We start from the raw sequence: 59,619 nt of genomic DNA, 5'->3' as shown, positions 1-59,619 counted from the left end.
AATTCGTTATGATAACCGGCTGCCCTGTTAAGGAATACGAATAGCTATTATTTCAGTGAATAAAGATCGGTATTGCGCAAGATTCGAGTTTAGAGTGAGGTTTATGAAAGAGACCGACTGGCTTCAAAGGATTGGGGATAGATAAGGAAGAGAAAAAGGTTACGACAGTATCGACTACCGGTAACCATTTCTCGATGTTGAAAATGGGAATTGGGATATTATTTGTTGATAAATATCGACTGCAAAAGTTGGATTAACAAAATTAAGTGTTTTAAATTTGGATCGATTTAAGATGAAAGGAAATTGGAATTGAATTCTTTACTGATCTGATTTTTGAATTTTAATTCGATAAAGAAATATTGTATGCGTACGATAAAATTTAAATTACTGAATTCTAACTTTAATTTAAAAGAATTATTAAATATAAATTATGTATAGATTGAATCATTTAATGTGATTATTTTTGTTATTAGTTATAGCAATGCAAAGTTTTCTCACTGATCTTTAATTTTTCGTAACTTCGAATTCCACGGATTTAAGATTAAGTTAATAATTCTCTTTGTGCGACGATAATAATGATTACAATACAAAAAATCGATTCAAGAAGTGAGAAAATTAATCGCTGTCACGTTAGATGATACACTTTGTGTAATATTCGTTGTGACAAGAATAATAAAGAAACGGAGCACCATCGATGATATCTCGAAGAATAAAATAATTAGACGAATTATCATACAGATTTATTTGCTCATATAATCATAAGTATATAATTGTAACCTAAAACTCTGCGTATAAATATTATCGGGCCAGGTAATCGGCTGTTTAGGCTGGTTAGAATCAGCGTCGTTACACGGTGCCAGTTTTGTGAATTGATTGGAGAACAGACGTTTACCGAGAAATTGTTGTTATTATGGACAGAGTAGCAATTGGTACAGCGACATTCACGAACGACGCACATTCGTTGGAATGGTTCTTTTTATTATTTAAATATCTACACAGTGCTTCCAAGACCGTATTCCCTGATCGCGTTCTGAATATGCAGATCCAACGGTAGAGTCACATCCACGTCTTTGTGCTTGTAATCGTTCAGGAAATAAGACGTTCCTTCTATGTTAGCTGGAAATTCCTTGGGCAGGAATTCTTTCTGTCGTGGTTCCAGATCGAATCCTGATATAGGATATTTCAATAAGCTGTCATAAACAGACGACAATGTCAGTTATTTATGAAATTTACTTTATGATAATATAATAAATAACAGAACGTGTCGATATTTCGCGGTTTTTTCGCTACATATAGTTTTATATTTATTGGCGCGATAAACGAGTCGAAGAAATAAATTTTTGGATTACTGTAATAAAAATTGAAATGAAGATTACTTACATATATGTCGTTGGACTAACGTGTATACGAAGTGGTTCGCTCAGGGATTCGAATTTATTAGCTAAGGTGACATTGTGCCCGAAAAGGCAATACCTTGGCATTTTTTTCCCAACAACACCCGCTAATACCATCCCAGTGTGAATTCCAATACGCATCTAAAAAGATAGAGATACAGTTTAATACATTAATTTTCAGTTTTATATTTATTATATTATCTAAAAGTGATAATATTTTTTTTTCCAAGGCATTGTATCGTCATTGTATATACAACAAGAAAATTTAAAAACTTTAACAACTCGATATTCAATTATACAAAAAGTAAATTGGTACAAAGTAATAAATTATTGACTTAAATTATTGAATTACTATATTCGGCATAATCTTTGAAAGTTAATGCAACTGGACTTACTTATCTCTCTGTTATCGCGATCAAGGAATAATTTAAATAGGAAAAGTTTTAATAATTTTAGAAAGTAATCTAATTTAAATGTCATAGAATTGTAAAATATGAATTTCAATATTAAATTTTACATTAAAATTAAATTAAATTTTAATTGTATGCATCTTAATATATATTATTTGTTTGAAGGGGAAAGAATAAATTTTTATTGATTATAAATCTTACCCTAATTGGTTTACCCTTGTGGGTTAGGTGATGAGAACATGCTTGTATCATTTTTAAGGCCATCCAAGCTATTTGTTGTGCATGAATATAAGTGTCACGATGGAGGCCACATGCCACGCAATAAGCGTCTCCGATTGTTTCCACCTAAAATTTTGATTTTAATTGATAAACTTAACGATACGTTACAATATATCGAATAGAAATTATTATAATTTAATAGAAGATAAAATTCGCACCTTATAAACATCCAACTGACCGCAAAACGAGTCGAATTGTTCATAAAGATTTTGAAGCATGTTAATGACCATCATCGGTGTCGCAGTGGAACAAATTTCCGTGAAACCAACGATATCGCTAAAAAGCATCGTTACCTCGGGATAAGTTTTTGCCTCGATTGTTTCTCCTGAAAATAAATATTGCATTTCAATTGGAACAAAATTATAACTCCTAATAGATAATTTTAAGAAAGGAAAATTATTTGAATGCAAATAACTTTTCTCAGTTTCAAATTGAAATATTTACCCAGCCATAAACGCTTCGCTATATCTGGAGGGAATATAAGATGAAGCAAGCTGACGTTCTTTTCTCTTTCTGCAGACACAGCAAGATTTGCCTCTTCTATGGAACTTTTCAATTTATCCATTCGTCTTCTCAAACCATCCTGCGGGAGAAACTTTTACTTTATTTCATTTATTTACTACATTTATGCATGATTAATTAAACAATTTGTAAATGAGAAAAAGAAGAAAAAATATTTCAACAAGTTATTATATACAATCAATGAATACGAAGGAAAATTGTGATAAAATTAAAGTTTAATAGAAAAATCTTTGTGCTTTCAAAAACTAATAATTAATTGTATATTCATGCAAGTTTGAAAATTCGTTTAAAAATTTTCTGCAAAAAAAAGGATATAATATCATTTTCCTATTGAATTGATAAGTTTGTTTTTTTATAATTATCAAAGATAAACGAACGATTTTATCAACGTATGCTTAATTCAACCCATTGAGCAGTAGCGCCATCTGAAACGCTCACTCTGCACGCTAACGCCCTCTAACTCGAGGAATCGAAATCCTTTCAAACAGACGCGTGTTTTAAAATGCACGATATTAAATCTACTCGAGTCAATTGAAAATCTCAATGAATATTTTACGAGATCTATCCACAAATAAAATTTTCATCGAGATATGAAATTGCATGCTGGAAATCTCTGTTTGGAGTCCCGCTCCAAACATAATGCATCATTTAATGCGGAACGGATAATATTACTCCTTGTATGAATTCTATAAATATAAATGCGACGATATCAGAAAAAAATGATACGTGAATTTTTATTATACCTGTGCCCTAGCCTGTTCCCCCACCAAGATAACGTCTCTCGTAGCGTCGTGTAATGGAATATCGGATATAAAAAGTCCTCGGCCAGTTAATCCTTCCAAGCCATTCAGAAATGGTGAACTCACGAACAGGATGGAATCTGATTCCGGACAATGGACCATTTGACCTTTCATCTCTAAACCCTGAAAATAATTGAAATCTTATCGGTAAATATTTTGAAAATTCAATAAAGATTGCTATTTTATACAAGGATAATATACATATAATATTCGAGTATTTTAAACAAAGATCTTACAACGCAATGTAACTTTCTATAAATAAAATCGTATGCCAATTTTCATTAAAAAAAAAAAAAGAGAAAAAAAAATTCGATTCGACCTAAAATTTCAAATCTGTTACACAATTCTCTGTTCTACGAATCGATTTTCTCTCTTATTTCAACGAGAGTGAAAAAAAAAAGCATTGGATTCTTTTATTTCGGGAAACGAGAGAGAACCAGAATATTCGGTGTTCATTTGAAATGCAAATTACCGTCACCATCTTGATTCTCGAAAATTAAAAGCTCGATTTTTTTCACTCGCATGGGTCGACAGATGCGACGAACGTTTGTTAAAACGCGTGTATTGTTAAAACAATATTACCGATCTGCCGATAAGGGTAATATATCCACGTACCTCTGCTGGATATTTATCGACATCCTGAGGTCTTTGAAGGGTGAGGACGAAGAGCGTGTTCGCGCGTTTCAATATCTCGTGAAAGGTCAAAGTAATTCCGCATGGCCGTGTAAAGGTGAAATACGTCGATATTTCTCTTCCCAAACGGTTTAGATGATGGCCGAAAATCCTCATGAATCCAACACCAAGCTGCACGAGCTCTAATTGTCGATCAACCACGAAATGCCATGGAAACGCTTTGCAGAAACTCGCCACCCCCATACGAAGATCCGTGGCTTCGCTCGACAATGGACGGAACAGGGAGGTCTCCAGATTATCGTCGATCTCTGGTACTACCAAATGCTCGCTGTAGAGTTCTGGAGTGATACGATACCTAATTCGTTAAACAAATTATTACAATTGAAACAATAATACGAAATGCCTTTAAGGATAATTCGTTAGATGTAATTCTTTGACAAAATTTATATTTATCTAGAAGGTGACTTATACTTCAAATTCTCAAACCAATTTTTTTTTAAATTTCCAAATTTTTAAATTTCAAATTTGAAATGATTACGCGAAAGCAATCGAGTTGATTCGAATCTCTCATTTATATACCAAAATGCTAACGATTCTCCTAATTTTCTATACGTATTCCGAATAAAGATTATTCTTAAAGGAATACGTTAATTAAGTCGAATCCTAAGAAACTGATCACGGAACTTCTAAGGAAAGGCTCTTTTTAACGATCCTCTTTCGAGAATAAGAGAATCAGAATTTTTTTATCGTTGTGTAATGAATTCCTTGAAATCGACAAATCCGTGTGTTCCCCGTTTTAAATGTCGGAAAACATCGTTATTTGCCCACTTTATAACGGCGCGATTCCTAGAATTCTTTCAATATCGGCATGTAAATTGAACGATGTCAACACGGCTTACGTATCGAGCGCGTAAATATTGTTCTTTTCAACGTAGCGTAGAGCTTAGATCGATGCTTATCACACGTTTCAAGCATTTCCCTTTGAGATCAATGAATTGGCTACGCACCAGATTTCGAATACGCGTATCTTCATTTCAATGATATAATCGAAGCGGAATAAAAAGTAATTAAACCGCTTTTCGGATTAAATTTCGACTTTTCCATCTTTTCCATATATTTGGTACGGCACTTTGCATACGAACTATATTAAAATTTCCATATTTAAACACACGGCCTGTACACACGCTCATTCCATCTCTCTATGGATCGTAACAAAGTATAAAAAATACCTATAAAAAAATATTCGTCCTTTAACTCGGTCACGTACAATTTTTCTCATTATTATGCGAATGAGCTGAACTTGAAAAAAAAAAAAAGGAAGAAGAAAAAAAGAAAGAGAGGAAAGAATTATTAGATTTATACTGCAAGTTAAACGAATATTGGCAATATCTTTAATTGATTCGTTTTTATAATTTGCATATTTTATTAAAATTACATTTCAAAAAAAATCAAATAGAACCGATACTGATCGCAAACATTAAATTATCCTACTTAACATTTCTTCCATCTTTCAGAAGATTCTACGTTCTATCCTTCTATCTTTTAAATAAAGCGTACTAAAACTTTACGAACGATCTACAAACGATCTGATACGTTTATTCTTAATATCCTATTTATATTTCGTACAACAATTACTTAACAATCGACGTAACAATATATACAATTTCGAATATAAAATTCTCATCGAAAAACTTACCTAAAAAATTTCGTATTGTAGGGATCGGGTAGAATGTATACATTGGCATCATCGTTGTAAAACTGTCTTGCGATTCCCTTCAGACTTCCGACCAGTAGATACGCGACGGAGGGGTGATCCGTGGTGAAATGGAGCTCGATCGCTTCCGGGGTGGCGATGCACACGAACTCTGCCTCCGCCTCGGATCCGGACTGATGTTGCACCACGTCATTCACACCGTCGAGAGTGGTCAGGAACGCTGTCAGATTGTTTCCGAGGCAGCGAAACGCTCGTTCCAGCAGACCCACGCAAGCTGTATAAATCACCTCCTGCCCGAGCTGATCGAAAAACGTGCTCACGTCCACGTCTGGAAGAGAAGTATTTCGTCGAAATTGGACCTCTTCCGTGTACGGCCATTTTTTTTACGGGTTAGAAATTGTTAGATCGGGTGAAAATTGACCTTTTTGCCCGATAAAGGGCAAAGGGTAGAATTCCAAACGACTCGAACGCTGACCTAGGCGCTCTACGTTTGAACAGATCTTGGGGGTACCAGATGTAGGTCAGAAGTGACCCAGGCTAGTAGGGTACTTACTCTTAGGTGTTCGGATGGATCGATGTCGGGCGGGGTGGGGGTGTAATTGGCGCCTCTTCGGGATGTTTCGATTGTTTTAGTTTGTGGGATGCGATTTTAGGCGGGTTTGCCGGATTTTCGAAGGGATTAGAGGAAAATTTTGGAATAGTGTTTAGAAATGGCTTTAAACCGGGGCAAAATTTAATCAAATTTCAAAGTTTTGCTCTATATTCAAAAAGTTTGAATATAATGTTATAAGAATGTATTAAAAGGATCGTACATATATCGTTTTTTTTTCTTTTGTATTGTTCCATGGATTAATTATTGTTGATATTATTCAAGAAATAAGTTACATTTTCGTTATTCAAGAATTTTCTACTTCTTTTATCCGGCAATAAAATATAACTAGGATTTATCGATCGCGAATAAAACGATATTTTATACGACTTTTATACATCCACGTGTTATTTTCGAATTCCCGATTTTATAGGGAACAATATCAGATTTAATTACAGGAGAGACCACGAAAAATCCCGCGACAACACGTTCGTTAAAATGTCCTTTCAACTGCTATTGCAGACCACATTTGCAGAAAACTTCCGTCATATAAATCCTCGCCGTTGTAAAAACCGCATCTGGCGAACAATCCCTTGGTTTATCGGTGCGCTTTTTTTTTTTTTTTCGCCAATCGAATTTCCTCACAATTACTCGTTTCTCGGAATCGCAATAATTCCAGCAACGATTCGAGTTCGAGAACGTTACCAGGATGGAATTTTCTTGGACGATTTTTCTTTCAAATTTCTGCCGCGTCTCTTCTGGAATTATTCTCCAAATGCATTTTCTTCCAAGCGGTTTAACCCGATTTCATTAATTATTTAGTTGTTACCCGATTCCACCTGTTTCAAGGGAATACGAAATATCTCGTTCCACCCAGCGACGGGCAAATATAATCTCATGGAAATTTCAAGAAGAGGATCGTGACTTCAGCTATTTGTATTTTCCAGAAGCGGATCTTCGGCCATTCGTACTCGACTTCTCGAGCCATGTCATTTTTCCTTGTAGGTCTTATGCATTTTTTACTCGGAAGTATACACTTTTCAGACGATTTTTCAAATGTGAAATTGTCGGCTAAAAATTTCTCGTATTCAACGTTTCGAGAAGATATAAGAATTGTATTATATTGTTAAAAAATTATTAAATTCATTCATTCGTAACGAAAAAGGAATAACAAAATTTTACAAATATCATCATAATTATAAAACACGAAGAATTGATTGAATACATCGATCGAGGAGTTACAACGATCAATTTTCAAATACAATTTCAAAGAAAAGTGTACGATTTACATTCTTAAATTCGTTACAAGTTCGTCGATATTAAAATTAAGAAATATTTTTATTAAGAAAATTGCAAAAAAGATTTCGTTTTCTTTCGTCAAATGAATATATCATCTTAATTTACATTCATAAACATCGATCGAATATAAGGTTGTTTTTCTACCTTAAACTTATTCGTAATACAAAATACTCGTCAGTCCAAGATTTATTAATATCTCTTTTTACCCGAAAAATTTGAACGATCTCTGTATTTGTGTGTACCAATAGATGGAACAATTAAAAAAGCGAAAAAGAAAATCAGCGTAGAACCGTTCGAATCTCTCGTTTCCAACGAGCTCTACGTCACAACGGGTTGAATGCGGGCGTAATTTTGCTGACGAGGCGGCCACCGACGAATTACTCGAATCCCCCCAACCCTGTGATAAAGAGCGGGCAAAAAGAAGAAAAAAACAAATAAAAATTCCGATCGTTACAGCCGAGTGCTTCTAATCTCCAGCTATTTCGCTTTGCCAAGTAGTTGCTACGTATTGTAATTACAGCTTTCGCGTGTATTTTTTTTAGATTGACTGAATTTCAAACGAGTTATGAGATGATTAATCACGACGCGTAATCAAGCGTGATAGAATAATTTTATCCTTGTATTTATCTTTCGTTATCTGTGGAAAATATACGTTTACAATATACTCATACTTTGATTTTCTCTTTTTCTTTTACCAGTAAATAAATTCACAATGTTTGGAAATAATAGCAATCTGAATGAATATTAAATTGTATCTCTCTTGTACACTTTTCTGGAAAATCTTTAAATTGAACCTTCACTGCTCCTATTAAAAATAGCCAAAATGGAAGAGTATAACTTATACAAAAACTATTACGTGTTTCTCCGCGATTGTACCAATCTCGAAGTCTCAAGGGCATCGAAGATCCTGCGAAGATATTTTCGTCGGGGGAGGGAAGCGATTCAACATTCCTAGACTTCCAGAGGAACTACTATCCTTGCATTAATTATAATCCTGCTCAAGGATCCCTTTTGTATTCCAAGAGTCGTGAACATTGCCAATATCCAGTTTCCACGTCCCCTATATCCATTTCTATATGAATATACATTACGTGGGAACAAAGTACATTGCCTGAACATCTGAAAACCTCGAATCTTTTCCTCGTGATCCCCCCTAATCGTGATCTTAAAACTTCTCTCTCGCTTCGCATTACGTCGAGCTACGTTACATCTATCGATAGGGATAGTTATCATTCCATTCTCACGGTCGATCAATGTTCGAGGTCGCGATTCCTATCGCGTGTTTCCCCCATTCTCGGTTGGAGGAGTTCCTCAAGGAGAGGAAATCAACGTCGTGCGCGCCGGGCATTAAGATTGGTAAGTGAAGAGGGGGAGGAAGAAAAAATTTTGAAGCGGAGGTCGATAAAGTGGCGCGATTAGCTCTCTCTCCCTTGCCGCGAATCCGGAAATCGAGCCGACCTGGCCTCCCCCGTTCGTTCCAATGGCCGCGCGTTTCCCAAATGTGAGAAACGCGTGATAATCGATAGCGCATAATTTACGTGGCAGACCAATCGTCTGATGAAACATCGAGCGATGCCTCTGTGACAGTCTGTCGAATCGTTCGGCAAACCTTGACAAATCGATGATTTGTACCCCTTGGCAGTTCAGATTCACAACTTGTCGTCGATCAGGACGAAACTTGGTGCTACAGAGATGTACATCGGTTCGAGATATAAGGCGAAAATAGTCGCAAGAAACGATCGAGCACGGGTATAATTAATTAGAGAAAGTAAAAAAATACTTGGAGTTTTTAAAATAATTTTTAAGTAAAGTTGAGTAGATGTGGGATTGGAAGGGGATTGTAAGGATTTAGAGAATAAGGTCTAATTTATTTCTAGGAAAAGAGGTCAAGAGAGAAGATTTAAGAAAAGTGAAGTTGGGCAAAGTCGAAGTTCGATAGGGAAAAGAACTTGTACATGTTTGAAGGGTGGAAATATTTTTCGAACCTTGTTTAGAATGTCTGGGGGAATAATAGAATCGTCTAGATAAATAGGGTTTTACATGTCCTCGTTCTTGGAAAGAAGATGCACTTGTACCACTTTTCCGCTAAGCTCCTCCATTGATTCTGAGACCTAACTTGGACTAACTTGGACGTCGATTCTCAGCAGTTTTCTACGACAAACATCTTTATCGTTCGAGAAAAATTTATAAATTTGAATTTATATCCTTAAAAGTTTTATATTCCTTACAAAGATTGGATACAAATATGTTTACAAGCATCACTGTAAAGTTTCCTTCCCTCCTTCTCGTGAAACTTTCATCTTCTTTTTTTTTTTTTTGTCAATAATATAACAACGTACCTCGATGATAAAAAGTATCCTTTACGATATTAATTATCAATGCATTCGTTGTATCGATCAAATTTTAATTTGATATACATTTCAATTCATCCAATCTTTCGTTTCCAATCTGATTAAACGTTTGCAATGAAAACACTTCGATAACGTTAGTTATAAAATGAACACGAAAAAGACGTGTTTCTAAAACGTCGCATAAGAATAAAATACTTTGAAGTATTCGTATTGAACATCAACAAGAGGAATAACAATGTATGTATGTATGTATATATATATATATATATGAAAATGTATATTGGATGTTTTCTTTCTGTTGATATTTCCCGTGTTTGCGCAAGAATTTACGAGTTATTTGTATTCTAGCGACTTCGAGAAACTCGTTCGTCGAGGTTAGAGGTTTGAACAGGTATACAGAGTTGTTACGATGTTATCGATTGAATACTGTTCGAGTCGCTGTTTCTATATCTGCTATGTCACTTTAATTCTCCCTCGTTTATTTCAAAGTTACACCTATCACTGTAGAAGGAATGTAAGGATGGAACGTAGATCTAATTTGCAGATCGCTCTCTCGTTTCGTCTGGGAAACTCCATGATCCACTTTAGATGAGCAAGAGAAGATATTTTTCTCGGGGAAAAGAAAAAAAGAGAAGCATGAAAGAAAAATCAAAGTAAAATCGAGTTACTTTGATTTTGCTTCATCACCTTGTATAAAATTTTTTTTTTCAAAACCACATTTTCGTCACTTTTTAATATCGAAGCGAATCTCAAACTTTGGAAATTTAATTTCTCAAAAGAAAAAAGAAAAAAAGAAAAAGAAGTATCCATCCGCTTCCTTCGTGAATTCGTGATACGAGCGCATAAATAACGCATTAAACGAACCGGTGGAAGGCCAACGAAAAATGTGATTTCGCCTGGCTTGAGAGCACACAGGGATATCTTAGAGAAGCTGCACCCTTCTCCTGCTTTTTTTTATTTTCTCGTCCCGCAATCTAGCACGAAGCACGAAGGCGTAGGAACACGCAACACTCGTGTAGGAGGGGATTCCCTTGTTCTCAAACTGTGGAAATCGATATTATTTCTGAACGTTAGAAGAAACTTAACAATTCAATTAGAAAACTGTTAACAATAGCTAGACGCTGCTTTCTTGTTAAAAAAGATCCGAACTGTGTTTCTTTTGGCGTACCTCTTTTTTTGTTTTTCTTTCTTTCTTTTTTTTTTTTTTTTTTTTTCTTTCGTCGAAGACGAAGTTCTATTGTCAAAGCAATATTGGGGCAACAATACGGTCAAACGAAATATCACGGGCTTCTTCTTCAGGCCCCCTGTTTGAGCCGCGTTCTATTGGCAAACAGGGGTAACCGGTTCACAACAACGTTTATTCGTGAATCGATTTCGATGAAGCTTGGGTGTACCGCCTTTGAGACCAGGTTGTGATATTCATGATCGAATTGGGACAATGCGTCGAGAGCGAACACTTTGGAAACCAAAGACCTACCAGCTGTGACACACGCCTGTGCGAGTTTGTGCCTCTCCGATACGTGATAATGTTCAAAAATATCCTAATGTTTAATGAGCTTAATTAAGAGGACGTTATTTATTGATAAAATTAATTATTCGTTTTTCTCGTCATTATTACATGTCGGTATCTTTCTCGGTAAATAGCGGGGAAAAAATTGAAGAGAAAAAGTGCTTTCAATCTCCCAGCGTGCGTGAATTTTTTATCAGACTGCAGATTCTATGCAATTATTGAAAATTTAAACGTACAGAAAGTACTCATAGAATGAAAAATATTTGATGTACGGAAGAGGGAACAAAATATTCAAAGTAAAATTTACATAATTGATATTTAAGTGATAAGAGACATATTTCTATTCAAGTTCATCGTATTCATCTCCATGCTCATTTTACATGTATATTCTATTCATATTCAAATACATTCTGCTTAAATGCGATACATCTGCTTATTATATCTAACAAGGAACAAATGATCATTAATTTTTTGAAATTGAAATAGTGAACTTTTTCACATTTATGTGACAATGCGTACAATTTTCAATTGATTACGAATCAGAAATATAATTATCCAAAATGACTTCTAATTTTAAGATTATCATTCAAAGTCATTTTACTTCATACCAACTGTTTAAATATTACTCAGTAGCAATATCAATAATTTTCCAATATCAGAGATAAGGTAAATTTTTAATTTATAGAGAGTAAATTTATAGACATATAGAGTTATAGTTAGGAATATAAATAAAACTTTCAGTAAGATTCGTATCGCTTCAAAGAAAAAAAAAAAAAAAGAAAACGGTCACGTTATGTCACGACAAGTTTCTTTCTCTCTCCGGCAAAATGGTGTATCGATCGAGATTGTACGTGCACCGTATCCACGCGAGTCAATGCTAGAAAGAGGTCTAATACACGAGATACGCCTTTTCAAGGCGAAACGTCTCGAACCACTCCGAGAGGTTCCAGCACGAGAAATCCTTTTTGCGCTTCGCCAACTCGAAAGAACGATCTCCCGCCACTCTCCCTTGTTATCTTTTATTTTTTTCCCTCCATCCTTTCTTCCCGGTGTCCTTCTCCGCCTTTATCACTCTCGTGGCGTCGTTATCGGCAACAGCCGCGCTTCCATCCATCCCTTTGGAAAAATCATCATGGTGTGTTGTTCCTTTTCCAATAAAAACGAGTTCTCGATTCGGCAATAAGTGGTGATAACAGTAATAACGCGTTTAAATTGGGGGAAATTGCGTTGAGAGTCGATGGATCTTTCAGCGGTGGGTAAAAGTGGTTTTCCATCCTAATTGCGCGAGAGGCCAAGCTGTGCCGCGTACCGCAACGCGGTCAACAAAAGGGTTGAGCCGTGTTATTGCATTATCCTAACACCACGTCCACCAGCAAACATATTTTTCTCAATTTTTCTCGATTTCGCTCGCAGCGAAAAATTTTGAAAAATATTTTTTCCCCGACGATCTTAACAACGAGGTAAACTTTAAAAATACAAATTTGACTCGTGGAAATACGTCTTTCGGAACGAAACTTTGGAAATTTTTCTAGAAATTAGATTGTTAGATATTTGATTATGATTATGAGAATATATATATATATATTTTCCGTACAAGTAGTGCCGGAAATCGTTGATAAGGTTCCGACAGACTGGTCGAATTTGAATACGTTACCCCTCATATTGATTGTCCATGATGATTAATGAGACGTTCGCTGAACGTGCTCCAATGTAACTAGAGTACTTGACAACCGAATGCAAATTGGGTTAACATGCCCTCGAAGATGAAGGATCGAACCAGAAACCACCTGACAACGTATATCGTATCTCATCGAATATGCTGCACTGGATTCTCTCGGTGGATCATTAAGATCTATCTGTGAAACCGCACCATTATTCAAAACGGGATCTTGAAGATCTTCTTTCGCATGTGCGAGCGCCGCGTGATTTTATAAAGTGGAAAAATTATCGTTTCATCGTGGAGTAGGAATAAGCTTTCTAATAATGCTTTAATAATTCGAAATTACTTAGTTTGCGCGATAAGAGACTTCGTCAAACTAATTAATTAACTAATTAATTTTCTTCCTCGCAAAAAGTTTTCCACGATTTTTAAACAGTTTTAATATACAGAGTAAAGTGTGTTTGCTATGATATAAACAGAGGCGAGCTAAGACGTAAGGAAAGTCGTAAATTAAATTATCGGAGAAGCGACAACGTCTGATATCTTGAGACTTGAAGACTTAATTAGGGCTGTACATTGAATTCTCTTTTATGCTTCCTCCTCTCAACTAGATATTACGGCTTGCGGTTAATGATGTTTAATTATTAACTCGATACTAGTTAATTTTAATATTCTTTAAAAGGAAAAAAAAAAAAAGAATTCGACATGATTTTTAACCTATGACTTCGATCCACGATCCTGAAAATATTTGTATAGCGTGATATAGCGAACTCGTGTACATATCATTGTATGAAATATCGATCCTGCGTTAAAAATTCCTCCCACCCCTCCGTTCGTTGAAATTGACATCTCAAACACGATTACTTCAACTCTCGACTGATTTTACATTCCCTCTCTACATCATATCCCGCGTTTATTTATATTCGAAAAATGTATAAACATCGTCCATCACGGCCATCGTCCATTTGTTTTATCTCCATGACCATTATCCCTTTAAACGGATTTTCAATTCAAAGGCGTTTAGATGAGGATTTCTTCCGTACACCTGCACGGTCGATACTTTCATTAAGGAAGACAAAAAGCAAGAATTGGGCCACTCCATTGTAATACTTGGTTTCCATTACGGATCCATCGTGTAATAAGTTTAACATGTGGACGGCAAATTAGATCGTAGCGTGGTGGTTTAACGATTCGAGCACGGTCATAGGTTTTGAAAGTTTCTGCCTGGCCACGACTTACAACCACCTTCGAACGCGATAAATGTCTATCACGGTTAACTGGGTGGAGATAATTACGGTAACTACTTTCTAAGTGTTCTCGAACAATGTAGACTCATTTTAAGACCGGCTCTGACCCCCTCAATTAGCGCTTGCATAGATCATTGAATATCGATGATTTACGCGCTTCTGATGCAATGTATACGGCCTTTTACGGATCGTAAAACGTTGAAAAAATAAAAGAGAAAAAAGAAAACGTGTAAAGAAACATTTGACGATCCTTTTTCATTCCATCTTTTATGGACGTTGTAAAAACGAAGGAAGTGGTATTGATTATGAATAAATCGTAAGTATGCGTTTATAGGGTACGTGGAATACTTGTAATTGTAAAGAGAGAGCTCGACACACTGGAAGTTATTTCACGTTAATCTTAAGAACAATGTTAAACGTGTTTTGATACAATTTGTTTTAAGATCTGTGCTAAATCTTTATAAAATTACGCGAGTGTATATATAATTTTGGAATCAAGAAACAAGCGTGAATATCACGAGTTTCGGTGCTATATTATGTCGAATCGATGCGATAAAGTAAACATGGTCTATGTAAATAAAATATAAATTTCTCACGACACGATATTACACGCGACTGGTGAGAACATATACAAACTTTATGAAGTACACAAAATGTGTATCTAGCCTAAAATGGATATAACTTAATATTGGATGAGAAATTGCAAGAGTTATAAATCGTGAGTGATTTAACACGTAAATCGAATTTTTGCGACTTCCAGATTTTTAAATCTTCGGATTTTTTACGTCTGGATTTTTCTCCAATTTTTTTGAACTTCTGGATTTATGATTATCTTAAATCTCTGGAGAATAAGATTTGAATTGTTGGAGTCTCGGACTTTCAAATTCTTAAATATGAATATTTTTGAATTTTTTGTTTTTAATTTTGGATCTTTGTGTTCTTCTTTGTCTTGCAAAATATTTCGAACATTTGCAATCCTTGAATCGTTGGATTTTTCGATTTTGAGCTTGAATTGCTAGATTTTTAAATTCTTGAATCTTCGAATTTATAAATATATAATGAATCTTTGATGATTCCAGAATGTTTGAGGAAACGTTGGATTTTCTGGATTCTTGGATTCTCAGAGAACTTCCAAGTTCTTGGTTTCTTAAAGTTGAACTTTTGAATTCTTCGATCTTTGGAATTTTGCGTTCTTGGAACTTTAAACTTGCGATATCTTAAACCTTCACATTCTTAATCCCACGTATTTTAATTTTAAAGGATTATCATAAATTTTTCGAATTATTCGTTATCATTATTATCATATTTTATTCAATCTCATATTTTATCCGATCTCATATTACCCAAGTGACCATCTCTATCATATTTACCAGATTAATAATAATAATTAAACGGGTCAATCTTGTTTATAAATTACGTAATTGTGTCAAATATCGTTTCCACTGATTTATTATTAGACATTCATTTTTAATATTCCGTTTTGCGTTAGGTCAATGTATCTGGTAACATTCCTGTCGGGTCCTATATATTCAATAGTATCTCTAAACGGAACCCAATATCGTCTCTGTTGAGTCCTGTACGGTCCATATTGTCTTTATTGGGTCACACATGTGTCAGGTCATTTCAGAGAGACCATATGTGCTTCCTATTATGGGTTGGGTTAAGTTTACCACACAAATGGCAATATAATTTGATCAAAAGTATGCGCCGCATATGAGAAAAGCAGCAACAGGAATTCATGTAAATAAATAATATCAAATTCAAGAAAGCAAGACCTTCACTACTTGCGAATTCTTTTCCTTTTTCCCCTGCTTCTACGTTCTACGTTGTTGCTTACGTTGTACTTAAAGATTCTATTATACGTATGCATTCTTCATTCTCTCATTGTAGGAGAAGATTTCCATAAGGGAATAGAAAACATTGCGCGATTTGATTCATCTCCCTTATTCTCATCTTCCACGTCTTCCGACGTGGTTTCGGTTATAAAATATTCAATTCGGATAACGTTCATTCGTTCCACTTTTCTTCCAAGGATACGCAAGTAGTTTCGTCTCGAAGAGAACTCTTCTAGAATCGATGGAAGAACTTCGAAGGAGAGTTCAAGATCGTCGACGAAATTTTTGCACGTTCAATATTTCCAGTAAACAAATCAAAGTTTAAAGGGATGCTCGAATAACTGAAACGGAAATCTAATACTTATCCTATTGAAATTAAAATTATTTTCGAATTCAAATTTTCTGTATCTGCATCGTCGTTACTTTCCATATTTGCACTTCAATGAGATTAGAAAATGTAACATCCAAAAATCATTAAAATCGAAACTTCGATATTATTGGTATAACTCTTTTTACAACAAATGGAGGATCTCGAGCGATTTCTCGATCTTGAAACTTTGAAAAACTCGTGAATCGTTTCGAGCATAAGGGGATCGATTAGATAAGCTCTAAACGTAAATCGATAAACCTAGCCGATATCTCATAAAGTACAATCGAGATTATGTTATAATCATGGAACACGATCACGGTGGACGCGAATGCAATTTTCTTGGACCGCGTTACCTGCTCTCATTAATCTTTCAGCTCAGGGATTACGTATACATGTATCGTTGGTCGTTACCGCATCGAGATGAAAAGTTTGGCACACGGGATCGTTTGTTGCGGATCTACGCAACGGCCATCTCGTTAGAAACGTTGCATCATCAAGATAACGCCACGAGCGTGACTGGCATAGTTGGACGTGGAGTATTCTCGTTCTATCGTGAAATTTGCATTTCTACGGATAATTATGGGGTCAGCTAGTTATATTTCGAATTCTCGTTCGAGGGAAGAGATTCGAGAGTTCGCGATAGGGACGCGTGTACGTTTCTTCGAAACCGAGAATTGCTTGCAGCCACTTTTTTCTTTCTTTCGTTTCGGAGTCAGAATATTAAACTTATTTATTATTTCAGAGAGCGTTAACTTGCCAGTACTAGAAAAAATGATGCGTATAATAATTTGTTTGCATTCTTTGTTCGATATCCTGACAGTTACTTTCGTATCTTCGTATCTAGGGAATGGAGAATTAACTCATCCGCAATTCAACTTCATTGCTCCGCGAACACGTGAAATTTACGTACGCTCCTTGGGAATTGAAGAAGCAATTTTGCCCTGGGTGTGAATTTAACGAAACGATGTGTAAAGTAGATGAAAATACGAAACATTGTTTCTTAGATTCTTGCAAGTGTCTAGCAAGAATTTTTATTGTGAAAAATTAAACACGAACTAATTAATTCTGAATTACCATTAAATGAGATAACACTATTGAATTCTTTGAAATTTTGAAAATTTTCAAATTTTCGTCGTGCTACGGTTAAATTAGAAGACTCACACCGATCCTTTGACTGTTCGATAAAAAATTTTTTCTCAAATTCAACCTAAATAAATATAAATTCTATCACCATACAAATGAATAAAATCCTACGAAATCGCGTCGAATATACAAATTCTCCTCCCCTTTTTCCGACGTAAGGGTAAAAAAATTTCACGCGTTTCAATTATAAACAACCGATATGTTGTTCACAATAAATTTAATCCCGTCATTTTTCCATCACAAGTTTCGAGCAAAATTTCACGTCGTTTGTTATATATTTTTTTTTTTTTTTTCACAGATGATTCAAATTCAAATCCTGCCGCGAGAAATCCCATTTTTCTTCCCTTCCATTATTCGCCACCTCTCCTCCCCTCCTCCTTCAACCGCGTCGAAATCATCGTTTTCAATATTCCCTTCCTCCTCCCCTTATACGCGCCAATGGTCGATATATCGGACAAAACGCGAGAACCGTGTTTAATTCTCACAGAAGAGAGAGAGAGAGTGAGAGAGAAAGCGCGCGATCGTATATTTCTTCGGGCTTCGAGGTGTCGCATCGATCTTCCGATGAAGACGCGCGAAAACGAGCGGAACGGATAAAAGGGGATTACAAATTGTGCCCCTGTTACCCAAGATGGAAACGGCTTTGAATATTTTATGCCGGCGGTGGCTCGATATCGATTGGTTTTTCGCGCCATTCCCGCGGTCATTCAATTAAAAACTCGGTCAAGCCTGTATTAACGAGCGGCGCCCCGTTATCAGCTGCCCGTGTGAAAGAGCAAAGCGGCCGAGGAAGACGGTTAAAGGGTGGGGGGGATCACGAGGAATGGAGGAGCTCAACGAAATTAGTCCCCGGATTCCCCGGTTGAATGAAAAGATATATATATATATATAATATGTCGACTATTCTCTCTATTCATCGAGTTCCAATTTTTCCTTCGTCCTTTTCCTTCTCCTCCATTCTCTTTTCTTTCTTCCTTTTCCCCCTCCTCTATTAAAAAGTCGCCACGTCGCACCGAAAAAGGAATCGTTGGAGGACGGCGAGTAAACTGTTGTACGTTGCAAGCGAATTGTTCGTTGTTCGGAAAAAATATCATCCTCTTTGGGATGAGGATATATCGGTTTTATTTTTTTTAAACGACGACCGAACTGTATAACTCGAACTGTGTGAACCGTCTCCTTTGAAGGAAACTGATACCCGTATCAATCTTGTTCCTGTTGTAGCGGGACAACAACAAGGACGGATTCCTTTTTGGGGATGATCACGATAGAATACAGGAATGGAAGGTTTCGTCTCTTTGTTAGGGATCGGTAAGGTGGTTTCGAAAGGGGATGAAAGGAAATCGAAATGTTTCGAGAGTAAATACGCGATAAAATAGCTGAGGTTTTCTTTATAGTGGAATTTGAATGCATGGAATTTGAATAAGAATGTTTTTTTTTTTTTAACGATTATTTTGCAAGAAGATATTTGTAGGCGAGATGGTGAGAAGAAAATTTCGGTTGGAGAAAAATTTCACGCGCGCAAATCTAATATTTCACGGTTCACGTGCGAGATATAGAGTGGGTTGGCGATCGAGGTTTCACGGTGTAAAGCAACAGAGGGAGATCCGTAAGTGGACGGTGGTACTTTCGTACGCGGAACACGAAGCCCGAGAAGTATCGCATAACTTTTCGAGTGTAGAGATTCGAGGGAAGATTTGCCGGGTACGGCTTCTGAAAACGGCGAAACGCCAATAATCATCGGCGCGTTCTCGATCTGTTCTAACTATGCTTGAGCGAAATATGAAGGAAGTACTAACTGCTTTTGAACCGAACGAATTGATTAATTAATTAATTAAGGTTCTCTCTGCGTGTGATCATCACAGTTTTGATAATTTTTCCACGGGACGAGGTAGGTTTAGATTTATTTAAGGGTTCGATTAGTAGAGTGCGTGATATACGTCAGCACACTGGATTTCGAATAATTAAATAGCGGGTCAAATTTTTATAAACACGTATAATTAGATTAGAAGAAGATGGAAAATAACGACGATGGATCTTTTTTAATATTTTATGCGTTTTCATGTACATGTGCTCATTTCATTTGTGCGTATTTAAATTTTCCTTGCCCATCGTATTGCAGTTATACGCAATACGTGATTGAATAATATTTAGACAGCAAATTTAATATATTATGATAATTTGATTGGGAATTGCGTACAGTGTACATTAAAGAAATCTCAAAATGATTAGCAAATATATTAAATGGAAATGTAATTGAAAGTGATAGAATATATATATATTTTTTTTTTATTTAATAAGTCATTTGTTTTTATACTTGCGAAGAATAAAAATGGCTAACAAAGCTTCGAAAATGAAGGTTTGAGCGTCTGTCGATGAGCAATCCGTCAAGCAGCAACCATTTCACAAAAGTTTCGACGAATGAAAAATTGCGGCGACATTTGACAGTGACATTTCGCTCCTGCATCGACATTTAAATAATATTTGATATTACTAGGGGCGGCATTCCCCCAAATATTTGATCGCAATCGAAAAATTATATTTTTTATATTTAGATAACTTTAAGCATTTACAATTAGTTTAGGAAAAGAATATTGCGATTTGCTAAGTTTAAAAAAAAAAGGAAAAGAATAAACTTAATTCAAACACCGAGAAAATTATTGCTAGCCAGAAACGTTACATTTTCAAAACTTGCAAAACCCAAAGCGGAATCGAACGTGTGTTCGTTAAATGAACGTTCCCTTCGAATCATCCTTCGAGAAAGAAGAAATTTGCGTTAATGAAAATGTTTTCGAAACTTTATAGAACTATTAATATTTTCAAAATATTTTTTTTTATTAATAGTAAAACAAAATGTCTCTTCATACTATCTACTCAATTAACCTTTAATTCCAGCCAATATACCAATATACCAAATGTTAAAATAAATGGTAAATTCAACCGTACACACATCAAACGCTCTGCCATTCATACACACAGTTAGCAATAACATCTTACCGCAGTCATAACTTAACGTCTCGTAAATGTCCTCCAGTAAGTTATAGTTCTCCTCGGCCTCGACGTTGCACAGCAGCTTCTCGCTGAAATATCGAGCAAAACAGCGTGCGGTTAGAAGGCAGCTACTTCAATTAGAAACTTTCGCCTGGCATCTCATCCCCGACCGATTCCTGCGCGATCTCTTTCCACCTTCCTCGATCTCGCAAATGCGCGGAAACGCGCGCGTAAACAAACGTTCACGAGCATTCGAACCACTTTCCAATTCGATTTTCCAACGAATTTAATACCAGCATCGTCGAACGATGCCTCTAAGTTTTTTTTTATCGGCGATTTTTCTCGAAAGTTATTTCGACGACGATGAACGACGAATGGAAAGAAACGATTTTGATTGGTTATTATGGTATTCGCGAGAATATTAAAAACTGGATGAAAAAAAATGGCACCGATTGTTCGAAAATGATTGATCAAAGTTTTGGAACGAGCGAGGATATTTCCAATATTTTTTTCAAAATTGAAAATAAATTTACTCGAATAGAATAGAAGAGGAGATACATTTTTATTAAAAAATTTTTTTTCATTCGAATATTGGAAATATACGTTTTGATTTATCCTAGTTTTCGTGTCGAAAGTCCGCGAACATTAGGTCGATCTCCGTAGTTCTTTTTTCGAGATGCAATTAACCTAATTATTTATTAACTCGAACGATTTGATAACGATATTTAAATCGAAATATGTAATAAACCATTGGTTTCCTATATATATATGAAATGATGGATATTTAGTTCGTTATAACGCGTATACGCGAAATATTTCTTTTCCAAGCAACAATCGGCTTAATTAGAGCATATACGAGGGAATTTTCCATTTATATATAAATATTTTACATGCGTATCGTGATATTCGCGATAATATCTTTGAACGAATTCGGCACTCGAGTAACAAAACGAGCTCGTACCATGCATTATAGCTCATGAATGTTTCATCGTAAATTTATCCTTTCGATAACAATAACCCGTTTCAAACTTTCCAACCCATTATTCATGTTAATTCGATTTTTCTTATTCGCGCGCAATTTCGTTTGACGACACGAGAATTTTATCAACCCTTTGATCAACCTCTGCCCCTTCCCTGTACGTTTTACCTTACACTCGTTTATGCAAGCTCGCTTTCAACGCGATATATCCGCAAGGAGAAATACTTACAGAGATCTCGCGGTTGGGAACGATTCCTCGCCTTTGCTCAACAATGCCCCAAGAGCCACGGCAACCACCTCGTTCTGCAATAAAAGCGAAAGTCACGGTGTACTTGTCGGGGAAGAAGATGTCTTCGTTGGATGAGACGCAACGATCGACTCACGCGTCATCGAATGGAATCGGTTGTGAATTATAACAGAAATTGCAACACTTGTAACATGAGATAGTTCGAAGAGGTTTTGCTCTTCGAAGAATGTTTGCTCATCCAGCGTTGGAATGAAAAGTTATTTTTATTTCGAACGATACGTCTTTCGTGATTCGAGTTTCGCGCGAGTGTGCGTGTATACACGCTCTTCATAACTGGATTTATTTTACGCCGACGCGAATTTTATATCTAATTTTAAAGCTTTTTCGTTTATTTATATCTTGAATATCGACTTGATGAGATACGAGGAGGGTTTGTAAGGCAACATTTTTTTAAAATATAAAATATGAAGTTAATTTCTATATTATTCCATTACGAATATGGATAAACAGTAAATCGTATTTGAACTTGATATCGATAAATCAACATGTGATATTGAGTAAATAATTTAATCACGCGATATGAAAATAACGAAATTAATACATTCGCATCGCACATCCTTCGAAAGTTTCAAGGCCGGTGAGAAAATCCACCGAAAAACTTTATAATATTCCTGCTCTAGAATTTTCAATCAGCTTAATAACTCGATCGATTTCACGTAACTTGCATCTCATCGATAAATTACATTTCCTCTGTCGAAGATACGAATATCACGATGCCAGCAATGTGCATGGCATGGTACCGTTTCTCGACATCTTCGTCACTTTAAAACCATGAGAAATGTGTCCACACTTCTATCCCTCCGAAAAAACCCATAAAGCTATCCCGATGTCAGGAACGATTACGACTCAACGATTACTCTTTTCTTTCCACGACTTTTTCCGATCTACGACACGATACCATTCAAAAGTGTCTCTCCTCCTCTTTCACTATGCACGCGTACACCGTGATGGAATTAATAATCACTCCGTATAAATAATAGAGATCGAGCCAATCCAACTTTTAACCGTAAATTACGACTGGCCGAGAATTTATCGTTCCACTTGATCTTCATCTACTAGGACAACTATTCTTCGAAGGGAAAGGGAAAAGAGAGAGAGAGAGAGAGAGAAGAAGAAAAAGAAGAGGAAAAGAGAGTTTCTACTCTTAAAGAGGTTATGTGGCACGTGACCTTCGATTAAATCGGTTCTGTCTCATCCGATTGAATTACGATTTGCATTATTCCTATCTGCTATCCTGCCCCTAATTCGGACCTCGTAACTTCCACTCACGATTAACCTTGCTTAGTTGAACGCTTTCTAATCGACCATTGAATTTTCTTCCTTATTTACGATCCCATTTCCCCACCCCTGATATCCTGATATTCAACCTCCTGATATTTTACAGATTCGATAAATTATCACGGAAATGTGGGATTATGAGTCAGTGATTCGTGAATTGTCAGTTATGCTTGTTATTATAATTTATGCGAATTTAGATAGTGGTTTTTATCAATAAGATGTTAAATACTGTCATATTATTAGATCAATGCGTATATCGTTGTATGGTAACCTTTTACATAATTATTGAAATGTTTCGCGAATTTTTGAACAACTTTCCGAATACTCTCTAACTTCAAAATTTAAATTATTATCATTTCGATTTGTTAACAACTATGCTCATTACGAAACATCGGTATTCCGACAGTTTCCTGGGTGTACACATATACACATATCCTGCGAATCGGAACATACGATATATCTCCCGGAATGCAGCGTAAATTTCTAATTCGATAGCGCTGATCCGTGAATCCTGATCACCGGTTGTTCAGGATACCGTAAGCTCGCGATGCACAACCTAAAATCAGCCGCGATAATATAACCGTGAAATATCCTCCCGCCAAAATTATTAACTCAATCCAGAATGACGTTCACCACCGACGAAACACAACTTGGTAAGAGTTTAACCCTTGGAAAATTGGAATGGAATGGAGGTTAGCCAACTCGTATGGCCAGAAGAAGCGAAAAACGAGGAAAATGTATCGCGTGGAAAGAAAGGAGAGGCGAACGTGCAAACGTTCTCGTAAAAGCGGATCGAACGAATTCCTTTATGATCCGGTTTTCTTCCGGGGATCGTACATGGAAATGCGAGTTTTCTAACGCCACGAGACGATCCGTGGTAAGAAGTGGTCGGGAGAGAAACGTGGCTTGCATCGATCGATAACATAATCTCCATTGTCGTCCGGGGATCCGTTACTTTTGTTTGACTTGGACACGATTTCTTGCTCGATGAAAAGTTTCTAAAGGTTTTTAAAAGGAAGTTGGCGGAAAACGCTAACGTCGAGTTGATTAAATTTCTTTGTCCTTCTCTGAAACTCTTTCTCCTCTTCCCTCCCCTCCCTCCCCCAAAAAAAAACAGAGAGTAAACAGTCGAAGGAGCAGGCAAATGGACGGAGAATTTTATCTCTCGACGCTTTGGATCTTCCTTGGCAAGATCCGGAGAGCGGCGCGCTCGAATTTTCAGTCAAACTTTTTTCTCGATCGAACAATAGCTTTGTCTCCGTTACGCGGAACTTCCACTTCTGCCGATTCTACTTTATTCCTCTTCGTACATACGAATTTTTTCCCCGGGAGAAAAGAGGCGGAGGAGCAAGGGGAGAGAGAACTTTCACTTTTGGAAAAAATTATCTGGGAGAATATTAATTTGCCCGAGGAAGGTATACGATAATGGCGCTGTGAAAAATCGAATCAAAATTTCAACTTTCAAATTTGAAAAAGATTCCGAAGGATTCATCATCAACACCTCTTTTCCTCTCACGATAATTATGATACGACAATCGAGACAAATTGAAAGATATTATGAAAATTATAAATCGTACGAATCATAGTGACAAGAAGGGAAGACGTACGATCGGCAAAATACATTGGGTAAATTTTACCCAATTTTTTGTATTCCAATATCTCGGCAACCGTCCTATTTTTCGCTGCCTGTCGATGTAATGCATCGAACTGTTATCGAATTTATTATATCCCACGCTCTCGACGACATCTTTTACACCTTCCCCCGTGACGTGACAGTTTTTCGATCGCTGTTCCTACCCGTTTTCACGCGTATGATTGATGAGAGGCATCGACGCGTTACGCGTTATAACATGTGCACCCAATCGAACGCGTTATTTTCATTATCGGCCGTTAATCGACGACATAATTGATAATATAATTGATCGATTCGAAATTCGAGCTCGATCGATCGTGGTCGCGATTCGGACGAGTTCGATAAGATTCGATCGATTTAACTTAATCCTAGACAACGATCGATATGTAAATAACTCGCGGGATAATCCGTTCGAATATTGGCGCTGGTGTTTCGAATCGGTCGAATTAGAGAACTCGAACTGGTCGATCAAGCGAGGAGTGCGAAAATGAGGAAAGAGCATTAGAAGCGAAAGAAGTTGAGTGCGATTAACTCGTGTTATATCGGGGTTGAATCGAATTTGGCAAAGAGTGTTTGTTTTTACACAATTTGTGTCGATAGTGGTACTCGAATCGGTGGCGCCAGAATCGATAGGATATTCTCTGGCACGATAATAGGAAAGTCGGTCGAACCATTTGTGAGAAACACGCGTCTCGGCGAAACTTTTCATTTTTTTTCTCTCCTTTCTTCATTTCTTCTCTCTCTCTCTCTTTTTGACGCGTTTAGAGTAAGACAAGATTTTCAACGAGCTTTAAAGATATTATACGATATACTTGGACAGACCGCGTTTTATGCATGTACCTCTTCTGCTTTCTCTCCTTGAATATGCATCAGGCCTTTTTGCGCTCCTTTCTTAGCCTCGGCTTTTATTAATGCGTTCAAAGTTGTTGCATTGATTTTTATGCAAATGCGAACACCGTGGCCCAACAAATTATCTCTTTTTCGTACAATAGCAACCGAGATTAAATATGCAGTAATGAAATGTAATGAAATATTAATTCGATTCTGGACTCGATGACATTTCTTTTGCAAATTAAAAAAATACACATCAATTTTCACAAAATGAAGCGATCTGGCAAATTTTGATCCACGTGGGACGATAAGCTTAATCTTCATCTCCAATTTCCACTTGCACGATTTGACGAAAAGTGTCGTGAACAGAATTCGAGTTTTCAATCGATAAAAATACGCGTCAGGTATGCATCCTAGAACGGATCCCGACGTGGCCCGACGGGCAACGTAAAATTAATTGTTCCAGCCATCGCTGGACTGACGCAGAGACACTTGGAACGAGGAGGAAGCCGAGGACAACCCTGCGAATTGGCCTGTTCCATTTCGTCGAATTGGATGGACAGGGGATCCGAAACTTCGTTACTTAGTCAAATTGTCGGGAATCAAGTTTTCCACGCGCGTGCACTTACGGAATCGGCGCATGGGAACGCAGTTCAGGGTAGCCGTGGAACGTGGAGGTTAGGTTGGGAGAAAGGCGAAGGTTGCCTCGCGGAGAGAATTTCATTTCTTATCGATATCGACGAGAGTAATTTTTAATCCGGACAAATATCGGATTTATTCATCGTGCCATCTGTTGTATATAACTCGCGTTGAGACACGCGTTAACGAAGACTTTTTTTTACATTCACTTTGTACGTCGAGTTAATCCGTTTGTCAGAGTGATTTGCGTAAGAGAAATTAAATTAAATTGATACGTCTGTGCTTCGTTGAAAGAAAGAGGAAAAAGTGCGTTTACTTTTAATTTAAAATTGAAAAGATTAACAGTTGAAGTAATAAAAGTTTAGGGCGGAATGTCGGATCCTTTGCTTTTCAACTATTTCTTATTGAAAACTCGAGTTATTTGATATAAAAAAAGAAAATAGAGATTAAAAATTTTGTAACCAAAATTCACTGATCGTTGATCGTCGAAAAATAAGAGGTTAAATTTTCCAATGGTATTGCACAAAGTGTGAAAATTATGAATGGGCAACCCAGTGACCTATATTTTTTCTTGGAAATGTGCGCTACGTTTTTCTAGGAATCGCATCTATTTTGCCTGGAATTCGAGATAGGTCAGTAAAATGAGAGAGGTCTGATTAAGGATGGAAAATAATAAACGATTAAAAATTATCTCTACACGGCCACGTATGTCTGTAATAATGAAAAATATGGAATGTATGGAATAATCCGTAATGAGTCATAGATTTTTTACTATTGAAATCCAGATTAAGATAGTTGAAACCGGATGACACGAGGTTTAACTTCGTAGTTCTGTACATTTGTTAGATCTACATGATGCGTGCACTATCTATCCTATATATCTCTGCATGTAAAGGGACAAGCGATTGCTCCTATGCTATACCAGATTGTAAATCTCTATGTAAAGATCGATTACAGGGAGATCTGTAATTCCATAGCTTATCTTCCTTCCTATCCCACTCTGCCGAGCTGAATACAAGTAAAATTTAAGATAAAAATTTTTCGAGAAAAGAACTTTGAAACGATGAAGAATACGATGTATTCGTGTAATTTCATTTCAATTTTATCTTATAAATCTCGTTATTTTCGTTCGAAATTTCGAACGAAGAAAAGAAACAAAAAAATTTCAGTTATTACTTCACTCTACCTGAGATATTAATTTTCCTTCAATCTCTCGCAAAAGATTCATACTTAGATCCAAGTTAAAGTTGCAAGATCCAAAATCACTGTTTTATTAACGTTATTAAATCTTCCGTTTTTCCAGCGTAAACTCTTAAATCATCCTCCGCTACCTTAAGAAGTCTTGTAACGTTGTACTACGTTAATGGATGGCCCGGAACATAGATACGGTGCTATCTTGGCCGAATTAATTTAGCGCCATTAATTTCGAACGTTATTAAATATTTTCTACATCGTGTAACTGTGCGGCGAAAAAATCGGAGAATATTTTGGAAAGATACGTTACGTTATTAATTCGAGAAAAAGGAAGCGCAATTCTGTAACTCGAGATAAATATCTTGGTTTATTTTTCATTATATTACGCATCGAGCAAAATTTTTATCATTTGTATTACCGTTTTTTTTATAGTGGTAAGTACAATTTATCCTATATGCCGTTACATGAAAATAAATCTTTGGATATTTAATGTTATAATGGTATAGAAATTTTTTTGAAAATCTTCGAGATAACAGAGTTAAAAGAGCAAAGAAAATGTGAATCGATTCGATCAATTTTTTTTTTTTTTTTTCAATACTAGAAAGATATTACAAAAGTTTATTGGAAAATTGAAGAAAATTTTGGAGGAATTATTTCCATTCTTGGAATATACAAGAGATAAAATTTCTGCTTAATAAAATAATATCTGCTTTATATAATTAGTATTTTCTTCTTTTTTTTTTTTTTACAATCCTTCTCAGTGCTTCTCAAACATAACAGCATCAAGAAAACTTTTTACAAATTCCGGATTTTCTTGAAACTTTAGATCTCCCTTATTAGAAAATCCTTTCGCAAGAAATTTCTCGGGAATAAAATTTGCCCGAATAACGTGATTTTACTATACGTAAAAGCGTCTATGTTTAAATGTTTCGTGCGAAAATATTGATAGCACGATTCAAAAGTCTTCGACACTTGCCCATCTCGAAGGGTAATCATTTTTTAAATGAAACTTGACTTAAAAATTAGAAAAACAAAAACTTCCATAACCTTTCAATTCAACTGTTAAAAATTAATCCATTATTAAGGCAAAAATAAGACGCTTCTAAGCAAAGGATAAATATATCGAATTTATAAATTTTATAATAATAATTGTAGAATGACGCAAGTTTCATTCACATTTTATAAACAAATTTCACATTTTCTCGCGATTCGAATTCCATTTTCGATGTCGGGATACGCAAATATTGATATAATAGCGCGCGGATTGCAAATTTTAATATACACAGTGTACACAATCGAGAACGAAGTTGCATGGATTGGAACGAAACATATGAAAATGCTCGAATCCGTTCTGGCCTGAAGATGCGACAAGTTCGAACGGCTGCGGTGTTTTGATTCTCGTTCTGGCGAAAAAAGGGATGCGACGATGAAGGAACAACAGGGATTACAATTGCCGGGAGGGGAGAAGCATTGTGTTCGCGTACTTTGCTGTTCATTAGAGTCGAACTGTGGCGAAGATTCGTTGGTGAAGTTAAAGAGAACGGTTTAACGAAGAGTCCTTTTCCCCTTGGAAGCTGTATCCGACTTTATCGTCCCACTTATCGTTTTCAATGTGCAAGAAGCGCATAACGGATCTTTTGAACGTGAAAGAGAACTATTAAAATCGCGTTACTCGAGACATTTTGCATTTTCTTTTCTCTTTTTTATGTATGTTCGTATATAATTTACGTGTGAGTTAATATTGGACAAACTTATTTATTTAGGATGTTTTGTTGTGAGAATGTTTTGTGAAAGTTGATCGATTCGTTGGAAAGCATTATTTTAAAGAAACTGTTCTCTATTTTTTTTTTTTTTTCGAATCAGCTTATGTCTATGTATGTTGTTGTTTGAAGTTTCATCTTTGCCTAACGAAACATCTTGTGCGATGAAAATGTGATTGTACGTGTGTATGATTTATTCGGAATTGCTTTATTTCCAGAGCGTTTTTTAAATCATTTCGAGATCGTTTCTAAATCAAATAAATATCATACCATTCGTCTTTCGATACTTTACAACATTTGTTCACAAATATTTTTCCGTCATTCGTGTTTTTCGAGATATTATTTACACGGTCCCAGATAAACCTTATATATTGTATATTAAAATTTTAATTTTAAAAATATACATAATTTATTAGCACATTATATATTATGCGTACATTTTAGCGTTCTTATATGACAATTTGAAAACATTTTCGTTCATCGGATATTCCGCTATTATTCGGAATAAGAATAATCTCAAGCTGCTTTAAATCGAATATCCAAGAGGCTAGTTACTCGAAGGCGAGTAGCTGAAAAAGCAGGCAGACGTGAACAAAATGAGGTCGAGATGATAGAATTACGATGAAAGGGATCCCCGTCCATACGTCAAGTCGGATAATACATATTTATCCAACCTATGGTTTTTTTCCCTTCCCTTCCATCCCACTCGAGAATGTCCATCGCAAGAAAGTCTTCCTCCACCTGTCATATTACGTAACCGACCACAATTCATTCATCAACGACGAACGATTACACGCGCAAATTATGAACGTCTCTCTCTCTCTCTCTCTCTCTCTCTATTAACCTTCCTGTTAAATACACATGCCAACGTAACCAAACTCGAAAAACTTCATAAATCTCGCCAATATTCAATTTTACGATCAATAGCCGCCGTGATTAAACAACAGTCGAACATTTATTTTCTACACGCGTGCAACAATTTCAATTTCAACATTTCGTCGAAATAAAACGGCAGAATCTCAGAAGGAGGAAACGCAATAAACGAAATCCCGTATTAAATATCGATTTCATTATATCACAGATTGGAAGATCGGTTTCAACTTATCCATCTTGAAATTCCCCTACAAGTCATTATAATTCTCGTCCCGATCGTCCCGAGCCGGTTATCCTGTTAGTTTTCGAGGAGCAGCTGCGCGAAGAAATTACGCAAGAGCGGAAGGAAGACAGTTTCGAGCGCAAAATGGGGGGTGGAGGGTCGGTCGGGGCGCTTCTTCTCTCTCCGTGGGTAAATGCAATTGAAATTGCAGTGTACGAAAAATAACGAGATCTGTCGGGGGCAGACAGTTGTGAATGCAATAACGGGACGATTCCTCGATTCGTCGTCGATTTCTTCCCTTTATATGCACGTCATCGGGAAGATACAGTGTAAGGTATCGTTGTATCGTCACGATGTTAGACGATAGATGGAGGATGCAAATGTTGGAATTGAATTTTGGGGACAGAGGCATTGGGAAATGGAAGGAACGAGTCGAAGGAACGAGACGTTGTGGAGGGATGTTAGTTTTAAGTGTATGAAAATATTGAATATCGAATAAGAGGGTGGTGGTTTCTTCTGTTCTCGTTCGATTTATTCGCTCCTTTGTTTTCGTGGAATGTGAAAGATTGAGAATCGATGAGAATGTTCTTTTATTCGTGTATTTTTGGATGTTCAGAGGGTTCAGAGTTAATGATTTACGTCAATATGTTATTCGAATGAACGATTATTACGAGTACAGGAATATATATTTAAATTAATGTGTGTATTAATATATAATATAATAATGTTTGTTACAGTTCAACGAATAATTGATGTTTTATTGTAAATTCAATCGATGGAAAATTTACCATTTGTTATTAATGTAACTTAAAAAGTGTAAAAATAAACAGAGTTGTTTCATTTTTAAGATATCAATTTACAAATAACGAATTTTTCTTAAAATATTTTATATATGTGATTTATGACTATTATAATTCTCGACTCTTCAGTGTATATTTGTTCTTTTTATTTTGTCTCGAAACAGCTGCAAAATTTGTATCTTCATTCAGAACTAGTAAAAATATTGGGTCAGTTTTTTGCCTTCACTTTTTGTTCAAAGATATGAACCGAATACTCTAGTTTCGTGATACTATTTCTAATTCTATTCTTTCTTTTTCCTTCTAAAATTTCGTTTGAGTCTTTTTATAGACACGTGACTGGTGGAATAAGATGTAAGGATAAAAAAATTTAATCTTTAAATTTAAGGTCAAGGATAATTTTGCGGTGATTCTTTTTTTCAACGGATCTTTGTCGATCTAAAAGTGCAAAAAACGCCTATGGCAATCGGGACACAACATTTCTTTCTACCGTACATTGTTTCTAACACATAAAAGGTGAATTCTTAAGCGCAGAAATAGCTTCAGTTCTTACAACTTGTTCTTGTGAAAGTAAGAATGCGATCAAAAGAATATTGGATAATTCTTTGAAGTATTGTACTTTTAAAAAGAGTTCAGAAATAATCTTTTGTCTCAGCTTAAAAATGTAAGAACGTAACTCGGAACGTATCTCAACCAAGTTAATCAGCAAATAAAACGTTTTAAAATAAAACTAGGTTTATCTTAACTTTTATTTACTTCTCATATCATATTTTGTATTTTTATTATTATTATATTGCTTCTTTTGATTCGTGACGTTTATTTTAATCTGCAAAAAAAATTATTTTATTTTCTCATAAAAACCTGATTTATTAATAAATTTCTATAAATTTATTTAAAGCGATCGAATTAAGTATATTTGATAAAAAATATCAAAATTCTTCAATTTTTCAAAATATACAAAACTCTTTCCAAAACTTTCATTTTACATCGTACTCATTAAAAATCACTCATTTTTAATTATAGAAAATTTCTTGAAAATCGTACATCACATATAATTTTTTCGCTTAAAACTTGATCTTTGATCTCATCCTTTTTTTCAACGCTATATTTTCTTTCAACAACGAGAACGAATTCGAGGCATAAAATGTAATAAGAAAAAAAAAAAGAACGCGCATAAATATGCAAGCAATCGTAAGATTACAACGAACGCGCGGAAATATCTGGAAAGTTGCTTATAGCCGATGATGGATACACGCGTGAAAAACAGAACGATAAAGCTGGCTCAAAGTTTCAGAGAAAAGAAGCAAGCGAAAAATTGAAACAACGCTTCTCAACGCTTCTTTCGTCGAAAGTTTACGTGTAACTTTCCCTCGGCGGATAAGCGTTTCGTTATTCTAGGGGAAAAATGCGTTATAAAGTTGGAAACATCGAAATTGCTGTTCCAAATCTCCGTGGAACAATATTTCGCACCTTTTTGCAACGTCCTTTCTCACTATTGCTTTCAATCGATGACGTTTCACGTTTTCGTCTATTTATCGCGTAACCTAACTTAACCTAACCTAATGCATGTGTTTGAGCGCGTGTTGGAAATGCGCCTTGACTCGATAAAACCTTGCATCTCTTCGTGTCGCAATCTGTCGTGCAGAGAGGATTATGAATGTCGGAGCGTAAAAAGTCGTCCATTCGAGAAATTGTGTTATTTCCGGAGAATTAACTTATTAAAGGAGGAGTTTAGTGAAATGGAATGAATAAAAAAGAAATAGGGAGAATGGTAAATAAGAGAGGATAATAGGAAGGCAGGAAATAAAGTTGACCGTGAATATCTTTGTACATCTTAAACGAACTTGAGAGATAAGTATCAAATTAAAAAATGCTTTATTTTCTGAATGATGAAACTTTGTCAGTAAAACGGAATATCGTTTTGAGAGGATTAGATCTTAGAGTTTTTTTTTGAATAAAGTAATTTTGCAATAATTCTAATTTTATAAAATATTCTATGACAAAATTGTATAAAATCCTCAAAAAAAAAAAAAAGAGATTTTAAGAGTTGAAATTTTCTTTCAAAAAATTTGTTCCTAACATTCATAATAAGATTGGAAATTTTGAAAATTCCTTAGATGAAAATTCCTTAAAAATAAAATATAAAAGTTTTTGTGATAGAAATATAAGAAATATATGTTGCATACATGGTGGAATAGTAATGTCAAGTAGTTACACAAATGTAACTGGATGGAATGTAACGACAGAAAAATGACACATATAAAAAAATATCGAAACCGCAAATTCGTCGAGTTAAAGCTATCGAATGTTGTTCACAACGAGCATGACATGATGAACGATAACATTCGAGGTTGGATACACAGTATTATCGTGAAAGTTGTCACAGCATAATAAAAGAGGATCAATTTGAAATTTTACTAGCATTTCGTAACAGTGAGTTTATTAGTTTTTACTATTTATCTATTTGGTTGGATTTTTTTTTCAGAATTTTTGTTCAAAATTTTAAATTTTCAATATCATATCTTTTTATTACTCTATAATAACATATTGCTGTACATTTAGCGTATACACATTTTTAGTGTAATTTTATCCATTTGAAATCTTTTTAATTTTTTTTTTTTTTACAAAAAAATTAAACCTTGCATTGTTTTCGCAAAATTTTCCCATATCTGTAAAATCACAATGTATAATACACAATCCAAAATACCATTCTGCATTTACTCGTTTACACAAATCCATTTTTTAAAATGAAACATCTCTCCTATTAAATTTCCAAAACGACTCTTTCTCCTCTCCTTTCTTCTTAATTTCAAAAAAGTACTCATTCGTCGCATACAATCATTTCTATTAACAAAAACTACACTACAATGAAAAGAGAAAACAATAAAACACGTAAGAAAGTAATAAAGTTCCAAACCTCGTGAATATGACAAGAGAATAATTTCTCCTTCCGATATCTCTTCAATTTTCCCCTAGTCATCCCCTACTCCCTCTATCCTCTTCCTTAAACACACAGAGATTCGGCGCCCCCTTTTAATCGAGCAAGCATATTCGCCCCGCCGCATTTGAATATCGGTCGGTTGTTTCCTTCGCGCTCTCGGCAGCCTGTAACACCGAATCGATCACGACGTTTCCACAGAACTCGCCGCGGGGCCGCAATAGTTGCCCTGGTATCCGGTTCGAAACGCATCCACCAACCAGCCGATTATTTCGAGACATGGAAGCACCGTAAAAGCCTCGAGGTGGAGAGAGAGAGAGTGAGAGAGAGAAGCCGCGTATCGATCGTGTGTATCGCGTGTATTTTCTATTTACACCTCGGCGAGATACGGATGCGGCGCAAAATCAGGGCCACCATGTTTTATGGAAATCTATGTCTTCTACGTGGCGACTGTGCGTTGCGTTTTCGGAAAGTTGGCGAGCTGAGCCTCGCGTAACTTATTCATCTGCGAGTTCTCTTTATCGAATTAAATGAGATTCCTTATTAATTATTATCTATCCTCGCTCGTCCTGTAATGACGAATTTTAATTGTGATTAAAAATGGATCCAGATGGATTAATGTCAATAGTCTTCTGAAAATGGCGTTGATCGTCTAAATTTGACTGTATTTGTGCGAAGAACGTAGTAATAGATATTGGAATAACATTTAGGATATAAAAAAATTGTAATAAAATAATGTGTAATTTCTTTCAAGCGTGCTTACCACGCAGCGTGCGCTTATTAAATATGTAATAATATTAAATAAGTAATTTTTATTATATTTATTTATCACACAGTTTCAAATAGCTTTCGAATAATTGCTCGCCCATTATTGGCGTAATAAAAGAATTAAAGTGGGAGGGAAATCAAATACTAAGTTCGTATTCTGTAGAAAATGGCGGGGGATTTCATTCAGTTCCGGCGAGAATCCCCAGATAGAACGATAAAGAAGCAAACCAATTCTGCTAGTCCGTGATTAGCAGCTGGTTAAACCCTTCGCCAACCGACATCTTTCCTTTATGCGTATCAAATGGATTGTAAAATTCAATTTAACAGGCGGCCGGAATAATAGAAATTTCTCCGATCCGACTTTCATCTTATCTTGTTAATGGTTGAATCCCATACCGTCGTCGTCATTCTATTTATTCGTTCCACGAATTTATTAATTGAACGCGAGCCTGGTTTTTCTTCGATTCGAGTTGGCAGACATGTACCGCATCGGTTCACCCACGACTGCTGCGGAAAACAAACGGCCGTTGATTTTTGCTGCGTCAGTCCCACTCGTTTTCTATCCCGTTCTCTGTTTTTCTCGGGGAGGACGATGGATCGTCCTGCTTCCAGATTCTGTAGAGTAATCATTGTGTTTTCTTTCTTCCCTCCGAGTAGAGGGAACGATATGATAAAAACTATAAGAATTTTATTCCATTTACGTGCGTGTTCCTTAATCTTTTCCAAATCGGGGTTCTCTTCTGATTAAGAAGAGAAAAAAAAAAGATTAAATGTTAATTTTAACAGTAGGATATCGCAATGATAGTCGTAAAGATGAAAATGAAATTCTTCGAATGAAGTTTTTCATAGAAATAATCTTGGTTAAGAATAATCGGTTTGGAAAGTATTGCATTATTGCATATTAAACATACGTGTTAGAAACGAAGAGATTACTTTTATTATTTTATTAAATTTCTTCTCAATTTTGTAAAATTCTAGTATTTTTGTTATTTCGTATCACATTTTTTTTCAAAAAAAAAAAAAAGAAGAGAATATAAATTGTTTTATAAATATTCGAATCAATGGAAGGAATAATAGAATGAAGTTTTTTGCACAAAAATTAAATGAATGTTATCGTAGAATGTTTTACAGTAAAGTTTATTATGATCTAAAATATTACACTTAATTAATTCTTTATTGTTAAAATTGTTATTGTTAAAATTTAATTAAAAGAAATAATGTAATTTTAGTTACAAAAGATTGAATTTAATTGAATAAACTGTTTGCATTAATAGTTGAGGTAAGTAAGACGTTTTACTCGAAGTTGAGTACTTGGAACAGTTGTCTGTTAATCCTTGAATATCCATGCATTAATATCTTCGAAGTGATAATCTATCGTCCATTTAGATAATCAACTGTTCGTCACAACTACAGGTTATATCGATATACCTCAATGGAGCAATACCATTGTTATCTCTAGATTTGTTGGGAATTCATGGCTGATTGTACTATTATCCACGTTCCCCTAATCAAATCAATACAGAATAATTGATTCATACTCGAGTATTAATCATCGATTTAATTAAATTCTTAATTATTTTCAAGCTGACTGTCACGAATAAGAACGAATAAAGACGAAGAAGACGAATCGAAAATATATAGTTTCAACACTTGCAAGAACATTTTTAACAATTTTTTTCCCCAAATTTATTTCAAAATTTATTACCACGTAATATCATCCCTTATATCACGGTTGTCCACAGGTGGGGGTCACTCGCGTACTTTTGTCTCCTCCTACGAGTCATTCGACACATGCTTGGCACGTAATTGTGTTCACTAACACACACTCGTCATTTATGCTGTATTATCTTAACGTCCAATACCGAGATGATGAGTATAGACTGGAGCTTAGACAGCGCTAACCAATCCATTAGTATACAAGATGTTTAATATGTAATATCCATGATCGAAAGTGATTTTGTATACTTAATTGATCAATATCGCTCATATTGTTAATACGTATGTGTCGATCGATTATCGATCACTGTTCCAGGAATACATTAACACATTATATGGCATTTCCACTTGTATATAATAATTATTTCAAAATATCTATATCCTACTACTGAGCAAGATCTCTTCAATTTTTTATTCACTCAAAAAGCAGTTTCGAATTTGAAAAAAATTCAAATATATTTTCTCTCTCTTAAAATTTCGACAAATAATATCATCCCTTCCTGATTGCATTTGCATCAGGCAGCCATTACCGATTAACCGGTCGAACGAAGCGAACCCTGGCGGCCATGGTACTTAAGTAGGCGATGTAAAAGCTACTCGGTTTAATTTGCCGCGCTTTCAAGATTAGGCTGCTTAATCCGCTTAATTCCCGTTTACGAGAAGACCGTGCAGCTTTTCCAGAAGGGAAAACGTGGTGAACGACAGCTTTGAAAAATTGAACGCTCTATCCGAAACTCTGCATCCGGTATCTTCCGTTTTTTTTTTTTCTTTTCATGCGTTCGTATTTCGCGAAAGCTCATCCAGTTTTCGTCAATTTTTAACATGATCTTCGTTCTCGAAGGAGTCGCGCAATAAACGTCGCAACTGATATTGTCATTTTTCTTCGACGTTTTTTCGTTTCATAGCATCGAGTCAGAATAATGAAATACGAAACAATTTTCGGTACACTTTCGAAACGATGTGTGAATGTATATATATGAGATAAATAGAAAAATATAGTAACATAAAAAAATGGTACAAATATGTTGCAATACATTTTGATTATGCATCTTTTCGTTGGGATGCAATTTTTAAGAATCTTGGCTGTAAGATTTTTTAAATGTGATATTTTCCTCTCTTTTTTAATTTAATTTCTGATGCCGTGAAAGGGTGAACGTTTTAAAACATTTTCCATCAAGCACGTGAAAATATTCATTTTCATGGAGGAGGATATTTATCTCATTATCTTGATGTTTATTTTATGCCACGATTTCTATTAAGAGAAAAGGAATTGATATTTCGTCCAAATATTTAAAATTCTTTATTAAAAATTCATAGTCTCTTTGATTAGATTGTTATATCCAATTTCAAATGAAATTTAATCCGACGAACGATATTTTTCCTGTCCTTTTTCAATCTCGAGAAGAATCTTTTAATTCGCATGCGTAGCGGTATTAAACAACGTTTTAATTATAGAAAAATACGTGTATAATTAATCTGTCTCGTTATTAAGACTTTATTATATCCAAGATTTTTTTTTTTTCATTAAAAAAAGCAACACGTTCTTCCAACGCGAGAAAAAATTATAAGAATATCAAATTTTTCGAAATTTTTATTAAACGAACTAATCCGCATACGGAATGCAAAAAGAAATATATAAAGAAATATACAAAGATTAAAAAAAATCATCGATTCAAATCCTTCTTTTCTATCATCGATTTTATTCCATTCGAAGGTACAAAGGAAGCACGAAATTTTCGTATTGGTTTAATATTTTAAAACCACATTGGACGACTATGAAGTATCGAGTTCGGCGACCGAGAGAAACCGTCGATTCCGATGAAAAATATCTTTGAATAACGAGATTCGGTTTTCGAACTGGGGTCAGAATTATGAATGTTTTTTCCCGTTTTTTTTTTCTTTCCTTTTTCGGTAAAAGACCGAAGAGGATGTCGATTGAATTAACGCGCCGTAAATCCGGCGAATTAAACGGCAAAGTGGAAAAGAATACGTTTCATGGGTTGATGAAATTAAAAGTAGGAGCGGGGGGTGTGCGAAAATAATATCGGTCGTGCCACTTCCTAGGTTAATTGCTCTCGACCTTTTTCGGTCGAAGCAACCTACTCCACGATTCCTCTTTGAAAAAAAGAAAAAAAAAAGAGAAAGAAAAATGCTCGATGATCTTTCTCTCGGCTCGAAGAATTTCTACGAACAGGATAAATATGTTATACGATCGATATCTCTCGACTCTCTCATGGTTCCGTTCCTGCGCGAATTATCTTGAAGAATTTAGTTTTCCATCGTGTCGTTTAATTTATTTATAGTATCCCAACGAAGATTTCGTGTTGGCCGACATTTTGCATCTTAATTATAGGTCAATAACAAGTAAGAAATATCACGTTGTATTATTACGATGTTAAATTATTTAATGATTATTTAATAATTTTTAGCACGTTATCTGATAACTATAATTATATTTTTAATATTCGTATAATTTTTTCTCTAATTTTATGGCGATTATCCATGAACAATTAGCAAATCAATCCTATTGAAGAGTTAGAAAAATATCAAACATATGAGGGAGTGTTTAATAGACGCTTCAAACTTTTAAAACTTTGAAAAAGCGAGATTCAATGCGTATTTTTTTTATTACGAGATTAAAATATTATCGTTAATATTATTTTTTTTACAAATTCCTACTTTTCTACGCTCGATTAATTTGTATTTCTGTAATTCAAAACTTGTGTAAAATCGTATTATAAAATTTTATTCATATTAATAGAATAATTTCATATTATAATTTCATAATCCGTTTTATCTAAATCGGGAAAAGATAACAAAAGTTGTGATAGTAGGATCGTATGTGTTTCGTGAATTTACTTATCAAAGATTCGAGTCATCGATACGATTGTAAAAAAAATCAGTTCCAAACGAACAAAACGTCCGAAAATAAAGATTCGAGCGATGTGGCTGTTCAGTTCGACCGATTGTGTGGCTAAATGTATATATGTGTATACTGTACGTGTGGCAAGGTATTTTTAAGAGTGATCGCTATGTAGCGAGATTCGTACAACGATAACACGAAGCAGAGAGTATATCAAAAGTTTCAACAAACATTGAAATGGATCGACGAAAAAGAAGCCATTGCAGGAAATTTAAATGCACGATTGCTCTTTTTGAATTAACTCTTTCTGCTGAAAGAGCACGCGTATTATTTATTTTTCATACTTTGAAAATTATCTTTAATAGATTTTCACTTCTCAATATTGTTCATTCGTTACATTGTCGTTTGAAGAAAACTATTCTAAGCTCGCTTATGTTTCATATCGATTAATTTTCAAGATACCTAGAAGAAAGGATATTCTTTCTTCATTCCATTCCTCGAGCTTATTTATTTTCATCATTCTTTAAAAATGAATTTGAAAAATATTTCAAAGAAAGATGTACATTTTTTTCCCCCTTTCCCCAATTAAAATATTCTTATCGCGCGTAGAAAAATTCTCATTAAAATTTCTTTCTCAACTCGGTAGTCAAACCAGCAACATGTTCATCATTGTTGTTGCCAGATGTTTACTTCGCAAGATTAAAAACTACAGCGTTATTTACCCTACTCGAAATGAAAGTGCAACGTGTTCTTTGGCTGTTGTTTGCGTTCAAACACTGGCGAAGCTTCGGTTACGGGGAAGGAAACGCATTTCATGTCGAGATACAAACACCGAGAAAGTTAATAAAGCAATGTTCTTGGCGATAATGAAGGTAAAAGAGTTGAATTTCGTTTCCCGGAAATTTAAAATTCGCGAACCGATGTCATCCGATATCGGTCGGATATTATCGATTCCAATTTTCCTGTATACGAAGCTTAACAATTAATTAACAGATAATAAAATATATTGATATTTGTCCTGAATGCAAAAGGGGAAAAATTATTGGAAATAGATTTCCCGATTAATTCTGTTCGCCAATTTGCTAATTACACGCCGTTGTTTTATGCGAACAACGTTACACAAAAGGATAATTTTCTCTTCTTTGTAAGAGATTTTGATTGACCACGAGCGAGGAAATTTGATGTAAATGATTACCACCAGTTACAATATTACTTAATATTATATAATTTTACGATGATATCTCGATATCGATCTTCTTCGTTCGTGAAATATCATTAATAATCTGTCTTCTTATATATCTTATTAATTTTTGAGAAATTTTACCGTCAATATTCTATAATAAATATTATTACTTTCTTAGTTACATATATTTAAGACTTTAGTCTAACATTTCTACTTATAATCTTAATTAGAAATTCCTTAATTTTCCATTCCATTCTTAAAAAAAAATCTTTATTATCCTATAGAAGAAAGAATATACTTGCTGGCTCTAACGAAGTGTAACAGGATAAATAACGTAATTCAAATATTATAATACGACTTTCGACTTCACCATGATGTAACCGATCTTTCGAAGCTGAAACACTCGTTGAAAGTGCTTGATGAATGCGTTCTATATGTCGACATCTATCTATGTAGGCTTGCGTAGCTCCATATTGAGATATAACAATCTTCAAAATAGCATTCGAGAAGGACTTTCAATGAAGATTGACAGTGATGAAGTAACCAGTTCCGACCGGGGAACACTGGAATTTACCAGTGAAGAGAGTGTGCATCCACGTTTGGAATTCATACGTTTCAGCGTTGCGGTGCGTTTACGTAAAGAGGATTTGGTATTGAAATGCAATACATATGCGACCGGACTGGTAAGTCTTGCCTCCGTGTTAACACTCTCGAACAAATGTGTAGCTATCTCTATGTATATACGATTCAATATAATAATGTTGAATAGAGAAAATGGAAGAAGCTGGAAATCTTTTTTTTTTTTTTTTTTTTGCTAATTTTATTCGTATTATAATTGTTGGATCGTGTAATTGAATCGCAGTTGAATTTTGACCGTATTCTTTTTCTTTTTTATAAAAAGAGAAAAAAGGGAAAGGAAGGAGGAAGAGAAATATTATAACACATTTAATGCGCGTGTCGCGAGTTTTTTCTTCAAAAAAAAAATATAAAAGAGATATCTGGAGTTCTCTTTTTGCAAAAAACATGCACGAATTTTGCCACTAGTACGCACAGTTTTCGTTTCCTTTGAATTTTGCTGCATTCTTTGCCGTTCTATAATATTTTACGCCGTTTCTCAAGTATTAAAATCGATATTCAAAGATTCTCTCCGATCTTTAACGAATGCATTAATTAAAATTCGATCGACAATTTAACTTAATGTACACTTCTTCTCTAACTTTTATTTTCACTTACTCTAATTCTCAACTTCAACACTATTAATTGCATATATATATATATATATATATGACATTTTATTTGTAACTTGAAACATTTAAAATGAAAGTGAACGTAATATAGAAAGCCAAAAAAAAAAAAAAACAAAAATACAGAATTATTTCTTTACCAAATAATATCCAAATATCAATCATTCTCAAAACGAAGTCACTGAATCCAAATCTCTCTCCTTCGACAATTGACTAATGGACCATGTTTCCACGAAATCGTGATACAATTACGACGATCGTCGATCGTGAATGGCGGCGCGGTTACTCGAACTTGCGCTCCTCCTCAATTCACGCGTGAAACCGCACGACACCTGTACGTACGAACACGTGTTATCCGTTCACAACGTGGGATCCACTCGAGGAGAAGGTTGGAAAATGGAGAGCGAAAGGCTCGACGTATGTCTCGAAACATCGAGAATTTGGCGATATTTCATACTTCAGATTGGTTAAAGTGGTAAGCGCGACACTCAACAGGTTATACTTATGGTGTATCGACAATCAATTTTTCGTTTTGATCGAGTTCTTTCGACCTCGTCGACGTCGAAATAAATTCCGCTTCGAATTCTCGATGGAAGCGAGACGTGTGTAGATTATACACCGACGAAAGACGAAATGGGAATACACGGATGTGGTTGCGCCTTTTCGTAGATTTCGCGGATGGAAACGTGGATTCACTGCAGATTTTATCTGAATCACGAGGGTTAAGGATCGTGTGCAGATTGGATCCGATGGAAAGAGTACTTGTGCGCGCAAGATTAGATTCAACTTCAAATTTCGGTTTAATTCTTTGGATGTTTGAGCTGGACGTTTTGATTGGATAAATGAGTGATTAGAATATATATGTACGATATAAAGAAATATTGGTTATTTAAGTTAAGTTATAATATTTATAGAATATATATATTCTAAAATGAGACATGATAATATGACGATATAATGTTTGTACGAACGTATAACGTGGCCATTAATAATGTTCGTTTCCTTTTAAGTGAATCTCGCTCGTTCACCTGCAATTAATGTAACTTATTAAGTTATTACTTAGAAGAAGGAAACGAATTTATGAATATCTGTTTGAAATGGGGATGTCGCGCAAAATTATAAATTCCGAGAGTTTCCAACTTGGAAGGTTCCAATTATTTTCAAACTTCCACAGTTATTTATTCCCTCGATAAAATTCCCCTCCTGCGATTTAATATACATACATTATATCCTTATTTAAACTTTCTCTTTAAAAAAAAAAAAAAACTTTTGTTAATCTAAAAAAATATTATTTACCAAGTTTATTCTCCCGTGTTTGCTTTCAATATGTAAATACAATTACGTGTTCTCCTCTCTGTTCCGTTATGAATGAAAATTTAATGCCATTACGGAAGCTTTTCGCGTGTATAACGCGAAAATATAATCATTAAATCATTAAACCCTTTTATTCCCCCGTATTACACTTGAAAAGAACTTGATTGTTAAAAAAAATTACCTTCCAAACAACTTGTTCCCGACGAACAAACCAATTAAACCAATTAATTTCCCGAAAAATAAAAACCGGCGACTTCGCCAGCTGGAAATTATTCAAAGCCGCAATTGAAAATAACTGGATGCAATTAAACAAGGGATCTCTTGCCGCCCTTCCACCCTTTCGGACGCCCCATTAAAGCGACAATCGTATTCACGTTAGGGGAGGGAGGGGGTTGCCAGCCTCCTTCTTTCGCATCCTCGAAAATTTGCATAACAACTTCGAAAATCCGAATATTTCCTCTCCCCTCCTTTCGTTAAACGAGCGAAAAAAAGAATCGTGTAAATGTAGACAGGTTTATCTCGTTTTCAACCACTTGCCAACTCGCATAATATGCGAATTATATAAGCGATCCGCTAATTATTTCCACCACCGATGGAACCGTTCGGATCGATGAAATCCCCGCCATTAAGATCTTCCGCTATGCGCATCCGACTGATTTAAACCGGATAACCTCGAAATGAAATATCTGCGACGTGCTCTAGACGCGGGATGATCCAGAAGAACGAGGGAGGAGGAGGAGGTATGAATATGAATTTCTCACGAAGGGTAGAAAACTTGTCGGACACTCGATGTGGAAATCATCCCCCGCGAGATAAATTCGAGGTATCAAATTCGAATTAAGCGGTTCTACCCTCCCTCCTATGGAAGGTATACAGCAATTTTAACGCGCGATTTTAGCAAACGGGACGCTCTTTGATTTGAAATTCATATTACGCGTTACCTCGTATTAGTCTCTCTCTCTCTCTCTCTCTTTTTTTGTTTACTGGTCAAAGAGGAGGTTGGAGCATCGTCGAAACGATGCTCGATTTTACGAAATCTTGTGAGTGAATCGGTATTCGAGATTTTGTACGAAGGAAGAACGTGTGGATCGATTGTTCCGTTGAATCGATACGTTGAAAATTAATGGGAGAAAGAAAATATGATGGCTCGGAGGATCGGTTCTCGCAGTGAATTCTGAACTTTGATTCGAAGCTGGAACGATGTTCTTGTTTAATGTTCTTGATTTTTGGATAAATCGACGTTGTATGGGAGAGGAAGTGATCGTTAGAATGAATATTTATATATTTTATGAAATATTTAAAAATACGATGGAAATGTAAATGATATACGCTTTGGAAAAAGGAAACGAATGGATGAATTTCGTTCCGAGAAATTATATCGAAATCTGTTGTCGAAGCGAAGTTTGTTTTGTTTGGAATGAAGTTCAAAAAGTAAGGGAAGTTAAGGAAGTTAAGGGAGACACGATAATTGGAAAATTAACTTATTAAAAGGCCATCTGAGGAAATATAATTAATATAAGAAGAAACTTAAGCTTGTTCCATAACGACAAGAGATTTAATGAACGTAATAACCAATGCTTCGTGATTTATACGAGATTTCATTTCCTTATTTCATTCACATCAATTTTATTAATTGTTTTTAAGAGATGGAACAATTGAATAATAATACGAAATGATTATTTTATTATTTCGAATGTTATTTAACATTGTTTGTTTATTGTATTATTATTCGACATTTGAAAAAAATTTTATCTTATCAATCATTATCTTATCATTACTAGATTCAAATTCTACATTGCCCATCATCCACGAAATTAAAAATTAATTTAAGAAACAAAATCAAATATAAATAAAAAAAACCAGTAAAAAAAACAACAAAATTTATTTTTCCATTATATTCTCTATCGAAATCATAGCGAAAAAAAAAAGCTAGAAAAGCTAATATTTTCCAAAAATTTCAATATTTCTCGTGTACAACGAAATCAGCCGAATTTCATCGAGAAAATAAAAACTGTGCACCCCGAGCAAATCGATCCCACTCCCTGGTTGGAGAAAACCACTCTCCTCGGTATTTTAATTAAAACTATTCCCGAATTAATTCGCTAGGCACAAACCGCAGGAAATGAAAAAACTCGCGAAATTCGTCGATCATCCGTAAGACGATAAAACCGCGGAACGATTCTAACTTTTTCGAGAACTTTGGCGCGAAAAATAATTCCTGTGCGAGCGTTGGAGGAGGATAATTTTGGTTAAATAATCGAGCAAGGATCTGGAAGAACGAAAGAAGAAAGTTGAACGACGGTATTTTCGGGTGATCAGAAGGGCATCTCTGTTCACATTTATTGCACATTTCCAACCCAATTCGCCCGCGAGAAAGAATTCTAATTTGTATCGGCAATAGAGGATAAGGTTACTCGTACATTTCTTTGGGAACGATCTTATTAACAAAACGATAATACGAACGATCGATGAATCGTTGGTTTTCTGCGGTTAGGTTAATCTGGCGCGTACGAAACATTGGACGATTACGGTAATTTTTCATTTTTCAAGAAACAAGGAGGATGGCGGTGATAGTGCAAAAAGGTCGAGTTTTTTGGGAAGGAGGAGGGAATAAGGGAAAGGTAAAGGAAATTTTTTTGGATTTTGGCAAATAATTTTTGAAGCGAAGGATGATTATAGTTCTATTATAATTTTTTATTCTAAACGGGAAAAAAGGGGTTGTGATTGCGTTGGCGGTGCAAAAAGATTGAGTTCTTTTTTGCAGGAGAGATAGAAAATTTCTTTGGAAAAGAGACGCGTTTTTAGAGATAAGAGAAAAATAATGGAAATTCTTTGAATTTTGACAAATGATTTCTGGGATGAAAAAACAAATTATAGTCATATTAATTTGATTAATTTTTTACATTATATTTTAAATTTTATTTTTAAGAATTTTTGTCATATTATTATATCTTATATAAAACAAATAGATAAATAATAATGTTTAAAAACTTATAAGTAAATAATTTTGTTTTTGTCCAAAATTATTTTTGTTTTCTGTTAATGGATAAGGATTTTTGAGAGATATTTTAAATGTTCTATCAACATGACGCATAATCCATTTATTTAATTCGTCAGTATCGTAAACATCATTTGCAATGAATGGAACTTGTGAATTTCTGTGAAATACATCAATATGCGTAAATTTAAGCGAATGCCCATCATTTCGAATATTTATTATCTCTATAAGAAGATGAATTCATGGAAAGAATTGAACACGCTAAAACTAAAAACCATTAATTTTTAAACGATTCTATTTTCAAGCAATTTGTTTTCAATTTCAATGCCTCGAATAGAAACATTTAAAATATATCAAGATAATGTTAAAAAGTGATATAAATCAATAATAATGGTGACATTTGCTGTTCAGTTGTGTCGAAGTGGATTTTATCGATGACAAAGCTTTGGAATAATATACTCTCTTTGAGTAGTAAAAAAAAAAAAAAAAAAAAAAAAAAGAAAAAGAAAATAACAAATTACAATAAATAGTATTTAAAAAATAGTAAAATAATATTCATAAACATTACATAATAAAAAGAAGAATAATTAAATAAAATTATGAATAAAAAACTAATTACTATCTGTTTGCAAGAATGATTATTTTTTTAAATAACTCACATTTTCTTAAATACATTCTTCATTAATGAAAATATTATACAATTACATTAATTAAAATTTTCATTCATGTAAACTTCAAGAAAGAAAGATTTAATCAAAGAGTGAGAGGAATTAAAAAAAAAAAAAAAGAAGAATATTGGAAAAAGTATTCTGTAAATAAGTCATGTTTAAAAAAATGTGTTTTAATTTTCGTTCTTGAGAAGAGAAATTAATTCACCTTTATTCATAAACTTCTCAAACTATCTACATTTACCACTTCCTTCCTTCTAACGAATTGTATCATTCACACAAATCACACATACTTTTCGAATCGTGGTCTCGGATGCAATAATTGCGCGCGGAATCGAGAGATGAAGAGTAGGTGGCCGAGAAAATTGAATTCCCGAGTTTTATGAAAAATTTATCGAAAGACGACAAACTAGGCGAGTATGAAGTCGCATAAATTTCCATCTTTCCTTCCTCGTCCTACCCAAACTTAGTCTTTGCGTTCCACCAAGTCTTACCAAAGTTTTGTCAAGCTCGCAATACCTCGTCGAACTCTCTCTCTGTTCGAAGAATTTTATCGCAAGTATATATACCAATATTTATTTGTTTATCTCAACGTACGTACGCGTGGAATAACATTTCGTAATCTACTATTACAAATATCGAACTGGCCATCAGTGAAAGAAAAATAAGATAGATTTATAAATGCGACGATTCGATGGATTCGTCAACGCGATACTCCAAACTTCTTATACTTCTACACTACAATCTAACCAAATAACTAACCTAGATAAACTAATTGCCAAAGAAGAAAAAGAAGAAGAAGAAAGATAAAGAAACGTGAAAAAGATAGATTAGATGTGTAAACACGATACCGATGGATTCGTGAGCACGAGCACAGCCGCCCTCAGGTGCTTCAGGTTGAGGGTCTGCGTGTCCTCCGCGTCCTCGGTCTCCTCTCTCATCAGCAACGAGGTGACTTCGAACGACGATTGCCTAGACTTGCCACCGTCGTCTCTTCCCAACCTGGCGATCCTCGAACGATCATTGTCCCCCCTGCCAGCCTGCTGCTCGTCGCAGCCAGCCTTCGAGAGATCCCGCGAAAAAGGGCATGCCATGTTGTCCTCGATGCAAATCCCTTTGCTCGAAGGGATGCGAACAACTCTCTACAACTCTGTCGCACGGTGGTGGATAAGGATCGTTCGATTGGACAGCATCAAATTAAACAAGGGACACAACGCTCGCGTTACGCGGCACTCTCATGTTTATCAGCGATCAGCTGTGCAGTTGACTCTGCCCTCCCTTCTTCCTCTTCTTCTTTCCTCCACCGATTGGCCAATTGTTCCTTCAACGTTCCCCTCACGAATCGTCTGTCCTGTCTCGTCCTCGTGTCGGCCAATCCACTCGCATCATTGCCCTTAGAGCTCGTGCCCGGTCAGACACCTGCCGCGACCACCGTCCACCCTCGTGCACCGGGCACCGATTGACGACGCTATCATTTCACCGATTCCACAACCTGGATCCACCTTATTTCCCCCCACGTTTATCCCAGTTTAACCGCGATGGGATCTCGCGCTTGGAACAACCGGCGAAGGATCAGGTGCACGCGGTTACGAAACAGCAACCCTTTAACTCAGCCGCTTATCACCTCTTTCTCTCCTTCCCTCTCTATCTATCTCCTTCGTTCGATACGATCGGACGAACACTCGGAGCACAACAACAAGAATCTTCACGATTTGGGGGTAAGTTCTCTTCCTCTCTCTCTCTCTCTCTTCTTTACGGAGCCGGTTTTAATGGAAAGAAGGGAATTGGAAGTCGAAGCGATCGGTCTCTTCCCCGTTATCGGGGCGGAGGAATGATTGGCGCGTGTTCCAGCGTGCGTGTAATCACGGTGCACGATCGGTGGCGCACGATTAAGAAAGCACGCTACGTACACGGTGGCGTGTCGGAGCGCGTAGCGCCATACTAGTCGCGGATTGACCGAGGCGCAACGAGCAGCGCCGAGTTGGCTGTGCTTCGGGGGTGAGCGGCGCACCGGGTGGGGGGTGAACGAGTTGGCGGGGCGAGCCGCCGAGGCGCCACGATGGACGGTGGTGGAAACGCCTGCGCGAGTTTTCAACCCCACCGTGGCGAAGGTGAAGGAAAGAGAGATGAGGAGAGAGAGAGAGAGAGAAGGGCTTTCTCCCTTTACTGGCAGCTCTTTCAACCGCAAACGAAAACCTGCTCCCTCTGCCCTACTTGCCTGCCAGCCTGCCTGTCTGCCAGCCAGCTCGCCTGTCACCGCTATCTCTCCCTTTTACCCCCTGTTTCGCTCAGGATTTACGGAAATCTTTCCACTATTTTCGTGGTGGCCTGGTTCCGATTGGCGCGAGATTCGAAACCGATTGACAGCCTCCACTCCGGATGTCGGACGGAATTCGGTTACTTTTCTCGGGATACATTTGACGATCGCGCACGTGATCGTGACACGTAAGGCAGGCTAGAGAGAAGGGATTGAGGAGAGACTACTTCAAGTGTTTAAATTTTAATCGATAGATCAAATCTGTCGATATTCGATGTTGGGACGATCGATTTGATATATGGCGTATGCCAAGAAGCGAGAAACATGAAATTTAATATTAATTTCAATAAAGGTAGGCACTTCTTTTTCGTAATTATGTATGTAAAATTTGTCGGCCTTGGTAATTTTAGTTATGAATTTAATATAATTTCCGCATATTACAATTGAATTATATGGTACGAGTTTATAATGTCATTATACGTATATGTTGATTTTACGTATGATTTTACCGTTATCAAATTTACAGTTTCTTTGCAGTGACCTGAGAAAAGTATTTACTTGGCCATTTTCAATGTTTTATTAATAGTTGTTTTTTAAATGTAATTATTATCAATTATACGACTGATTATTTTCTTTCGATAATGTGTGCTATCTGAATTATAATTAATTATTTTTATGATGTAAATTATCGTTTATTCTTCACTCTTAATGAATTAAAATACGCACAAAGTTCTCTGAGTTGATTCTCTTCTCTTCTTTAACTCCATTGTTAAGTTCATAATTTGCTTATCTTCCCAATAAGTCCAATAAAAAGTTCATTCAGTATTTTCCAATATATATTTCAAAATGGATCAATCTAATTACAATAAAAAAGGGAAATCTAATTTTGGGCAAAATCCAATAAAAAAAAAAAAGAAGAAGAAGAAAGAAGAGGGAAAAAATTGCGCTAATTTAAGAACACAATTAAGTCGTAGAGATCCGAGCACAATAGAAATGTCTGACGTCCAGGAAACGTCTTTAAAAGGTCAGTGGAAAATTACTAGACGTCTTTAAAACGTTCTCAAGACATGTCTCAGCTATCTAGGCTATGTATCCTGGTGTTACATAAATGGTTTGTACTCCTTTTCGATGGAACTTTGTTAGCAGTGGAGAGCTTCTCTGATAAACAGCGCGAGCTTAACGCTTGAGGCTAGTATCGGAAAATTTATCGCCAGCTGGTTTAGGGCCTAGATTCTTGGAAAATGGGATAGAAACGAATTTTGGAATTACAGTTTGCAATTTCCACAGTTTTCAAGGGAATCTGCTTAATCCCGTAATCTGATAACGCGGCGTATGAATAGATGGTTTTCCATTGTAAAGAATTCAATTTTTCAATTACGAATTTTTCCAATTTTGTTCAATTATTTTTTAATAAATCGAATATTTCATTTTTTAATCCTTGTATCGCGAACGATATAGTTTCTTGGAGAAATTATTTACTATTAAATATTTTATTTCACGTGCATTCGAAATTGTACTGACGGTGATAGATACAAGACAAGACTTGTATCGAGAAAAATAATATTTTTACGTTATATACATAATATTGAAAAATATTAAATTACAAAATTTATATATTCTTCATTACTAATTCTCCTTAATGACATAAAAAATTTCCTTTTATCGAGCAATCCTAGAATTAAATTTTTCAAATCTTACGCATTAAATCACATCTTTTAGACAAGTTACACCTTTCTTAAAATAAAAATATAACGGCGCTCGTTGTAACAAAATACAAAATATTTTCGTGCCATCCTATTTAACATTTTATAAGCTATTTCAGCATAATCTGGCGAGCCCCAAATTGTCTTCCAGCAACGTAAGGGCGTCCCGCGCGCGCACGTACGTTTGTGTGCGCGCGTGTGTGTGCATGTGTTCGAGAGAGTTGAGTAAGAATATGCAAGAGAGGCGAGTCGGTTGCGAGACGTGTAACAAAGGACACGAAAAAATTGACCCGCGAGCTACGCGCATATAGGGCGAAAAAGAATTCGCGAATGTATATTTGCCCTCCAGTATTTTCATATTTCACGCAGCCAAGGGGGGAAGTTTATTTAACAAACGCTGAGGAGGCCATTGAATAGAATGGTGGAAAGAGACACACGGTGTGCAATCCTCTCTCTCTTTCTCTTTCTCTCTCTCTCTGTTTTTCCACAGTCTTCGCCTTTATCCTCTTTCAGACTTTCCGCTCTCTACCAGGAATCTTAAGGAATATAATGTACGTGAAAGTGGCGGCTGTTCTTCGAAATGTGGGTCAGCCTGCTTCTATAAGTTTTAACATTTTGATTCATTACGGGGGAAGCACGAAGTATCGAAGCATACGCTCGAGTCAATTATTTCAAGTTTCATCTTATCGTGATATTAATGGTAATAAAATTTTTGATAACGCGACTCGAAAGATAAATAGGTTGTGAAGGATGAGCGAGATTTTTCCAACTTTGTGATTGATCGTTTCCGCTTTGTTAATTATTTGATGTTTTAAAAATATCTTTGCGGATTATGAAAGGGTATTGAATGCTTTAATGTCGGATGTTCTAACGAAGGCAAGTATGGCGTAGCTACTATTTTTTTTACATTGTACATGAGATAGTGCGAATGTTGATAAAACAGAGAATTAAAATCGTGATATTTTATCAAATAAAAAAAATATTTATACGATTGCATATAATAAATAATGGAGAATGTTCGATGATGCGTTGTAATTAATACAATATTCTATCTGATAACAAAAATTATATCAAATAGGATCATTAAATATAATCTTATATAGTGATGTACAAAATGATTAAAGCGAATAGTATATTCTCAACGTCGTATGTATCATCTAATCGTGAAAAAATAAATCTTTTTTTCTAATACACACTGAAAATCGCATCAACAACAAGACCCCCTTCTTAATTTCTCCAAGATTCTCGAAAGAAATTGTGAGCAACAATTGTTACTGAATCTGTTTCGACACGAATTAACGACACTTTCCAGAAATAACCCCTCTCTGAGAAGCCCATTGATTGTCGAAGTTTTTATCAAATTGTTCTATAGGAAGTTCCTAGCACGGGACAGTCCGAAAGTAATAATACTTTCACCCTCTGTTCCTCCATCTTTTATGATCTCGATGTTCGAGAGTCCTTCTTTCTCCTTTTTTCTTTTTTTTTTATTCCTATCGCGAAGTACACGTACTTTCTTTGCATTGTATACACTTAATGACGAGAGGATTCACGAGCGGGAAGTTCATTTCGCTTGAAAGCAATGTCTTAAAACGACAGATTCTTTTGTAACTGTAATAACTCTGTTCCGCCTGCAGCGGGGCAAACCTTTATCCGAACGAGAAACGCTCCCTTTGTGTTCGAGACTCTTAACATTAAGACCGAGAGAGAGTTAACGAAATAAAAAAAAAAAAAATAAAGTGCTTAACGAATGAAAAAAAGAAAAGAAAAATAAATAAATAAAAAATCAGAGAAACGCAATTTATTTACTGGAGATAACTGGAGAAATTTGATAATTTGAATCAGCGTTATGGAATAAATTGTTATGCAACCGGTTTCACGAGAAGTCAAAAATTAACGATACTGCGAAGTTTGATTATTAGGGGTGTAATTGTAGAAAGTTTATGGGCAGGGTGTAATTAGCTTGGAACTTTCATTAACGGTGTGCAAGTAGTAGCTATTTGACATTTTAACGCTCGATAAACATTTTCATCGCTTTGCACAAGCCTCCCTCTCCCCCTCCCTCCTACCTCTGTTCAAGTTTATTAATAGAAGATAACTTGAGCTTATGGTTGATAGGTGAATAATCGATCATTAGCTTGTAAAGTTGAAAACTGTGTTCTTAATAATATGTCCCGTCATATGAATCAATTCATTCGTTATAATTTCATTCCATTAACTCGATTAAATTTAAAATTTAAAATATATTATCAGCGTAATTTTAACAACGATCAAAATGTCTAAAAATTAAGATACACTTTATCTTGTTCGTGTTGTTAAATGAAAGCTAATCGATTAAAAATTACAGTTATTTTCTAAGAAAACACAAAATTCAAAATTGCGGTTACCAGTAATGAAACAATGGAATTCTTCCTTCCAACAGAGGGAAGAAATTTTCGAAAAATTATTATTTCACCCGTGTATAATTAAATTATTCTTAAAAATACAAGAGAATCGTGTTCCATAAATTCGACTACCTTTCAATATCACAAATGTGTACTTTCCACCTTAAAATTTCTTTTCCAGCGCGAACGAAAAAAAAAAAAAAAAAATTCCAATCTCATTGGAAACGCACTGAAACACCCGATCGTAATCGATCGGTTACACGCGCCGAGATAATTTCGTGAAAACGGACACGCGCGAGACGTTTCTGAATATCGTCATTCCGGAATTCCCCCGGGCGGTAGAAAAAAAGAAGAGAAAATGAAATAACTCGCGAAATAAAGGTGTACCTAATACTTCACCGCCGCTAATGGAATTCTCTGATGATCAAACAATTTTCAATAATGCGCGACGGCCACAACTCGCTCGCCGCGTTCTCCAAACTACTTAATTTCCTATTATCCACCTACGGACAAATTGCACGCCTGTTTACGATGCTAGGCGAATTTTCCGGGCTATTCTTCTGTTCACGAGTACGTCGTGTCGGTATCAAGCTAAATTCACCGTATAATCCCTGGCCGGTAGTATATATATATGATGTGGTTAAACGGGGACATCCTGCAATTTTTTTAGACATCCAACATTGGTACTTACTTTCAAACGAGATGTAGTAACTGAATTCGGAAGAAGTTGATAAGAAGCAGTTGCGTTGTTATTTTTATGAGGAAGAATATATTTTTTTTATTTCCATATATCTCTATATGAATATATTAAGAAACGAAAGGAAGGAATTAATAAAAATTGGAGAGGAGTTTATAAATTATTATTAACGTAATATAATTTCCGTTACACAAGGGAATATTAGCACTTCGAATTTTTTTTTAAAAGAAAAAAAAAAAAAAGAGAGAAGGATCATCTTGCTTCCAACTTATTTGTATCGAAACGCTTCTTTTCTACTCTACTCAACTTACTCAAGACAACCGAACTGATTCTCGACACGTGGATACCTTCTTATCTGAGAAGAAAGAAAGTAGGAAGCAGAAGTAACGATATTTTCCTTTCAAAAGTGGAAACTTTTTAAGAGTCTGAAGAGTATGAAGTTCGTGCGTAAAGAACGTTTGTATAAAGTGCAGTTAAATCCAAAAGTCGAGTAGATTGTGGAAGGAAGAGAAACGTGTGGCGTAGATGTTCCGGTCTCGTCGCGACAAATGGATTCGGATCAGATTCATTGTCTTATCAGAGGAATGTAATTTCTGAAACTTCGTGAACGGCGTGCACGCTCGAAGTCGTGGCAGTTTATTCGCGGACGGGAATAAACAGAGTTGTAAATCGCTTTGAGAATTCTTCGGCAACGAGGCGTGACATCTTCGCCTCGTGTTTCTGTGTCACGTACGCCGTTATATACGTACGCTTGTACTACTTGAGAAAGAGAGAGCGCGCAGAGGCAGATCGATGCAGCCTAATTAGCGGTCACTAATTTTTACTTCTACTCAACCTCCAAGATTGAGGATGCTGAGAAATTTGTTCTTATTTTTAGAAAGCAACTTGATTTGCAAAATGTCAAATAAGTAAAAATATAAATTTTTCGGAACGTGAACATTTTGAAATGGAATTTTTAATAAATTTGTATCTTGATGCAATTGCAGATTATTAAATAAAAATATAAATTAATTTGATTTTTAGAGACGTACACTTTAAATGTACCTATACAAATAATATTTTAATGATATTTTAAGAATGAAAGGTAGATGAAAAAGCGAAAATCATAATAGAAATTAAATTCAATGTGAAATTAAAAAATTCATCTCTCAAAAGACAAATTGGATAATTGTCAATAATTTGACTGTTCAATTTGTTTTATTAAATTTCGAGCGTGAAAATGTATTCCAACGTTTTTTTATTTGAATATCTTATAAAATATATATTACAAAATTGATAAATTCAGATGTAGAATTTTTTATTTTTGCACTACACAACGAATATCGTTGGGAAAAAAAACTTTCAAAGTAGTCCTCTTTCCAACTTTTATTTAATGGTGAGACTCGAGGTACAAAAGTGAAAAGAACGCGAAAGAACTTGCCAAAATACGGTTCTCATTGAGAAACAGATAAGATATCTCTCACAGGGGAAAAAGAAGGATGGTATTCGGTAAATAAAGGAACCGGATGTCAACGTGACAACAAAGGGTGGTTTTTAGACTCGCTGTCCGTGGTCTACTTGCAACATTAGATTAATGTTGTCGGTAAGTTTATTCGGCTGCATGTTGATGCTAATGGAATTTTCGGATCGAGTTCAAAGTTTGATACGAATTTATTATGGTTCGGTTATGTGTACACCGTACTGTATGAAAATTTGATTACCTGTCGATTAAATTCGATCGAATTCAATTTTCCTTTAACCCTTTATTGTGACCAGAGTTGAAATTAATGAGCCATTTATTTAAAAAAATATAATTATCGAGAGATTTTAATTTTTGCCAACGCTAAAAATCTAGAACGATTTATCGAATATATATAAAATTTTACTTTCTTACACGGTATTAGTTTGGAACTTAGGTTAATCTTAACTAAGACAGCAAAGATCGATGATTTAAAGTTGTTCAGTGGTTATGTGATTAATAGAGAAAACAATGGAAGAACAATGGAAGTGGCGTGGAGGAAGGTGCTTCGAATTAGGTCAACTATCGCAAACCATATCTTACGTCCCTAAAATAAATGAATCACGATGTACACACGGGTCAAGTGATTCGCGGGAAAAAATTTATTTAGTCGTCGGGAAAACTCGAGCTATTCCAAATCCTACTAAAAATTTAATAATGAACTCTGTCTAGCACACCCTCTTTAATAAAGAATCGCTTAAGGCGCAATGAAAGAGGGAAACGTGAGGGTTTCCACACTACCTGATCTGATCGCCCAAGGGTGATTTTCGTTGACAAAGGAACTGATTGATGTCCGCGTAGAATAAAAAAGGATTATTCGCGTTTTGACTTTGTGTAATATGAATTTATAAAATTCCTTTTTCTTTTGTCCTTCGTTGGCTAATTGGCACGTTGCTAAATTAAATTTATTACAATTTCTGTTTACATCAGAAGGATGCTGCAGAAGATAATGGCGTAAAATGGCTAATTTTTGAACTTAACTATAAATTATTTCTTTACGCTTTATAATTTTTCGCTTTCCACTTTTTGGATAATAAATAATTATGCATTTCTTGCAAATATTTTTCATTCGAGTCAGATTTAAAATTGGTCAAATTTTATAATATTATTCCTCTTGTCGCGTTATTGAATGTACGAAAATTTCTTTATTTATCTCTATCTTTTGATAATAAAATTTTCTCGACTAAAATTTCTATTACACTTTCACTCATCATTTGAAAATTTCTCTATTATCAACAATTACTCTACTCTATTTTTTTGACGCTAAAATTTCTATTATACTTTCACTCACCAAGGATGGAAATATCAATGATTAAAAAAAATAAAAAAAAAAAAATAAAAATAATCGCAATCCAATCGAAAACCAGAACAAAAGAAATTTATTCGATATTCCAATAAAAAGTTGCTAATGATAGTTAATTTTTTCCAAGCATAGTTACGACAGCGTATTATTTTAATTAAAAAATTAATATTTTACGAGGGAATGGAAAGCTTGCGGAGGCTTCAGTAAACGCGGCAAATACGAACTGGAGCAATAATCTCTGAGCAGAATGGAATAGTGGGAGAGCGCGAGGTAAATGTAGAAATTTGCGGCCAACTAAATGGCGACACACGAGCTCGAGGATTTAATTGCATGGCCCTCACGCTTCCAGAAATCCTTTCCACGTATTCTATAAACTCGTATTTCGAGTAAGCTTGTCGTTTTGGAACCACGTATGCAGGTTATTTGATAAAAAATGCAAATATAAAATAATAAGTCGATAAAAGTTTTCGCACGCTCTGTAAAAATGTTATTTTTACTACTTGAATTAATATATCAGAAATTTCATTAAATGAAATGTTGAAAAAAAAATGATAATTTGCATTTAAATGTATTAGTACATAATGATGTAAATGTTATTATTAATTTTAATAAAGTATTTTTATTATAAAAATGATTTTTCATACAATATTCGTACGAAAAATTTTCTGCCTGTATGATATATGTAATAATTGGACTACGAATTTCTATGCATTTATAAAAAATTTAAATATACAATAATATATTGTATGTATAAAATACCTATTACGATGTATTTAAATTTTTCACACGAAATAAATTTCTTTTTAAATTCTCTATAAATATTTGCACAAATATTCAAAATATTCAAAATAGTAACACTTACACAAACATAATATTTCCGCTTTTTTTCTGCGTATTCTTATACGTATAAATAATATTTTTCCATTCTCATGTATTACGAAACACCTCGTAAAGATCTCGATGAAACGAATTTAAAAAGTTTCAAAACTGTATCTTCCTCAACGAGGACAGGAAAATGATAAAATATGTAAACTCTTGGGAGATTCGTGTTCGAAAATCATTCTTGAAAGTTCGTTTAAGATGAATCGTAGACGAGGGACATTACCCAGGAGAATTATTAGCCATTGCACGAATCTTCGACTACTACGTGACGGGAAGAGATACGAATATCGAAGAATCGAATGTCCTGGGAACGTTTGAATCTCAAATACTGTTATCAAAATGGCGTACGTAATTCGGTACGGTTTTATCAAAAAGTGTTTTCGATAAATAGACATAATGCGACACGATTTTCAACAAATGATTTGAAAATTGTAATGCATGTAAATTGAATGACTGCACGAGGAGAGGAATAAATTTTGTTTTCGAAATTTTGGAATCGAAAGGGAGGTAGTAATTTTCACACATTTGAAAAATGAATCGAAGGAATTGAACATTTTTAATTTTCGATTTGAAATTTCAATCGCAACGAATTAAATAAAAATTTATTTTTATGACAATTGAGAGTAGCGTAGTAAGATTTCATATATTCGTGTTGTAAAAGATGAAAAAATATAAAATTAAAAATGGATGGACAAATTACAGGAATAGCAGAGTAGAAAAATGGACTCCGTTACGTTTCTCTTGACATATCTAGCCGAATGAATAAATTGGATCTTTAATTCTTGCAGTGCATTTGCACAGATAAGAAATAAGCTTCAGGTAGTTGTGAGAATGTCCATCGAACGAGGACACGTACTCTTTGTGGACGTTGTGAAATTTTCAAATTCTAATGGAATAAACAAACGATGGAAATTTGCGTGGAGAGCGTGGATATAGCTTTCCATGGATCCGGTATATTCCGTGTCAGATGTATCGGTTAATGAAAATTGCATCAGGAACTCGTCGCAATAATGGCCGTCACGAAGAAATATCGATACTGATATACGCGTTTCACGGCAACCGGTTATTTCTCGTCAAATAGAATACGATATGCCTTTTAATTTCTATCTTGTATTAAATCGGGTTGTCGCGCGGTAGATTCCCGTGTAAATTTCTCTCGCGAATGTTTGATGTATTATAGATGAGTAACAAAATTTCCAAGAACATTCTCCGCTTCTGGATTGAACAGCTTTCTAGATCGAAAGCTTCGTGAAATGAAATTGAAATATAGATTGATAGATCACACACGAATCGATCGTTTTAATTATTTTTGCTTCGTTGAATGATTAAATCTTTTCGCAAATTTGAAGAAGAATTTCGAGGATGGAATTTGACTCTTTCTATGTACATACTTTTTTTGTATAATATGACTTTACATATAAGATATTAAAATATATATAGAAAGAAATTAAATATAGTGAGCCAGAAAGTTTAATTATTGATGGAAATTTGATATGATTTTACATATAAGATATTAAAATATACATAGAAAGAAATTAAATATAGTGAGGCAGAAAGTTTAATTATTGATGGAAATAATTGAAATAGCTCAAGAATATATTCTTTAAAGAATATGTAGAATGTGAAATGTTCTTGAATGTACGTGAATAATGCATTAGTAGCATTACTATATATTACTATAATTTATCGATGATAAGATCATCATTTCAAATTTGATTTCGTCGACGTATCTTCCATTAATCTTGATTTGAGTAGAATTGCTTCTTAAATATTAATCATTCTCAACCTCGTGAGAAATACGATACCTTGGATATTCGGATAAATTTCAACCGCATACCAGCATCATAAAAAATTGCTGATACAATATTCTTAAACGCAAGATAACCTATTTGTAATTCTTTTCCTTTCGAGATATTATCATCTCGATTGTATTTCTTTCGAAATACAG

The 59,619-nt window shown here is 35.1% G+C and overlaps 1 protein-coding gene across 1 annotated transcript; it reads right to left on the bottom strand.

Moving 5' to 3' along the window:
- Window positions 1-727: 727 nt before the first annotated feature.
- On the bottom strand, window positions 728-48,740 carry Gycalpha99B (guanylate cyclase 1 soluble subunit alpha 2). The gene is made up of 11 exons (XM_003693825.4): window positions 47,802-48,740; window positions 21,953-22,026; window positions 20,751-20,833; window positions 5,735-6,080; window positions 4,021-4,393; window positions 3,349-3,528; window positions 2,528-2,666; window positions 2,242-2,408; window positions 2,006-2,149; window positions 1,381-1,535; window positions 728-1,190 (listed from the first exon to the last, which is right to left on the bottom strand). The coding sequence occupies exons 1-11, from the start codon at window positions 48,042-48,044 to the stop codon at window positions 992-994; spliced, it is 2,103 nt and encodes a 700-aa protein (XP_003693873.1). The 5' UTR covers window positions 48,045-48,740; the 3' UTR covers window positions 728-991.
- Window positions 48,741-59,619: the final 10,879 nt, after the last annotated feature.

Source organism: Apis florea, unplaced genomic scaffold (assembly GCF_048593485.1).
Source record: "Apis florea isolate Af1SG1 unplaced genomic scaffold, ASM4859348v1 contig_3203_pilon, whole genome shotgun sequence".
NCBI lineage: Eukaryota > Metazoa > Arthropoda > Insecta > Hymenoptera > Apidae > Apis > Apis florea.
This window is presented reverse-complemented; position numbering and strand designations above follow the sequence as displayed.

Coding starts and splice junctions, on each gene's coding strand:
- Gycalpha99B (XM_003693825.4), bottom strand. CDS start 48,044: ATGGCATGCCCTTTTTCGCGGGATCTCTCGAAGGCTGGCTGCGACGAG. Junction 1,536..2,005: donor ACAAGGGTAAACCAATTAGG/GTAAGATTTATA, acceptor CTATCTTTTTAG/ATGCGTATTGGAATTCACAC. Junction 1,191..1,380: donor GTTAGTCCAACGACATATAT/GTAAGTAATCTT, acceptor TGTTTATGACAG/CTTATTGAAATATCCTATAT.